This window comes from Gossypium raimondii, chromosome 3, assembly GCF_025698545.1.
Source record: "Gossypium raimondii isolate GPD5lz chromosome 3, ASM2569854v1, whole genome shotgun sequence".
Classification (NCBI taxonomy): Eukaryota; Viridiplantae; Streptophyta; class Magnoliopsida; order Malvales; family Malvaceae; genus Gossypium; species Gossypium raimondii.
The window spans coordinates 22,334,542-22,406,630 of NC_068567.1; the positions used below are offsets into that span (position 1 = coordinate 22,334,542).

General features: G+C 33.3%; 2 protein-coding genes and 1 non-coding gene across 3 annotated transcripts; 1 reads left to right on the top strand and 2 right to left on the bottom strand.

The window, feature by feature from the left end:
* Nucleotides 1–14,614: 14,614 nt before the first annotated feature.
* LOC128040241 (small nucleolar RNA R71) lies at nucleotides 14,615–14,720 on the bottom strand. Its single transcript, XR_008194899.1, has one exon. It is a non-coding gene; the product is annotated as a small nucleolar RNA R71 (small nucleolar RNA).
* Nucleotides 14,721–31,480: 16,760 nt separating this feature from the next.
* LOC105793871 (protein NRT1/ PTR FAMILY 5.10) lies at nucleotides 31,481–35,726 on the bottom strand. Its single transcript, XM_012622743.2, has 3 exons — nucleotides 35,302–35,726; nucleotides 32,901–33,448; nucleotides 31,481–32,487 (listed from the first exon to the last, which is right to left on the bottom strand). Exons 1-3 carry the CDS (start codon nucleotides 35,650–35,652, stop codon nucleotides 31,665–31,667), a joined length of 1,722 nt encoding a protein of 573 aa, XP_012478197.2. The 5' UTR covers nucleotides 35,653–35,726; the 3' UTR covers nucleotides 31,481–31,664.
* A 9,280-nt stretch (nucleotides 35,727–45,006) lies between these two features.
* LOC128039924 (uncharacterized) lies at nucleotides 45,007–48,321 on the top strand. The gene is made up of 8 exons (XM_052628859.1): nucleotides 45,007–45,156; nucleotides 46,283–46,356; nucleotides 46,459–46,563; nucleotides 46,841–46,956; nucleotides 47,209–47,390; nucleotides 47,661–47,735; nucleotides 47,906–47,959; nucleotides 48,127–48,321. The coding sequence occupies exons 1-8, from the start codon at nucleotides 45,007–45,009 to the stop codon at nucleotides 48,319–48,321; spliced, it is 951 nt and encodes a 316-aa protein (XP_052484819.1).
* Nucleotides 48,322–72,089: the final 23,768 nt, after the last annotated feature.

The window sequence follows — 72,089 nt, forward strand, 5'->3', positions numbered from 1 at the left end:
AGACCCTAATGGGACATAGTGGTTTCGGGACCACAAATTTGAGTCAGAAAAATATTTTAATATTATTTTTAGTGTCTATTATATGTTAAGTTATATGTGTGAAAATTTCATGTGGAAATTTAATCGTTTGAAGGTTCAATTCGATGAAAAGGGTTTAATCGCGTAAAATAAAATTTAGAGGTTAAATCTTAAAAGCACCTATTTGTTGTTGTCTTTTTAAGTGGGAGGTCTAAAGATGTAATTAGACCAAGATTTAGTTAGTGGGTGGTATATGACAACATTGTCCTTAATATATATGTTATAAATATTTATTATAATAAGGTTAATTTAGTAAATTAGTAAATTATATCTTATAATTAAAATAAGTAAAGAAAACATAAAACATTTCATCTCTTTGGCCGAATAATGAACTTAGAGAATTCATCCATGGCTTTCTAGTGTTCGACATTTCTATTGTTGATTAAGATTGTGAACCAAAGAAATCAAAGTTAGATCAAGGAAAAGTCAAAGTAGTTAAATAATTGTCCGACTTCGATTTTTTTCTTCGTCCGAGGTAAGTCTACTAGCTACTAAATGGTACAAAATCAGTATATATATATGTATGAATCTATATTGAATTATTGTTGTTTTATAATCAAGTATAATTTGGTTGAATAGGTTTGAAATATGGATAGTATTTATGTGTAAGCTATGTTCGGCTATAAGGATATATGTCTATATAAGTTTTGAAATAACTATAATTAAGAATAGTACATAGATATATGTATATATATTGTTTAAATATTTCAATATATATATTTATATGTTTATGTCTTATTTGAACATAGTTGATGATGTGGGGATTATAAATGCAAAATAAGTTTGAAAATAGGTATATGTACAATTATGTATAATTTTAAGTTTGATTAAAGGTATGTATATTGTATATGCATAACAAATTTCAAGTGGGTGTTTCTATGTGAATTGATATATATATATATATATATATATATATATGTAAACATTCAAATAGGTATTTATTATAATTCAATGTTAAGTGTTAAGTATATATTAATATATATACATATATGGATAGCATCGAACTTATACTTATATATATGTATAGTTAAGTTCGAATAAGTGTATTTATATGTGTAAAGTTTTGTATTAAATTTAGTTAAGTAGTAATATATATATGTGTGTGTGTGCGCATACAATTTATAAATGCTTGAATTGAATTGAAGATAAGATTTTATAAACTCTCTTATGTTTGAATATGATCTTTTACAATTATGTGATTGCTTAAAAGAATTACTTGAGGAATATTTCGTATATGTGAAATTGAAATTTTCAGGTTTAAAACCTAGCAGGCTTAGGGCCTGTGAAGTAATTCAGACTTTATGTCTAGCAGGCTAGTTGCCGGTGAATTGAATAGGGTTTTTGAAACCTAGCAGGCTAATTGCCGGTGAATTTGTCCAAATATGTGAATTGGACAGATTTCAGTAATTGAGGAAGTTTATATTTCTATTCAGTATAGATTACTGATAAATTTTGTGTTTATATCTATGGAATTGCTAAATGAAATTGAAAGGTATATACAAATTGATATATGTGTGATTTGCTTAAGAAATTGAAGAAATATATCTATGTGCATATTGAAACTTAAACATGTATAAATATCATCTGCAAGGAATTTGATCATGGAAGTATTTGATTATTTATGATTAATATACTGAGACAAGTGTGATAGATTATGAAAGGTGGATAATGCATTTATATTTATAATGAATAAATGTACCAGTAAGTATACATAAATCTTTATTAAATGTTATTGAGAAAAGTATGAGCTTAATAAACCTTTATATTTTCGTGAAGTTTATATATGTATGTAAATATGTATGCATTTAGCATATATATGTATATAAGTGTATTTATTAAATCTCTTTGAGTTCGATGATTTATAATTTGACAAATAAAGATGTGTTACGCTAAATATATATATATTTGTATATTCGGTTTTTAGCAGTTGAAGAATATATATGTATAAGTAATTATTGGGTTATACTTTGATGTATACGTATATTTGATTTTGTGTATCATTTAATAGCATATGTGAAGATTTCAATGTCTATTTATAGAGTCGAAAATTATTTGATATTTATATAATATATCCTTGAAATTTTGATATGCTATAGACTTACTAAGCTATAATAGCTTACTTTACTTGTTTATGTTTTTTTATAGTTATTAAATATCAAGCTTCAAGCTCGGAATCATCGACAAGTTCATCACCCTATCTGTAGTCTTGGTATTTAAAATATTTGTTTTAAATTTTAATTATGGCATGTAAAAACTAGATAAATAAATTGTGAGTTGTATTTTGTAATAGTGGGAGTTCATATATATTAAATATGATAATGGTTTAAGTTTTATGAAGTTTTAATATATGTCTGTTCTGAGTGGTAATATGCATGGTAATGCCTCCTAACCCTAATTTGGTGATAAATATGGGTTAAAGGTGTTACAATGATAGCTCATCAATCTCTTGGCAAATGCATGGGAAATCCATTAAGAGCATTTGAAGAATTTGATTCAACAATAAGCTTAACTTTGTGCAGCCAATCGGTTTGAACAAAGACATCCAATTGCCAACAACTCAACCAAAATAGGATCTAGTGCATAGATTGGTCCAGAGAATAAGGCTAAAATTATTCCTTTATCATTATGTAGGGCACCTCCATATCCACTCCTACCAGACAAATTTTAGAGTACCTTTAGGCGGAGGGCACCATCTAATTGCTGCCACACTGTCAGTATTAAATTACTCCTTTATCATTTTAGCATACATCTTGCTTTCTTACAGGAATATAACTTCGTATAATCAGTTTGACACAACTAAACTAGACCTAAACTAATAAAATTAAAACTCAGAATAAATTTAATAAAAAATTCAAACATAATATTTACGCTTAAGAATTAAAACTCCTACAACCTCAGTCTTATCATTTCAATTTAGGCACTTTCATTTCTTTTTGATATAAACGTAAACTCTTTGTGAATTTCCATGTAGCCTAAACATGTATAAAAAATATTCCATATATAATTTTATCAATTCTCCATTAATTAATTTAGTTTTTCAATCTCTTTATTACTTTCTTATTAACAAACATGGAAGAATTTATTGGCATCGATTAAAATAAATTAGTACCGATCAACATATGCAGGAATGCAATGACATTTGAGTTTGGGAAAATATATGATCCCTATTTTCCAACTCGTAGGATGCTAGGAAGTACACAATTTAGACCATTTCAAGCTTGAGTTTATCCTTTCAAAAAACAAAAAAACCTTAAGCTTATTAATTTTAAATCGTCTCTTCATTTAATTCCAAGAATAAAAAAGAAATTAAATAATTGTATCCCCCAAATTTAGACAAAACACAAATGATATTCACTTGGTAAACAAGCATTTTCACTTGGTAAACATAATCGAGGGGATTTTAAACTTTTGAGATGTTCAAAACTTGTGGTGCTACAAATGTTGCCGGGACTGGGTTTGAAGAGAGGAGGGACACTGTCTTTTCAGTGTTGGAAAGTGAGGTGTTTAGCAACCATGGTTTTTACACCACAAATTACCAATCTATTTATCTTTTGGGGCAATGTGAAGGAGAGTGGGGGATTCAGATTGTGGTGAGTGCTTAAAGAGTGCTGTTCAAAGAGCTCAAGTTGAGTGTTTCAAGTGTTACGATTGAATCAGATGAGAAAAGCAGAAACCTTAAAAGTAAATCAGAAAAAGGTAGACGAACTAAATAGTAAATAAAACAAAACAAAACCCTAAAATATATCTGCCAGAAATACAATAAAGACCTATTGAAGAAATTGGAAAAAAAATGAAAGGGAGAAGAAAGAAAACCTGGGTCTGGCCGTCTGGGTATTGGTGTGTTGGAACTGGTGGGTTTTCCTGATTTGACTGAGATTAAGATTGAGAATCCGATTTGTGTTACTGTTAAGTGAATGAAACTAAGAAAGATTGAAAGTCAGTTGTTGCTGTAATGCTGTTACTTACCTGTTGAGAATTAAGAAAACTAGAAAAGGTTCGGTTCTTGGACAGTCCAAGTCCAAGTTGTACTTGGAGGAGAGAAAATAAATTGGGCTGGGTTTAATTTAAGGCCCATGGTATTTACCCTGTAAAATTTGGTTAAACCAAAAAATTCGGTTAACCGACCGATTTCAAATCGATTTAACCGTTAACCAAAAAAGCAAAAAATCCTTAACCGACCCCCGACTGAAAAAATCGATTAACCGATCGATTAATCGAATTCGGTCTGTTAACTGAATTTTTTCAGTGTTACCCAAATTTTGCACACCCCTACTTCCAGCACTACGGTACCAAGTGGTGTTGTAGTGCGCTTCCTTCTGCCAAGAATCAAGATGCTTCTCCTTTTGTATTCGTGCGTTAGTATTATATCGCATAGTTTTTTGACTTTTCCCTCGCTTTTCTACCTTCAAATCGATGAAGCATACTACTTTATTCTTGAGCAAAAATGCTTAAACACTAAAACTAACTTAAAATAGCACTGAAAACATATAAAGCATGAACTAAACACATAATGAAATGTTGGAGAAAATAATCCTAAAATGCATAAAATACTTGAGAACAAGTATGAAAATTATTAAGAATAAACTTATGGTAACTCTTTTTCGAGAAGTTATTACACCCACACTTACATTTCTACTTATTCTCAAGGAACACAAAACATAAAACTAAAACCTTCTTAATATGCAAATATGAAAGAGTCAAAGGATTGATTATAGCATGCCGGAGTCCCAAAATTTCTTTGCATCAACTTGATAATCCATTTAAATAAGAAAGACTTACCTACCTTTGGCCATTATTGATTAATAAATAACTTAACACTAGGAAAACAGATATAACTCACAATTTAGTATCTATCTTCTAGTCTATTTTTTTGAAAATTTGCAATCATCTTTGATGGTTTACAAGCAATTTATAGACTAGACTAGGGGCTTATACTAGAAGTCTCATTAGGGTTAAACTCCAACCATCAAGGAGATTTTATTCTAATTAGTAACTTTGAGAATAATTATACTTGAAATAGAATTTTTGATACATTGTTACAACAAGGAAAAAATAAGGAAGAGAGTATGGTGGTTGTCACAGAGGCAGGTTCATTCAATCGGGGCGGAGGGCTGGAGGTTACAAAGAGTAGTGATAAATGCTAAAAGTAACATGTTTTAGCCTCATTCTTAATGCATTATTGGGTGATTATTTGATGTTAATGGTGAATTTTATGCTCCTTGTCCTTTAAATTCATGTTTTTATGCTTAACAGAGCTTTTGGGAGCAAAAGAAGTGAAAATCGAGCGAAAATCAAAAAATCGAAGCAAGCTATAGGAGCCACAAGGGCTGACCCATTCCACACGGCCAACCAAACGATCATGAGGTAGGCCATGTTGATTTCCTGGATTTGCACTCTAAACTGCAGAAAATTGAAATTTTTAGGTTTTTTGGGCATTCTAATGCATATATATGACGAAAATAAGAAGATAAGAGTGAGTCGTCATAGAATATTCAAGAAAACAACTCACAAAGGACCATTGAAGCTAATTCTGAAGCAGATTTCTGTCAAGATTGAAGATTCCCAATTGATTTCTTAGGAGATTATCATGAGTTTATTTATTTTGGTTATACTGTATCTTAAATGTTTTTATTTTCAAGTATGAACTAATTTTCTAAATACCTAGGGAGATGAACCCTATGATGAATTCTGTCATTTGATTTTTATTTTACGCAAGAAATACTTAGTTTCTTATTCTCAATTATGTGTGCTTAATTCTTGGTTTGATATTTCTAGATTGTTAATCCATGTATGATGTGCTTAAATGAGAGGTGGAATAGACCCTATTTAAGAGTAGATCTTGCGTAATTGAGTGGAGTTGCATGCAATCCTACACATATGACGACATAAATCTATCAGATTAGATCTAATAGGGGAATCCATAGTACGAGCTAATGTGATAATAGATGTTTTAATTAGAAAGAAATTTCAATTAATCAACCTAGAGTCAGTTGCCCTTATTCTCGAAAAAGATGTGGGCATAATTTATGGATTTCTACGGATCAAGTTACTAAGTAAAGAAATTAGATAATTTAGATTGATAATGACAGATGAAATTTAGGTGAATTCTTTCCTTGGTATTGTTTCTCTTCTTGGTTATTAATCTATTATTTTTTTTTAATTTGTTATCTGTCATGTTTGTTAGTAATTAATTTAGTTAATTTTAGTTTTCAATCAATCACTCGAATTTATCGGTTAAATAATAGAAAGACGGTAATTACTAGTACTTTTAGTCTTGGTGGAATGATATCTTTGCTCACCGTAAATATACTATTAATTGATAGGTACACTTGTCTTAGTCAAATTTTTAGTTGGTTCATGACGCATCAAGTAGAGAAGAGAAGAGTATAGTGATTAGGTGTTGAAGGCAAGTTGGTAGGATATAGGCTTGATATCTCTGGAGAGTCGGTCCTTTGTTCATTGTTCCTAGAGGTATTTATAGGCGAGAGGTCCCGTGTAATGTGATGTTAATGTGTTGAACTTTTCATTTAATCATCATTACAGATCACATGGAATGGATGTCTTTGATGGCATGAGGATGTATATGATGGGACAGATCTTGTCATTCATTTTAACTTGATGGTATAGGGATATTGAACTCACTTGAAGTTCGATGACCAATAGTATCACGTTTCTAATGGAAGCTTAGGCTCAGAGCAATAGATGGTTTTTACTTTTCCAGATGGTTTGAACGGAGGGTGAAGCTCAGAGGGTCACCTTTCAATTGGCCTCTAGTGGGTTTACTGCTCAGGAGACCTTTCGATTTGTCACATGTCTTTATTCGGATGGGGTATAACAAGAATTTATCACAACAATATTACCTAAATTAAATAATTATATTGATTAATTTAATTTATCATATAGGTCACATCGATTTCTAACATCCTCTCACTTAGGCTATATGATAAATTCAGTAACCTAAATATGTAATATTAAAATCCACACTTTAATATGGCCACAGGATATTGTAATTCAGCTCCCACTCAATTAAAGATTTATATAACATTAATCATGGCAATAGTATTCTAGTTTTAATATTTCCTTCCATGTATGATCATCTTTTAAGAGCAATTAATAAGATAAAATTTTATGAGTGAATTCATTAAAATCATTCAAGGTCCTTTAAAAACATGTAAACTTTATGAACATAAACTAAAACATGTTTTAAACTTTAAAAGTGTAAAATAAAAAATTAAAGAAGCCAAAATACATTCAAACAAAATAAAACTAGCCCTATATGTTTCACATGAAGATTAAAATATTTTGTTCACAATGTTTTAGTCGTGGGATCCAATATCATTATATATGTATTGATGTGTTAAATATCCACTTCTTGCTTCTTTATATGATCTTTGGCGATAAGATTCATTTATAACTATGTATTTCTTGTGACTTCCACTCTTATCATTCTTAGAAAAGAATACTACTAATGAATTATCACAAATGAACTTTAATGGCCTTGTAATAAAACCAACTACTCTTATGCTAGAAATGAAATTTCTTAACCATAAAATATATGTTATGTTGTTTTGTAGCATCTTATAAACTTAACTTCCATGATAGTTGAAGCAACAACTATGTTCTTATCAGTTCTCTAAGATACACAATCACTAGCTAGGATGAAATTGTATCCTAAAATGGATTTATTTATATCTACATATCCACCAAAGCTTGAACCTAAATGTCCAAGTACTTCTAGATGTTTAGATCACGTATATGCAAGTTTGTAACTAACTTGTCGCCAATTGTGGTGGTAGTTTTAGTACATATTGGTGCTTAAAGAGGATGTTTTCTAATCTCTTTATATTTAATTATCGAATTTTTAACTTTCGTAGTTTAGATTTAATTAGTTGCAAAATAAGTGTTTTTACACAATAATTGATGTTAGTTGACATATTAGGCCAATACGAGCCTTAAGTAGTTCTAATGTGTTTAATTAAGTGTGCAAGATGTATATTTATAAGCCTAAAAGCCTTATGGATGACACCCAATTGTAACACAAGTTTTCCGAGACGCAACACATGAAAATGGACCTCAAAGCCTAAGATTGTAGTGTCGAGTCGCAATACACCCTTGGCTATGTTGCGACACAAGCTGGACGTGGGACGCAAGAATCGACAAGGCTAAAATCGTTAGCATAACCAATATATTTTGAGTTTATAGCTTGTAATAGACCTAATTAGGGTTTCTAAACATCTCTATAAATAGTAAGGTTATTTCTAATTAGTGAGGAAGCTTTTAGGAGTCATAGTTAGTAGATTTAGGATTTTATTAGTTTTATTTTCAGTTTCTATACATTTTGTTATTTTTTACTAGGTTTGATTTTAACCTAAGTCCCTTTTATTAAATTATTCAGCCATTTTATTTTATTATTCTTTTGCAAACATCAAGATCAATTCGCTTTCAAGAGATTTCACAACTCCGAGTGCATTTGATTCATCCGACGAATCAATTTCTTAACCTTTCTCTTAATTTATTTATGTAACACCCTTAACCCGTATAAGCCGTCAGATCAGGGTTACAGAGTATTATGACATTTAAAAAATCAATGACAAAATAAACCATTCAAATATTACTTCAAATATCAAATATTTAAAATCAATCATCATTCATAGCATATATACAAATACAGGCTTTATATCGAGCTTACAGAACCAAAAAATTAATTTGGAAATAATTAGGGACTAATTTGAAATAAAATAGAAAAATGTAGGAAAGTTGAAAAATAGGGGTCACATGGTCGTATGGCCCAGGAACATGGTCGTGTGGCCAAATCGTGTATAGTTCAAAAATAGGGTCACACGGCTATGTTGCAGACTGTGTGCCAAATCATGTGTGATTCGAAATAGGGTCACACAATCGTGTCGCAGACCGAGTGGGACACGCGGCGTGTCACAGACCGTGTGGTGGACTGTGTCCTAGGTCGTGTGCACATAAAATAACTTCAAAATCAAGTCATTTTGTAACACCCTATACCAGCCTGGTCGCCATGCCCGGATAAGGAATGTCACATCACCGTCTCGTCTTATTTATGATAAAAAAGAAGCTAGAATAAAGTAAATTTAACGTCTTTTGTTAAGTCAATCAAGTATTAATACATCCCAATGGTTAATTATCATTATTACATGCAATTCATTCATTATACGATCATCCGTTCAGTTAGAATTATGCTTAGGGTCTAATTAGCAAGATTCCACAAAAAAGTTCGTAGGTATCGATATTGATATCCAAGTATCGATAATTTCCTGAAGTGGTATCGATACCACTTGGAAAAACGATACCAATTGAGCATTCTGTTTCGCAATTTAAAAACCCATCTATCGAAAAATATCGGTACCACGGGATAAAGTATCAATATTTTTCCCCCGAGTACTGATACTCGAGCAAAGGTGTCAATACCAAATCTCTATTCTGTTTCCTGTACGTTTTAATTCACAGAGGTATCGATTTTTAAAGCCTAATATCGATTCCTCTACTACTGGAGCTAAAAATTACAGCATAGGAATGCAATTAACTCATCACAAATAGTCCTAATCAACATGCATCAAGTACTAATTTAAATAACTATTCATATGACTTAATCAACAATACAAAATATAAAAGTGAATTTGAACTAATATCATCATGCCATTGTCAATTTTTAAGTATTTTAGCATAAAAAAACACAAAATTCCTATAAGTAAATCAAAATGGTGAAGCTCAATGTCTCAAAATAGTTCTACCACAATGCCTAATTCCCCAAAACGAATAATAAAATAATGAAGCACCTAAGAAGAATAACCAGACTTCCTTGGATCATTCCCTTGGAGACCACACCACCCACACTGTGACGTCACTAATCTACAAATGTTGTAATGAGGGAATGGGCTTTTGCAAGCTCAGTGAATGCAAGAATGACCACAATATAAACACATCATCACGTAACACAACCAGACATTTATTCACAAGTAGTACATTCTTAAGTCTAGCATCACATAGTACTAAATCATACATAGCCTAAAAGTCATTCTCGCAGCACATATACATAATCATTCAAGCATATAACATATTCCACACAATTATATAACATAAGATAAGATGAGATATGATGGCCCTTGGATTATGAAACACGTAGTGAGCTCTAGCATCACACATTGGATACACGGATCTCCTTACACCACATAGACTCGTAGAGTCAAGCATATCCCCAAAGTGAAGCATATAACTATCACTCTCCTTATTTTCCCTCACATGTCCTGTTGAATGGAGCTTGGCTCACATTCCCTTATCCCTCCAAGCATGTCCCAGGGCCTCAACGCCCAAAACCTCTATACATATAAGTGAGTACTCACAATTTTATGGCATGTCAACTATATCTAATGGTTCCAAGTTCACAAGGCCAAAATATCCGAAAAGAACACATAATTCTTACCGATTATCCGTGCACCATCATTGCATATTAACATCTTTTACAAAACACTAGCACATTCATATAACATATATAATGTACATTTATTACATGTTTATAAATACACTTTACACAATAAGCACCAAATCCACATATCACATATCAAGCATATTATATAACCACAAGACAAGTATAGTTCAAGAAAATTACACTCGGAATTTAGAGTAGGGGTTTAAGCTACATCTAAATTCCCAATAACACATGACTCATGTTTACGAGTAGCAATTCCCTACACTCAACACTTTATGCTTTTGTAGAAACCTGAAAGCTCAACTAACGTTTCTTTAGCTCGTAGTAAGCTCTAACGAACTCGAAGCTTTACACACATAAATCATACAATAACCCTAGTCAAATATCAATCAAATATTCACTCAAACCAACTAAAACGCAAGCTTTAAGCTAAATTCTCGTGTAACTTAAACTATTAACATAACAACTTAAAATATTAATATCTCAATATTTTGTATAAAATCAGTTCCGTTCATTACTTAATCATTTATGCCTAATTCGCAACTTTCAAACTAGATAAATCTACTCAATTCATGGTATCGACATTTTCGACATTTTTAGGCAATTTTCACAAAATTCATAAAAATATGGAAATGATTAATGAAACCTTGATATGAGTTTAAAAACCGTCTAATCATGCTAAAATGAGTTGAAAAACACTTTGAAACCAAGTTTTGACTCAAAATCTTGAAATCCACCATTAATGGTTCGATTTTCAGCTTTTATTTAAAATATACGATCCAAGAGCTAATAATTCAGTTCTAAAGTCTGAATAACATTAAAAATCAATAGTGACATGAATGATTACCTTTGTTGAAGGAACGAATGAGTTTTGACGAAAATCAGGAGACCCTACGTTTGAAGAAGATGATGAAATTTATGGAGTTTTTGGGTGTTTTTCTTGAAGGTTTAAGATGGAAAATGACTTAGGAATGATAGAAATTCAAGGTATTAAGATTTGGTAATAAAAAATCAATGGAAATAGCTAGGGAAAAGCAAGGGGTGGCACAAGCTTGAAGGGAATGAAGAGAACTTGAAAACTGTAGTTGGGGTGGCTTCAAGGTTCAATTTTAAAAACTTGTTTAATTGCCACGTAAATGCTCAATATTTTGACTTTGTTACAAACCAGTCTTTTTTTTTCAAAATGAAGGGTTTCTTTTTCAAAAATTGGTTTGACAGTTAAGATGCCATAGATGAAAACACTATCGAGCACCAACCTTACGAAATTCCGAGCTCATATAGGCCAAAATTCCTAAAATACCCCTAAAATTGCTAGGCCTTATTTCAGGGTGTTACACATTTCACCTACCATTGCTTGGTTACCAAGCCATACCATTTGCACCTATAGTTACCCATTTCAAAACATGCCATATACTATTCGACCTAAGTGCCTAACCAATATGCTCACAAAGGCACCTAAATTTAAAATTCAAAACAATCTAATTGAATATGCTCAAACATACCAATTCATTAACATTATAAGACACTTTCTCAATCACTTACCTATACACAACCAACCTTTAAATCATATTCATGTTATAACTTCAAATATATCAAAACACCTCAAATATCCTTCCACATCTAAGCATTAACAAAGAACATATAGCATAACAAGACATTTCTCTCATCCATAAGAATATTAAACGTACAATTCAAGCAATCTAACATGTCATCAACCAAATACCATTACTTTCTCACATATACATACCTATATATATACCTTATAAACATAATAAGCAAAACCATCAAGATGCAAAATGAACTTATAACCAAAAGACTTCCTAGGTACATGCCAAAACCAAACTAGAAGTGTCTGCAACACTTGAGTTCGGGATTGTCGCTGGATGCTCAATCGACGTACGAACTGAATAATACCTAACTTGTGCACTAACAAAAGGAAACGTACACTGAGTATAACTCAGTGGTGTTTCTATATCCAACATTAAATTATAATATAAATTATATAATGCATGACTTAACAACAAGATCTAATGCAAATTAATATTGGAGAGCTACGGTAAGTGCTATAATGCTACATTTAAAATTACAATTGATTTACTTATAATAATTCAATCTAACATAGTTGTAACACATGTACTTTTCTCCTTATAACAATCAAAGAAATTTTATCACTTCAATATTATATACACATTTCGGACTTAACTCGGTATTCTCTATTCAATTTCATTTGTAATAAATGTCCCAAATCCATACTATTATTTCATCCATCATACTTCAATACATATACGCAATAATATATATCACATCTCAAAATAGATTCAATTTCATATTTATATCATTATACGAAATTTCCAAAACTATTCACTTTAATCCTCATCGCAACTAATAAATTCGAATCTAATCAATTCAACTCTTTTCTTATCATTTTTACCTAACCTCATGATCTTCCCATTCAATACAGTTCATAAATGTAACAATTGAAGTTGTTCGGGTTATAGAAACACAAATCGTGAACTTCGAGCTATTCGTCGATGACTTTGTCTTTTCCTTTCTTTTTCGAGGAATCTGAGTCAACGTTAGCTATGAATTAAAACAAACATACTAAAGTTTCAATACAAAGCCAATTTTACATTCAATTTCTAATTTATGTAACTTTTTCATTTTATTCAATTTAGTCCCTAAAACCTAGACTAACATAAATTTCAAACTTAATCCTCGATTTTTATATCATTTTTATTCTAAGCCTAATTTAACTCTTTATTTCAAATTTAGTTGGTTTTAAATTATGTTTGCTTAAACCCCAGCAGTGATGACCCTTGGAAGTAATCTATGTTAAACGAGGTCGGAAGATAAGTTTGCTGAGTAAACCATAATTTATCTTGGTGGAAAAAGTGAGGTCGGGAGATAAACGAGTATCTGTCGATTAGTTAACTAATAAAATTTGGGAGGTAATACTAGTTAATTAATAGTTAATTCCACCTAAACCCATATTCTGAAGTTAATTACAACCACTTAAACAATTTAATCTTCTGCTTGTTATTTTGATTTACTTGTGTGTTTATTTTATGCTATTTACTTTAGTTTAATTTAGTTTATTATTTTTATCTTTTTTATCATTTTGTTGTAATATAGTTTTTAACTATTATTGTTTAGACTTGTTTTTTCGTAGAAGTAGATTTTTGATTTAATTCGTTCTTTTTTGGGTATGATCCTTGGAATACTTCCATGTGTTCTGTTGTATACATATATATTACAATTTGACTCGTATACTTGTGGATACCGCTATTTTAATTTAATATATTTGGGTGTACTATTTTCTAGTCAAACGCTCGCACGTTTGACAGCGGTCAAGTTGCTGGCACCATTGTCGGGGAGGTTTCGACATGAAATCAAATTTTATTTTCTACAATTAATAAGATAAATAGGAAAGTTAGGAATTATATATACGATTTATTTTATTTTATTTTATTCTCTATTTTTAATTTTTGTTGACTAATTTTTGTTTATTTTTCTGTCTTAGATTTTAGTGTATGACTCAAAGCAGAGGCATCCCAATCGAGCCATACCCTGATCCAGAGCAACTTCTAAGGTGCAATCGTAAATTGAGAGAAGACAATCCAACCGTGGTAGTCAATTTACCTCAGGAAAACCCTTTGTTTGACGAACCACTAGAACAACAAGAATAAATCCATGGAGAGCTATTGATGGCTCAACGAACGTTGCGCGAGTTCGCATTACCTACATTAGATGTTGTGCGAGGCAGTATTGAAAGACTGACAATTAATGCTAATAATTTTGAGATAAAGACTACTGCAATCTAGATGATTTAGAACAAATTGCAGTTCAATGGAAATATGGTAGAAGACCCGAATAAACACTTGAAGGAGTTCATTTAACTTTGTGACACCTTTAAGTATAATGGAGTAATCGATGACATTGTTCGTCTTTAATTATTTCCATTCTCGTTATGTGATAATGTAGTCGATTGGTTAGATTCATTGGAACCAAGATCTAAAACCACATGGGATGAACCAGCGAAAAAATTTCTTCGTAAATTTGTCCCTATCAGTGGAACCAGGTAACTTAGACGCGATATCGCCAATTTTAAGCAGTTTGAAGGTGAAACACTATACGAGGTGTGAGAGCATTTCAAATAGATGATATAGAAGTACCCCCACCATGGGTTGCAAGAGTGGCTCCAAATCCAAAATTTTTACAACGTTGTAGACAGTAACATCAAGTCCAACATAGATGGAGTAACCGGAGGGTGTAACACCCCGAACTGGATCCAAATCTTGGGTGTTACCATCCTATTAAAAACATAACTTAATCCTAATATTACAAATTTCATTCATTTGCATCTTCTTAATTACAAGTTTCATAATAAAATACATAAGTATGAACAATAAATGCATTTCAATTATGTAGATGGAGAATTTAATTACAAATTATGGCAAAAGTGAGCTCTTAGTCTAAGATAGTTATCCCACCTTAAGGGTTCTTATATCCCAACTAGACTCGATCATGCCAACAAAACTTACTCTGTATGTATAATAGCCAAATGTGCCACTCTTTTGGCGAAGTCCTAGTGTCGTCTCTCCCGATGTAGACCCACATTGACTTACCTGTAAGATAACATACATATAGGAAACTTCATAAGAACTTAGTGAGATAAACACCCATTTACCTAAATCGTTTGTATTTCAACTCTAGTAATTCAATTCAACTTTTCCTTGTTTTTTGATTTTCAACTTGTCTCTAGTGAATACCTTTCCAAAATTCCATTCTTTGTACCATAGATATCACCCCTACTCTAAAATCGTGCCTTACTCTACGCATCTTAGATATAGTACTCACATTATTTACTTTGCCATTTTTTATTTCTTAACCATTCTCATCCCAGAGGTCCATTCAGGAAAAATACTATTATTCTTACATACATACTTTAAGTCATCATTTCTTTGAAATTCATGAATGATTTCGTTCATCGATAGAAGATACATTCTTCAATTATACAGTTTGGTCCTTTCTAGAGAATACCCTCTTTCTTCTAATAATTACAAACAGAACCTTCTTCAATTTACCAAACATAATCCTTACACATAATTTTTTTTCTTTCGGTTCATTTAGCCCACACTTCAAGTTCGCCACAAAAGAAGCTCATTAAAATATCTTATCGAAGATGTAACATGATACGCCACAAGGGCCTTTCCTTCAGAGATCACCGTGAATACCTTTTCTTTCTTTTAGGATCCACCACAGAGGTGTTTCCTTCATACGGTTGCCATAAGGGCCATTCCTTAGTGTGCAACACAAAGGCTTTCTTTACATTTTGCCATAAAGGCTTTCTTTTCATAGATTTCCACAAAGGTTCTCTTTACATTTCGCAACAATGACTTTCTTTTCTTTATTTGTTTAGGATATGGATTCGCCTAAACTCACATTTAGTGAGGTTTGCCCCTCATCGTCCTGGGACACACAGAGAACCCCATTTGGTAATCACCTTCCTTTAGTTCTTACATAATACAATGCTATGGCCATGGATTTTTCCTTTAAGAGATTGTGTTTAAAGTCTCGACGGACCCCTTTAAACGACTCCGCAGAGACAAACACAGACTTTTTATGCATTACCACCAAGCTTAACATACATCTCATCTTACACATTTCAGACATGTTCATACAATCATATTTTCGACTTCAGATTTCCTATCACATACTCTATACTTGTCAGTTTCATACAAACTATACATGCAAATCTCATCCAACATTCATATAATAGCATACTTATCGTACCATTATTTCTAGGTTCAGTTCATAGTTCATACGATTCTTCACAGAAGTATCTAGAAATAATTGGTTTACTCACACAGGAGTCAGTTTAAGGACTAACTTGACAACCCCAAACTGTAGCTTGATCCCCAGATCCAAACATCTATCGAGAAATATCAGAAACCACTGCTTATAAGACATAGGAATACTGTTAAAACTCATTCCTATGATCTTTATCATCGTCACAACCCACAGAATACCCATGCAAAGCCTTACTTTACTATTTTACTGTTCACACTCATAACAAACTTACCTTTCCACAATTTAATCATGCAAAACCATAATACTTACCCAAGATGTGAAACAATATTCTTCTTGAACTTAAATCCTTAGTCTCTCTAACAACTAGTTTTCAATGGTGTCGAAAGTAGTGATTTTGGGACCATAATTTTGACATGTGAGTTAGTATTTTATTATTTATTTAATGTTTATAGAGTTATTATAGTGTCATATTAAAATTTGGTTAGGAAATTTTAATGTTTAGATAGTTAATTAAGTAAAAAAAGACTAAATCGTAAAAGCTGCAAAAAGTTAGTTCAATTTGACAAAATGGTTAAATAGATATAAAAATATGAACTAGCGAACTTAAGTGGTAATTATACCACATAGGTAGTTAGTGGAAGGTTTTAGGAGTGTTTTGGCATAAAATTAAACTAATTTTTAAAGGGTAAAACTGTAAATTCATAATTAAGTAAAGATTACAACAAAACAAAAGTCAAATTACTCATCTTCTTCTTCATTTGTTCTTGATCAAACTGAAACTACCATTTTAGCTAAAGAAACATTCGGCCAAGCTTTGTTTTTCATGCACCGTATGTAAATTAAGCCCGTTTTTATTGATTTTTATGTTCTTGAGTTCGTATTAGCTTAATCTAGCTAACTCAGGGGTTAATTTGTAAAGTTTTTAAATGATATAAATTATTTCATTCATGATTTTGAGGTGATTTTGAGGCTTGGTGATAGATTATTAAACTTTGTTGTTAAATAGGGCTATTTTGAAAAGTAATTTTTAGTGATTTTAATGTTAAAGGACTAAATTATTCAAATGGTAAAAATTCATTAACTTTTTTGAGAAAACATGATAAATATGGTGTGTAGAGGGGCTCTAGGAAATTCGACTAACATGGATTGTAGTTAAATATGGTTAATTTTTAAGTTTTGACTTAGGGACTAAATTGCACAGATGGTAAAATGTTGGGGTAATTTTGTAAATTGATAATTAAAGGGCTTATAGGCATAAATTTAATTATTTAAGTTTTTTGAATTGATTAACTAAATGAAAGTTATTATTTAGATCAAGAAACAAATCAATCGGACTCAAACCGTGGAAAAGCTAAGTTAGCATATTAGTTGTCGGCATTGTATTCGTAATCGTTTTTGTCTAGGTAAGTTCATATATTGATTAAGCTTATGGATTTTTGTTTTGGGTGAAATTTTAATTAATTTTTGTGTTATGTATAGCTTAAGTTGATTGTTAAATGATAATTAGTGATTTGGATTAAATTATAATGTTAGCTAAATCAAAGGTTATGGTTTAAAATGGGAAATTACGTGGTTAAGTAATTGTGATGAATTAATGTGTAAATAATCACATGATTTGGACATGAAATGGCCCATTTGAACCTTGTCAGTGGTTAGGATACAAATGACATGTCATTAGAGGTTATTACAGTTTTGGGTGATGGTCTTGGATGTCCTACCGATGGCTGAGGTCCTACATTTGTTGAAGATTCTCCACATCTCATGTGAGCAGTATCGTGTTGCTTAACATCCCGACCCATAGCTCGTGTGAGCAATTATAGTTATAGCTCGCGTGAACATTTGCCATCACAGCTCGTGTAAGCATTTTCTCACGTATCCAATGTTATTTCACCGTGGTTCATCAGGTATAAAATGATATATAGACAAGTTATATGAAATGGTTAAATGGACATTGACTTATGAAATAGACATATATGAATTTCTATATGAAATTATGCTTTGGATGGAGAAACTTGACATGATATTTTTGAAATAGAGTGTGATATACAACATGAATATGAGTTGTATAAATTGAGTTATATGTGTTAATTATTGATGTTACATGACAAGGTGTGGTTATAAGTTATATATTTGTGATTTACTAACCTTGTGAGGTTATGTTGTGCATAGGAGACAAATGAGCTTACAAGCTATTAAATGAATTTTATGCAGGAATTGTTTAAATAGAATTATATTCAGTAAGTTTCAATTTATGTTATAGATGAACTTACTAAGCAATGATTACTTACGTCTATTGTATTTCATTCTTTGTAGATCATCAGAAGTGAAGGTTGATTGGAAATTCAAGTTGGAGCACACACACTGTTCGTTGTTTAATTCGATAGATGTTTTGATCTTTTTGAAGTTGGTTATAAATTACATGCACTAGGAGCCTTTAAGTTTCTTTACTTATGATGATGTTGTTTATAAATTTGTTAATAAAGGTTTGTGGTTGTGTATATATTTGGTATTTTGGCTATTGTATATCTGTATAAGTGCTTTTGGTCATTTGGTTCATTCTTTTTGAAACTGGCTTGAGGCATGGTAATATATATATATATATGAATAGAATGGATGAAATGGTATGTTTAACATGTTTTTCTAGTAATAATTTGTGATCTTGGAATGTGAAGTTAGAATAGTGTTTGAATTGAGGTGCCAATGAGGGCATATTGGTTAGGCACTTAGGTTGAATGTTTTGGTAAGTTTTAGGCATGTTTGAATGTGTTTTGAATGTGTGAAAATGGTTGGAAATGGTTTGGCTTGATACCTAAGAAATGGTTGATGATTTGGCTTATTTTAGAAGTAATTTTAGGTGCACACGGCCTGAGACACGGGCTGTCACACGGATTGATTTTTGGTGTAAATTTTTACACACAAGTATAGTTTGTTACACGGCTTGGCGAAACTACCGTGTGATCCCATTTTTGAATTGTACACAGTCTGAGAACACGGGCGCGTGGAGTAGCCACTCGACCACACTAGGGGCCACATGGGCTAGTGTCCTTTACACAACCTGGCCATATTGCCTTGTGGCCTCTATTTATAATTTTTACCTTAATTTTCTATTTTAATTTAGATTAGTCCCTAATTGTTTCCCAGCTGATTTTAAGGTTCCATAGGCTAGATTTAAGCCTTGTATTCGTAGATATACTATGAATAATTATTTGCTATGAATTTTTTATATTTAAATTATAATATGAATTTTTTTAATATGATATTGGAATTGTAAACTATTGTAATATCCCGTATCCCAAATCCAGTGATTAAGACGGGTTAGGGGTGTTACATTTAGTGGTGTAAAAGCTACGTTTTAGTAAGTTCTAGGACTGAACGTAGCAGGTATATGGAGTCTAGATAAGATATTGTTATAGTGTTATGCCTTCTGATTCGAATTGATTCTGTTTTTCATATAGATAATATGTTTGAATCCAACCGAACTAATTTTGATGAAGCTGAGAGTAATGCTCAAGCTTCGGTCCATGAAGCTATTCATAGTGAGCCCGTTTCTGAGGGCCGAGGAAGTGTGGTATGGGAAGCCTTCTTCCATATGATGTCTGAATGGTTCACCAATCTTATGAGAACTAATCTGGTGGCTTAACAACTCTACCCCCTCTCGTACCCCAATCGATACCCCCTATTCCTCAAGGTTTGGAACATGTACAAGTAAAAAGGCCTCTAGTTAATCAAATTCGCAAATATGGGGCTGAAGAATTCCATGGTAAAGTAGAGGATAATTTAGAAAAGGCTAAATTCTAGTTGGAAAATACCAAAAAAGTATTCTATGAGTTGACATGCTCTTCCACTGATTGTTTGAAGTGTGCAGTCTCGTTGTTAAAAGATGAAGCATACCTATGGTGGAATACTTTGTTAGCAGTGGTATCAAAAGATCGGTTGAGTTGGGAATTTTTCCAAACTGAATTTAGAAAGAAATACGTTAGACAACGATACCTTGAAAAAAAGCAAAAATATTTTCTTGAGTTGAAGCAGGGACACAGAACAGTAGTTGAATGTGAGAGATAATTTGTTCGACTCAGTAAGTATGCTAGAGAATTAATTCCAATAGAAGTTGTTATGTGTACTCGCTTTGAAGAGGGTTGGAATGAAAAGATTCAATTACTCATCGGGGCCCTTAAATTGAAAGAGTTTTTCATTTTAGTTGATAGAGCTCAGAAGATGGAAGAAATTAGCAAAGCAAAGACAAAGATAGATTCTGAAGTTTAAGACACAAGTAAAAGGCAATTGTGAAAATCTTTTTCTTCTCCTTCAAAGAAAATTAAAGAACCCTACAGTCGTATGTCAGCTCTGTCTGAATTTTCTAGGAGAGATCATGGAAAGCAATCTCACTTGCGACCACAAGCTACCTCAGTAGCTAGTGCTGGCAACGATCGCAACTCCAAAAAGCCAAACTGTCAATATTGTAACAGGAAACATTTTGGTGAGTGTCGGATGAAAGAGGGATCGTGTTTTAAATGTCGCTCGTTAGACCATTTCCTCTGAGACTGACCAGATAGATCTGACAAGGATAAAGTTTAGAATGTACGATTAGGGGCTATACATCTAAAGGTAGATCACCTAAAACAGTGGAAATGTTGGAGTCAGTAGAAGTGGAACGAAAGGCACTACAGTTCAATCTGAGGCTTGAGCTCCTACTAGGGCTTATGCAATTCAAGCTCGCGAGGAAGCTTCAACACCTGATGTTATCACTGGTACATTTTCTTTATTTGATGTTATTGTTTACACTTTGATTAACCCAGGGTCAACTCAGTCGTATATATGTACTACAATAGTAACAAGTAAGAAAATATCCTTACCTGGTACATTAATACTGACTATGCTCCCGATGTACTCGCCAAGAGTATCCATTGGGCGAATAGGACTGTGTCAATTAGAGTTTTTTTTATTTACCCACCGAACTCAAGACCCACCAAGTTAGGATTTACAGAGGGTCTCTTATGCACCATACATACGAGCAAGTATGTCAAATTATAAGTGACATGGCTATGAACTCATACATGTGGCCAAATGAGAGATTTATGTACAAATCAAAACCTCTAACGGTGAAAGCAATTAACGAAGAAAATAAATATCACCAAATTTTCGAGAAGCTGAATCGGTTGGAGACAACTATCAAGCTAATGATAGTAGAGCCATACGTAGAGAACCAACTAGAGGACGTGAGCTATATCGATAATAGGGGTGAAAATCCCTATTCAAACACATATAATCCCAATTGGAAGGATCATATAAATTTCAAGTGGAGAGGTTATCAAGGAGGAAACCAAGTGCAGAATAGACCAAATCCTCCATACTGAACTCCACATTTAGAAAGAACTCAAAAGAGACCCATAGGAAAAAAGTTAAGTTTGAGGGAATTTATTCTGCCACAATTCGTTGTGGCAAATTAGATTCTTTTCTGCACTTAATGAACTTTTTTTAGGCCATTTTATGTTATTTTAATACATTTTTTTGTTTTAGTAACTTAGATTTAATTTTTATTAAAATAAGCATTTTTTAAGCCTAGGAGCATCGGGAACAACAATTGGGTTGCAACATAAGCTTCCGGGGTCGCAACACAGCAGAACCAACTAAAGAGCATCAGGTTCGAAGTTGTGTGTTGTGACATGCCTTCCCTGTGTCGCAACACAACTGTGACGAGAGCCAAGAATTAATGAAGGGTGTTTTCGTCTGCACAATCTATATTTATCAGATTTTAGGCTTGTATTTGACCTAATTATGGTAGCTATTTTTTCTATAAATAACAAGGCTTAGGCTGACCTATGGGAGGCCGAAAGAAGCCAATTTTTAGGGTTTTTATTTAGTAGATTTAGTTTTAATTAGGATTTTATTTTAGTTCCAAAATAGTTTTCTTTCTTGTTTCAGACTTGGATTGAATTTGAGTCCAAGCCTTCATTATTTTATTATTTAGTATTTTTCATTTACTTTTATCTTGCAATTGTCGATATCTCGCTAGTTGTTAAAGGAATTTCTGCAACCAAGCACATCCAGAGTCTCAAAAGGGTCGATTTTTATTCTCCTCCCATTTTAATTTAATTCATGTGTTTTGCATGATAAAATTATTTCTAGGGAAAATGGTACTTAGATTCATTAGTAGCTAATCCCTTTAGGAAGATTAATAAACATATATGGGAGTAATTAACATATGAACGTTGGTTTGTCGTAAAATTAGTTGGTTTAAATTATGCATGCTTAAACCTTAGGATTGATAACCCTAGGAAATAATTTAGGTAGATAGGCCGAGAGGATAAGTCTACTGAGCACCTCATAATTTATCTCGGTTTAAACAACAAGATCGAGAGATAAATGGTTCTTATTGATTAATTAATCAGTTAGAGGCCGAGAGATAATAATTGGTTAGTTATTATCTAATTCATTAAAACCCAAGTTTTGACGTTAATTACAAACACTGAAGTGAGTTAATCTTCTTCTTGTTATTCAAGATTTCATTAATTGTTAATTTCTTTTTAGTAAATTTAGTTTATTTGATGATATTAAATTTTATTATTATTTTTCGTAATAAAATTTTCAATTATTACTATTTAGACCTATTACTATAGAAAATGATATTAAGTTTAATTCATCCTCCCTTGGGTACGATTCTCGGAGTACTTTCTGTACCTCGTTGTACAATACTATATTACAATTTGACCCGTATACTTGCAAGCACCATTGCTTTAATTTCATATCTTTCTATTGCAGTATTTCCAATCCAAACGTTCGCATGTTTAGTGGCGGTCATACTCATCGAAACGTAACTGAAGAAATACGCACCTAACGCTTATCGATATAAACCAAAATAGCTCCATATAACAAATCTTATGACATGTCAACTATACCTATAACTCTATCTAAGACTGTTAATGGGACATTCATAAAAATCATAAACATATAATCACATATCATTCATTTGTTATATAATTACATTCATATTCATATCTATGCCTTAAGCACATCGTATACATATTCATTCATTTATATTTTCATGCTTTCATAATTTTTTTACCATGTCAAAACATAATATCTCTCACACACACACATATTCAATAGATCAACCCTTTCATGAGATAAAGCACTAATATTACCTTATCAAGTTAGACACTTAATAACTATGAATTGAAAGTAAATAATGAGAGCACAAACTGGATCCATTTTTTGTTGTTCATTCTCGCTTTTTCGTTGTCTCTTGAGATTTCATCTTTATATTTAACCTCATTCATTAACACGAATATTGAAATACTATTAATTTCTCATCATTAAACATATTATTTAAACCTTTCATTTTAGTACCTTTAAACTCTAATATCCGAATTTCCCATATTTTACAATCTACATGATCGAATCTAAATCCAACTTCATATCTATACTTTAAATACCTCAAATTATCATTATTTAACATTAATTTCCTGCATGTTCATTTCTTACATGAAAGTCCCAAAACTCAACAATGGTTAAAAGCTTAAACTTAACTAAACTTTACTTGTACACTATCCACTTAATTTCTAACATTTTCCTTAGAACCAAGCTTAATTCTTATCTTTTCATGGTTGTAATTTTTCTTCAAAAATCTCTAAGCATGCATGGATAGTAAATTATACTATATTCATTTCCTTCATAATTCAAGCTTGACAATAGCTCAATTTCTCTATGCATGGATAGTAAATCAAGGCTATATTTCTCTATGTTTTTTAAGTTTTCATTAATGGTGATTTAAGCTAAACTTAATTTCAAAGTCTACTAATTGGGTCATATTCATCTACCTTTTATAATATATGAATTTAGTGTAAAATTAAACGAAAACTCAATTGCATGTTAAGGATAGCTAACGGCCTTGTGGAGAAAACCCAAATTTTCATTATTTCGTTGATTGTGTTCGTTGGGAGAAAAAGATAAGAAGAATGCCGTTGTTTTTTTCTTCCCCCATTTAATCAGTGTACATACAATTAAGCTTATTTAATTTAATTTAAAATCAACTGTCAAGATTTATTAATGAATCACTTAAATGGTATCTATGGCAAGGATCATACTAATCCACTATATATGGATTTGCTTTGGGTTAATTGCACTTTGGTCCTTGGTATAATTACATATTAAGGATCTACTTAAATTCTTATCTAAATCTTACGAATTTAATTACTTTGTAATTGAGTCCCTATAATATTTTATTATTCTATTTAATTAATTTTACTAAATAATTATATTTTCTAATGTTGCGTTTGACTCATAGGTGTTCAACTAAAAATTTTCAGATTAATTTGATTTAATAAATTTGTCTCAAAATTGAATTTTTTGATACCGACGAAAATCAAGACGTTACAAAATCAAAGTTAAGAAAAATAAAAGAGGCATGAATGATTGTATCAAGGCCAGTTGTTGTACCAAAGATTTGGGAAACTGTTGAGGTTAATATGGTGTCATCGAGCTTTATGGAATTGGCATTAGCGGTAACGATGGTTGCTATAGTGGTTGTTTGGGTAGTATCGAGGGCAATTTTAATAGTAGGGTTGTAAAAATAATAGAATGTTGGTAATGACAATATATTACAAAGAAAAGAGAAATAAAAATAAAGAACACATAGATTTTTACGTGGAAACCCTTTTCGGAAAAAACCACGGGCAGAGGAGAAGAAAATTCACTATGTCGAATTCGAATTAATTACAAGAGGAGTAGGCTATGTCTATTTATAGGCTTGTAAAACCATATTCTAATAGGAGTGTAGTAAGATTGAAACACCATATTCTAATCAATATCAAATAGATGGAGTTTAATAAGGTTTAAAAAACCTTATTCTAAAATAAAATAAAAGAAGTATAATTCTATAAGGATTTTACTTTTATTTTATTTTACCACCGTATTTTATTTAAATAAGGATTCAGGTCACTTAATTCTAACAATCTCCACCTTGACACGAATTCTTAATGAACAAGTTCTTCATCGTGAACTCTTAACGAACAAGTTCTCCACCTCTTCCATAAAACCCCTTAAGGGTTTAACTTCAACAATGAACATCAACCAAGTCTAAGCAATGCTCAAACTTGGTTATAGGAAGTGACTTAGTCATCATATCTGCAGGATTTTCATGAGTACTAATTTTGCTCACAACAATATCACTACGAGTAATAATATCACGAACAAAAATGATATCGAACATCAATGTGATTTGTTCTCTCATGAAACATTTGATCTTTTCTAAGGAATATGGCACTTTGACTGTCACAAAATACTGTATTGATTTGAAGGTCTTCATTGAGTTCACTAAAGAGTCCTTTCAACCAAATAGCTTCTTTACAAGCCTAAGTGATCGTTATGTACTAAGCTTCAGTGGTAGACAAAGCAACTGTGGTTTGCAAAGTGGCTTTCCAACTGATTGCACAAACTCCGATTGTAAAGACATAACCTGTGAGAGATCTTTTTCTATTAAGGTCTCCAGCAAAATTAGCATCAACATTCCCAATGACTCCATCTCTAGTTCTTCCAAACTGTAAGCAAACATCAGTAGTACCTCTTAAGTATCTTAAAATCCAGTGAACTTTTTTCCATTGTTCTTTACCAGGATTCGCCATGTATATGCTAACTGCACTAACTGCACATGATAAATTTGGACGTGAACAAACTATAGCATACATGAGAGATCTCACTGCACTAGAGTATGAAACATGTGACATGTACTCAATCTCATCATCTGATTGTGGAGATAAAGCCGATGAAAGTTTGAAATGGACTACTAAAGAAGTACTAACAGGCTTAGCATTCTGCATATTGAATCTGCAAAGAACTTTCTCAATTTACCTCTTCTGACTTAGGTACAATTTACTTGCTTTTTTATCTCTGAGAATCTCCATACCAAGTATCTTATTTGCTGGTCCCTAATCTTTCATCTCAAATTCTTCACTTAGTTGGGCTTTGACCTTTCTTATCTCTCATTTATCTTTCGCTGCTATTAACATGTCATCAACATAAAGGAGTAGATACACAAAAGAACCATCACTATTTTTCTTAAAGTAAACACAACTGTCAAAGCTACTTCTTTTGAAATCATGAGAAGTCATAAAGGAATCAAACCTCTTGTACCACTGTCTTAGTGACTGTTTCAAACCGTAAAGAGACTTTTTCAACAAGCAAACATAGTCTTTTTAAACACCCATTTACAACGAACAACCTTTTTACTTTTAGAAAGTTTCACAAGATCCCATGTTTTGTTTTTGTGGAGTAATTTCATCTCCTCTTGCATAGCAAACATCCACTTTTCTAAGTCTTCACAACTAACAGCTTCAGAATAATTAGATGGTGCTTGATTTGCATCTATATCTTCAGCCACATTTAAAGCATAAGTAACTAGATCAGCCTCGGCATTCTTCTTTGGAGGTTTAATTTCTCTTCTAGTTCTATTTTTGGTGGTAGAGTATTGTGGTGAAGAAACAACTCTATTCTGAATTTTTGTACAGGCTTGAGGAGTCAAATCTATTATAGATTCTAGATTAATCTGATGCTTCACCTGTTTTTGATTTTCTTTATTGAAAGAGTCTTTAAGAGAAAAGTTAGGTAGCATAGCAGTTTCATCAAAAACAACATCTCTGCTAATCACAACTTTTCTATTTTCAGGACACCATAACTTATTCCCTTTTACACCAGCTTTATAACCAAGAAAAACATATTTAATGGATCTCGGTCTCAATTTTCCATTATCAACATGAGCATACGCAGGACACCTAAAGATCTTTAAATCAGAATAGTCAGTAGGATTACCAGACTATACCTCTTGTGGAGTATTTTTCTCAATGGCAACGGATGGAGATCGATTGATCAAAAAACATGCAATAGAGGCTGTTTCGACCCAAAATGACTTTGGTAAGTTGGCAGTTGACAATATACATCGAACCTTCTCCATGATCGTTCTGTTCATTCATTCTGCAACTCCGTTTTGCTGTGGAGTATGACGAACTGTCAAGTGTCTCACGATCCCTTCTAACTTGCACAGTTTATTAAACTCACCAGAACAGAACTGTAAGCCATTGTCTGTACAGAGGTATTTTATTTGTTTTTCTATCTGTTTTTCAATCATAGTTTTCCAAGACTTAAATGTGGAAAACACATTGCTTTTCTGCTTCAGGAAGAACTCCCACACTTTTCTGGAAAAATCATCTATAAAAGTTAGCATATAATTAGCTCTACCTCTCGAAGGTACTCTAGATGACCCCCATAGATCAGAATGAATATACTCCAATGTTTCCTTCGTGTTATGGATTCCTCTGGTGAATCGAACTCTCTTTTGCTTCCCAAAAACGCAGTGCTCACTGAACTTCAGTTTGCAAATTCCTTGCCCATCAAGAAGTCCTCTTTTGCTCAATTCTGCCATGCCATTCTCACTCATATGCCCTAGGCGCATATGCCAAAGTTTAGTAATATCATCATCTGGCAAGGAAGAGGATGAGACAGCTGCATCACTAGTAATAGTAGAACCGTACAAAACATATAACTTGGCAGTCTTTCTCTGCCCTTTCATCACAACGAGAGAACCTTTGGAAATCTTCAAAACCCCACTTTCAGCTGTGTATTTGTACCCTTTTGAATCAAGAGTACTCAACGAAATTAAAATTCTCTTCAATTCTGGAACATGTCGTACGTTACTAAGTGTTCTAACAACTTCATCAAACATCTTAACTTTAATTGTTCCAAAACTTGCAATTCTACATGAAGCATTATTCCCACCAAAACAACACCTTCAGACACTGTTTCGTAAGTTGTAAATCAATCCCGATTGGGACTCATGTGGAAGGTGCAACCTGAATCAAGGATCCACTCCTCACTCATTTTAGAATTGTTGACAGAAGCAACTAGAAGTTCACCATCGCTGTAGTCTTCTACAATATCAGCTTTACCAAAATTTTCTGATTGTTTTCCATCTGATTCACAGTCTCCCTTTTGATCTTGTTCTGTAGCTTATAGCACTCAGATTTAATGTGCCATTTCTTCTTGCAGAAGTTACAAGTCTCACCTCTGTTTGAAGACTTCGATCTACCCTTAGATTTACAGCGAGAATTCCATTCATGTGTCCGTCCACGATCATCATCAGCATTCCGATCTTGTCTCCCATAAAGAATGAGACCCTCTCTCTGGGAGCCCGTTTTAACCACAAGATGCTTCATCTTATCATACGAGGTTAAAGAATCATAAACCTCATCAACTGTGAGAGGCTCGCAGCTATATAAAATCGTATCTCTAAAGGTTGAATAAGACGGAGGCAACGAATAAAGTAGAATCAACCCTAGATTTTCCTTATCATATTAAACCTCCATGGCCTCCAAGTTTAAGAGAATTTCTTTAAATACTATTAAGTGTTCGTGCACAGATGCACCTTCCTCCAAACAATGAGTATAAAAATGCTGTTTCATATGCAACTTACTAGTTAGAGTTTTCGACATACATATTTGTTCCAACCTCTTACATAATCCAGCGGCGGTCTTCTCCTTCATCACATCTTGTAAAATTTCGTTAGACAAATGCAGATGTAACTATGTTAACGCCTTTCGATCCTTGCGCTTCTTCTCTTCCTCTGTCAATGTTGAAGGCATCTTATCTACCCCTAGCAGGGCTTCCTTTAAGTCCATCTGTGAAAGAACTGCCTACATCTTTATCTGCCACAACGCAAATCTGGTGTTGCGATCCAACAGCGGAATTTCATACTTCAAAGACGCCATTACCGTGATTGAGAGGAACAACCCGGAAGCTCTAATACCAATGTGTAAAAATAATAGAATGTTGGTAATGACAATATATCACAAAGAAAAGAGAAATAAAAATAAAGAACACACAGATTTTTACGTGGAAACTCTTTTGAGAAAAAATCACGGACAGAGGAGAAGAAAATTCACTATGTCGAATTCGAATTAATTACAAGAGGAGTAGGCTATGTCTATTTATAGGCTTGTAAAATCATATTCTAATAGGAGTGTAGTAAGATTGAAACACCATATTCTAATCAATATCAAATAGATGGAGTTTAATAAGGTTTAAAAAACCTTATTCTAAAATAAAATAAAAGAAGTATAATTCTATAGGGATTTTACTTTTATTTTATTTTACCACTGTATTTTATTTAAAGAAAGATTCGGGTCACTTAATTCCGACAAGGGTTGTCTTCTACAATGGGAATCATGGCTTTCTATTTAGTTTTCCACAACGATTGGGCTTTGATGTAGATGCATTATAACCTAATCAAGAATGACTTGGAAGCACATAAAAAACTATGAGTTCACCAGAAATTATATTTCAAGACACTCTTTGATGCTTAAGTTAGTGAATTTTGTGAATAAAGAATTTTAGAATAATAAAGAATAAAGTGATAGTAAAAGATGATCCTCGTTAACAATTATTCTTTTCTCTTTATAGCTCAAACTAATCTTTCTTTTTTTCTTCTTTTATTTTTTGCTACTCGTGAGTCGCTTCCCTACATGAAAGTATGTAATCTCCTTTTGATTTATTAGGGTCACATTTCAAGACCTTGCATTTATTGGCTAGATCGCCTGTACCCGACAAAGTTGGGCTCAAGGACCATGCAATTGTTTTTTTATCCACTATTTTATTCAAACATTTTGGTTTGTAATGCTTATCTTAAACCCCCAAGTGTAGTGCTGCAATAGGTAGCTTTAGAGTGGTTCAAACACTGTGTTTGATTAATACTTAAATTCAACTACCATTAATTGAATTAATTAAAATTTTAGAATCATTAATTGAGTTAAAAATATTTTGAAACTTATTAGCTGGCGAATTATTTTGATTAATTCAAGCTGTTAATTGAATTAACGAAATTTATAATTTTTTATTCAAACAAGCTTAAAACATAAAAAAAATCCATGACAATTTTTCTTTATTTTTAATTCAAAAAGTTTAAAATAAATTTAAAACAACAAATAACACAATAGAAATACTAAATTAAAACATAATAACAAACATTACATTAAAATTATTAATTTTTACTTTTCTTTGTTTAATTTTTGTATTTTTTACCTTTTATTTTATTTTTATTTTTTTCCAAATATTATTAGTTTTCATAATTTTTAGCCCATTATAGAAATATTTATGAGTCCATTAATTTTTATATGTTGGGCTTATATAATGTATTGGATTTATCTCTAATATATTGGACTTATTAATCATTTGGATTAATTATTCAGTTTCAATTAAATTGATCGATAATCAAAATTTTCAAAAACCTTTGACTAATCCTGACCGAATTAGATTCAATGGCCAATTGATTAATTAAACTAATTCGGTTTGACTAGTTAATTCAATTAAAACCAAAAATACACATCCTAAGTAATTATTCATTTTGGATCCTTTGGGTTGCTTATTTCTAGTTTTTGACCTATTTCTTGAGTTAGGGTAACAATTGTATTAAAAATATTTATACAATTATTATATAATAACAATATTTATAATATATTTATTTTCTATAATAATTAAATTTATATTTATACTATATAATATATTTAACTTTGTAAAACCCAAAGGTAGGGATAAAATAAGAAACTTTTTCTTCGTATGAGGCACTTTTTTTCTAATGAACCATTATTTTCTAACTAAAAATGAGATCTGAGACACGAGGAAAAAGAAATTAGTGATTAGTTGAGTGTAAAAGTAAAAGTAAAAGGAGAGTGAAAACTTGGAATGAAAAATAATTTTTGAGTGTGCATTGTAAGGAAAAAAATTACCAATTTTACAATAATGTATAAAAACAACTCCTTCCAAATTTGAAATGAAAAATATATAAGTATGTATTTTACAAAATTATACAATTTTTTAATAAAATAAAAAAAATTGTTCTCTCCTTATCAATTCTACAAGCAATAATGGAAATAAAATTATTTTTCTTAGGAATATATTTTTTTCTCCACACACCCACACCAATGAAAAGAAGATATGTTTTTTTTCTCCACGATTTCAACTATATCCTCAAATGTCCCTCACCATATGCTTTCTCCAAAAGAAATGATGTTGGTAAGATCTCCTATATTCCATCTCAGTATGAGTGCAATCAAATCTAAATACAATGATGAGATATTGTAATAGTAATAACAATTGTCTGTTGAAGGCCATCATTTTCTTCTTGAAGCAAAAGAGTTTTCTAACTTACAGAATAATTTAAAATCCTTACATTCATGGTTTACATTCTTACAAGTTTAACCAACCATTTAGTGAGAAGTCGCTTAATATATTACAGTTACAACAATCAATGGACTGGTGATACCTAGAAAATCGCGACTTAGAACGTCCTTCCCCATCTAGCATAAATGTAATATTTTGTACAACATACATAGAGAGTCAATCCCACAGCACTAAGCACAGCAAGCAGCAAAAAAAAGTAATCAAGATGTGCTCTATTCAGATTATTTGCAAACCAGCTATCTCGGCCATCCCCACTGGTCAAGTTCTCGATGGCGGAGATGAGAAAACTACTTAAGAAGCTTCCAACACCGAAGATGCTAAGGTAGAGCGCAAGACCGACACTCCTTAATTCATTTGGCATCTGGTCATAAAAGAATTCTTGAAGACCAACCATGGTGAAGACATCAGCTAATCCATACAATGCGTATTGAGGGACCAGCCACCATACACTCATTGGAACCATCACATTTGGCTTGTCTAACAATCCATATTCTTCAGCAATTTTAAGCCTCCGCATCTCTACTACAGCAGCAATTACCAATGATATAGTAGATATTACCATTCCACTTCCAATTCTCTGAAGCAATGTAATTCCAGCTTGTTTCCCTGTCAAGGCTCTTGCTAAAGGAACAAAAATGCGGTCATATATAGGAATGAAAAGAACAACCGAAAGGCTAATGAATGACTGAAGTGAAGCAGCAGGTATTTCAAAGCCCATCATTGCAGTTGATCTGTCCATGGTAGCCCCTTGCTTAGTAAAGAAGGTCGATGATTGTGCAAAGGCAATTGCATAAATCAAGCTTGTAGCCCATATTGGTGCAAGCCTTATAACAGCTTTTGCTTCTTCAACCTCTCTGATGCTACACACCTCTCCTTGCTCCTTTGAACCATCCGGAGCAAGCAAGGCTTTATTGAGGAATCTACCACATTAAAAAGATCCATATTGCCATGTTAGAGACATTTGCTACAGAAAATGTATATAAAAGCATTATTTTCATAAACCAAAAAGAGCAAGAAAAACTCAATTGGTTCAATAAAGTTGAAGCATTAAACACTTTAATAACAGGAAGAAGAAAAGCAACAAGCAAGAGCTCCATGTCAACTATACATCATGCTATGATTGCCTCAATGAAGGCAGTTACAAAATGATAAACAAAACTATATCTCATTACCATGCAATCATTACGAGTTTATACATGATAAGTTAAATGGAGAAAATATGGTGGCACTTAAGGAAAATGCATGAGGCTTTAGATATTGACCTTTACTAAAGCTCTATTTGTCCCTTTTTTTTATGGTCCTAATTCCTTTAGTGCAAAAATATCTCACTTACTTGAATTGCTTGGAACTTTCAGTTGCAAGAATTCCTCGGGCTTCTTCCTCTGCTGCAATTGCAGAATACGATGTTTTCCGGTTCCTAACTGCCAAAATGAATACTCGACCAATAGTCACAATTGGGCTTTCCTCATCCCCTTTCACACTATACCGGTAAGTCATTGTTCCAAGCAGAAAAACAACCAGTCCCACAGCCATCACAATTCCAGGTATTGCAAATCCAAGAACCCAACTAAGATTATCTTGGATGTAATTTAAAATTGAAAGGGTTGTTAAGGTACCCGCACACATACCAAAGTACCACCAATTAAAGAATGAAGTCTTGGCTTTACACTCCTCAGGGTCTTGTGTATCAAATTGATCTGCTCCAAAAGCTTGAACGCATGGCTTGTGTCCACCTTGCGCAAATGCTACTAGATACAGCGAGGAGAAGAATAGTATCACTTGAAACTGAAGTGAAGAGCTTAATGCAATGTCATCTGCATTTTGACCACCAGAACTGCTGATGGAACCAAGTGTGGCAGAGAGAGCCAACAAGCCTAGCCCCTATAACTCATTCCAAATGAAGTAATTATGGAAAACAGCTAGTAAGCACTCTAATCAATTAATTAAACAATCAAAACAATCCTGTGGCTACCCTACAGCTACCGATGAGAAAAGCTAAGTCATGAAACAGATTCATCAAGTACAATTGATATTACAGCAGGTTTTCTCACATCTTGAATTGAGCTTCAAAGTTTTTGTTTGAACATGACAAGCAACCTCACTAATTTGAGAATTATTGTGCGCGTTCGTAATGATCAATGTTGTTAAAGAGAGCTTGAGTCAAGGTTTCTGAAGTCGAGCCTAAATTCAAACTCTTTGTTTCATTGGATGATTTAACAAATTTTAATACATAAGAAGCAAGTAAGCATACACAGTATGGAAAGGAGTTTCTTAAAGAGTTTGTTTAGTAATGAAGTTGTAGTTTACGAGTGTAATAGTAATCTTTACTTCAATTTATTAGGTTATTTATATTAAGTAGCTTACCTTATTTCCAAGTACTATTTTAGGGCCTACGTTACTTGGGATTTTCATGTTTTCCAGAGCAACTATGTCCAACACATATCAAGACATGAATATGAGGCATAATGCACCAAATACATGGGAAAACTTCAAAAAGTAGAGCATATTTATGCCAAACACATACATATATCCAGCACACCCCTTAGGCCTCAAGTCCAAATAGCATAGTTTAGAGCTAGGTATTACACCTTTTATTATGACTTCATTTAGCTACAAAAACCATTTTTGTTTGAATATCTATTAGGCCTGGAGTATCAAATGTTGATATTTTTGGATAACAAATTATTGAGTTGGACACTTCTCACCCTCACTGATTTTCCATGGTTTCTCTCCTCAATTACTTCCTCGTTTCTCCCTAATTTCTTCTATTAAACTCAAGTTTTGCTTCTAACTACTGTTAGCTCTTTCTATCTCCCCCTTCAACTTCCTTTTGCAAACAGCTAATAACCAACGACATGCAGACAGAATTTTATGAAACTGGTTCAAAATAAAAATATAAATATTCAAACTAGAAACTTGATTTCTACCAACTATATCAATAAACACAATCACAACTCAAAAGAAATAACATGAACTGGTGCCACTTTTATGAAATAACGAAAGTTCCATCAGAGCTAAGGCAGCAAAAATGGTCTGTTGTTTTACCAATTCTAAAGTTCCTATGCTTTTTCATCTAGAATTGTAGCTCAGGTACCCCAGCTCACTCTCTCTCTAGGTCAGATAACAACCCAACAAAGATGAATCTTATTCTCACAAGGAGCAGAAAGCCAATTTCAAATGCGTTCCCAGGCTTGACATTCTTTTCATTGTAGTAAGTCCATCCTTGATTGCCAAGAAGCCATGGAAAAAATATCTCACATGGAGGAAGGATAACCTTGGGCTATAGGTGTTTTTTTTTTGGCTCATTGAACCTTGGGCTATACTACTCCAGAAGGCATCCAAAATGACAGGAAAACATTTAAACCTATGAAACAATTCGAATACTAGCAGAAAGCCTCTCTCTCTCTCTCTCTCTCTCTCTCTCTCTCTCTCTCTCTCACAGTTTCATCAAAGTTCAGTCACAATAATTAATTCAATACCCTAACCTGACAGCAGAGGCTAAAAATCATGTCAATTATTATTCCAAAAGGAACTATACCCTCCATTTTCTATGTCAATATTCGAGGGAAAAAAACAGGGTAGAAAATTTTAAAATTAAAAATGCTAAGAACCAAAATTTCAGGCATTGCGGACTGTCTTTTTAAACGCCAAAATTAAATATTTAAGGAAGAAATTATGATGAAACATTAGCTGTTCTTATCTATTGGGAAAGAAAAGAAAGGAAAATGTTTTACCAAAATATAAACAAGGGAAGCAAGAATGATAGTGCGGTATCGGCCAAGAAAAGAATCAGCAATGAATGCACCCAAGAGAGGCAGAAGCGAGGCCGCCCCGTTCCAAGCGTTAACTTGCGCGGCGGCGGTAGCAGTAGACTCGCCCAGAGGCCCCGTCAAGTAAGTTATGAGGTTAGAAGAGATTCCGTAATAAGCAAACCTCTCAGCAATTTCGACGACTATGATGAAAGAAGCGGATATCCAACATCCGGAGCTTGAGCGGCGGACAGGTCGGCCTTTGTAGTCAAGGCAGCCGTCAATAGTGTCATCCAAAAGTGGAGTTTGAGCAGCGGAGGGATCGGAGATTGACATTGAGATAGCTCTGATAAAAGTTTTGGAGTAATTCAGACTCAACCAATGATCCGACTGGAGGAGGAGATCATAATTCATAAATAACCACCACACGCGTCCTTTTATGAAATTTTTAATAATTTATTTATAATTAATTATAGGGATAATATAATTATTTATCACTTTGATACTTAAAAAAAATAGATAATTAAATTTATTTTGGTCTTTAAACTTCAAAATATGAAAAGCTAATGTCATGTTACTCAGAGATTATGCCATACCATCACTTGAAAATTTAAAAAATTATACAAAATTTCAAGTGAAGATGTGCTACAATCTTAAAGTGTCAAATGCAATGTTCTAATACCCGAATTAGTGATTGAACCGGTCAGACCATTGATTCTTGATCCAATCGATTTGATGGGTTCAACAACTAGACCAATAATAAATAAATAAATAAATAAAAATTAAAAAAATTTATTAAACTGGTTCAACTTGTTCAACTACTTGTTTTTGTTTAAGTTTTCAATTTTTATCAATTTCGATTTATTTTCAATTCAACTTGTTCAACCTCTTTGTTTATACAAGTATGCTTGTCGATTCTATTGATCTTTTCGAGCAATCCAATTATGTTCCAAGAACACTAATCACATCATTAAATCTTCACGAAATCTAAGTTCAAGGGCTAAAATGGATTTAGTTGTCAATTTCATGCACCAAAACGAGCAAAAATAAAATACAAATACCAAAATGAACCTAATTGCTAAGTTTAGGGGTAAAAAGTTATATTTTTCCTTAATTTTATTTGTCAATGTCAAAAAATTTAAACCCCGCAATTAAATTTATATAAAGGTGAATGATTGAAAATTCTAGTTTACAACTTCAAAGTTTTTAACCAGATGTTAATATTTCTAATGCAAAACCAAAATTTGTAATCAATACAAAAATTTCTAATGCAATATCAAAATATCAATGCTATATAAAAATCTCTAATGCAATACCAAAATTTTTAAGAATATCTTGTTAGATATCTTAGTAAAAAACTAAAGGGTTATACCCAAATTTCTAATGAGATGTTCTTAGAACTTCCTGTATTTGGTTAGAAATTTTGTTATAGCAAAATCCACAATCCAGCAACCATTGCTAAGAAGCAACCATAACAATCGATCAACACCAAAAAAATCCACCTTTCAACCTCCCGTTTTCCAAATCTAACATCAATTTTGCCACAATAAGCCCAGAGTTTTCTAGATCTACAGCCAAACTTTCAAACTCTCCCTTTTTTATTTCCATTTTTGATTATCAGATCCACCTAAGATTTAGGTATGCTACTCACCTTCTCCTAAACTATTATTTAATTAATCAAATTTGTTAAAAATTGGCCCAAATTTTGCATGAAAATTCAAGGACTCCCCCTCTCCCATTCTTTAAGAAAAGAGAATTGTTTCTTTTTCTTTTGTTATTGAACATCGACTTTTCAATTTAAAAAAAAGGTTCTTTGATTTTTTTCTACATTATAATAATAAAAACATTTTCGTTTTTGCCTCAAGAATCAAAATGGTTGAGAGAAATTTGTTTGCATGAAAAGATTTTCGTCTCCATTTTTGTTTGTATGAAGAGATTTGTGTAACACCACATACTCGATCCGATCGCGGGATCTGGATTACAGGGTGCTACGCTTTATATTCAAAACTCAACTAACATATTCTAATATGTATATATTCCTCCATTCCTACTTACTAAATTAGTTAATATTAAAACACAATGATCTAATTGACCTCGCCACATATATAAATTTATTTCAATATGTAACTTTTATATAAGGTACAAAATATTTTACAAAGTAGCTTTAACATATTAAATATCTGCTTAGTTTGAAAATAATGTTTTAATCATATCTAATTACAAATTTGACTATAACCTTGAGGTTCTGCGTCTAGGTCACCCCACTGTATGCATATTACGACTAAAAAGCATGTCCATCTGAGCGCGGTAGATTCTGGCCTGGTACCTCCTCGAAACCTTGAATTTCCCATTTGTACATGGAATACAAAAATAATACATACATAAGTTCAATGAACTTAGCGAGTTTTCATACCTTATCAGCACTAAGCTAGCATGCTTGTATTTCATGATTCAGAATTCATGTTTGACTTGTCTGTATTGGGATGATTCGCCAATCTTATTGGAAAGAATCTACATCACATGAACTGGCTCACATGTGCTTGGCACATTCTCTTTAATGACACCATTGCTTATTTACTTGCACATTCTAGAAAACAAGTCAACGTACTTGACTGCTATAGATCTACTATTGAAAATAAAAAATTTTGTATTTGTCTATATACAGTGTTGCACCCAATAAGCTTCCACTGATGAGATTTCACAGATGTAATATCAGAATATAGATAAACATTTGATCTCTTGGCAGATTATTCCTACCAATTCTACCTTCGCTAGTTGCCTTTGCGAACTCCTACGCTTCTGAATCTTTAAGAGAAAATCCTTGTAGATTCTTACCAACGGACTTATATGAAAGAAAACCCATAAATAATTCTCATAGCACATCTTACACCAATAAATACAGATAACCAAGTAAGGCAAATCTTGGCGAATAGTCCATGTTGTGAACTACTATTAGTAGCTTGTCCTAACTGGCTCGGATTCGTAGCACGATCCTTGTAGATTCATTTTTCATAGACAAGTAAGCATATTCATAAAAAAAGACCCCCATTACAAATAAATAAACAAAATCTACTCATTTCAATCAAGTAGTCAAATCTAGCTAATCGTCATATCCTACCTCTATCCCGCAATAACAGATAACCCATACTTAGTGATCTATTCTTAGAATTAGATAACATGTAAGTGGATTCATATAGGTGACTCCCCTTTTTGCGGAATCTTACATGTGTAGGGGTGAGCAAAACTTGATTCGATTTTAAAAAATCGATTTCTTTTTCGAATTTTGAGTTAATCAAATCTAGATATTCAGGTTATTTGAATTATTCGAGTCAACTACAATAAGTAATTCGAGTTTGGAGTTTGAATCATGTTGAATTTTACAATTTGAATAATTCGAATAATAGATTGGTGTAAATACCTTTTAGTCCTTGTCAAGTTTGAATATGAGCAAATTAGTCTCTCTCAACAAAATTACAAAGAAATTGAAAATCATTTTAAAAATTCAAAATATTTATAAAAAATCTAAAATTTATATTTTTAAAAATTCTAAAATATATAAAGAAAGCTAAAATTAAAAAAATTAGAACAACAATTTTCGGGACCTAAATAAGTTAATTAATGATTCAATTTTATCATACTAAAATATTATTATTATTTTGCTTTGAAAATTTTTTCAAATATATATAGTTTCAAATTTATGTGCTCCAACATGGAATTAGTTATACCGTAATAAGATTTTAATTCGACATTTTTAATTTTTTAATTTAACTCGAACAATTTCACTCAACCCAAAATTAATTTCACTTGACCTAATTTGAAAAAAATTCAAATCGAGTTAGGATGATAAAATAGGACTTGTCAACTCGATTAACTCAAAATATTTTCCCTCAATTCGACTCGATTTGATCTAACGCTCACCCCTATACATGTGAGACAGCCCTAACGGGATGTCATATCTTTCATAAACGAACTCGCATAAACAGATAACTCATATTTTTGGAGTTACACAATGCCATAGATTACCAATAATCAAACTCATTCTTAGCGAACTTATCAAGAGGATTCCATATTTGCCAAAATAGTGAGGCAGACATAAACATGAATTCACATACGCGAATAATCTCACGGACCCTCGCTGAATCTTGCCATGGCCATAGACTTGCATTCATTCATACGGCTTAAAGCCTTTGACTCCGTAAAGTCCTTTACCACCCATAAAGGGCTTTCATGCGTCCCAAACAGGGCTCTCATAAACTGGTTGTAGCCTTCCCAACCCAACTTAGATGTTAGACCCGAATTTGGAAGATTACATTAGTCACCAAAGTGATCTAGCAAATTAACAGAGTTTTGAAAACCTATTATTTTAAAACATTTTTTAATTCTTGTATAAATTTTAGTTAAATACTAATTTATTATGCCTTAAAAATTTTATTTAAAGTATAGCCATGGAAAATGATAGTTAGTGATGTTTTAAATAAAAATCAGGATTCATGCATAACTTTTTAAAAAACCCTAAACTTAATTAAATGTCATGCAATATAAAAATATAAATAATAGGTTTCATGCCACAACATTTTTTTAAAAATAAGGCATAATTGCAAAAAAAAATCTCAACGTTTGGGGGCTTTTGGTTTTGAGCCTGTAACACCCCTAACCCATCTTCGTCGTCGGGTTAGGATTACGGAGCGTTACAATACAAATCATGACATTTATCATCAAACAAAAACAAAAATATAAAATAAATGATAACATTCAATAGCTTATAAAAATCAAGGTAAAAATGCACTTACGTGCCTTAAATTGAGCTTACGAGGCCCTAAAAATAGTTTGGGAATAATCCGAGACTAATTTGAATCAAAACAGAAAAGTATGCAAAATTTTGGAAATAGGGGTCACATAGCCGTGTGGCTTCACACGGAGCCTTGTGGCCAGATCGTGTAACTAACTGTGACTGTGTGGAACATCCTACACCTAAAACTTAATGAGACACATGGCCGTGTGAAATAGCCCAGGCCGTGTTCACTTTAAAAAGCTTCTAACACAAGGCAAACTTTCATCCAACACTTAGGTTCCAAGCCAAATCAAAATCAACCATTCCTATACTTTAAAAACACATTTAAACAAGCCTAAAACATGTCAAAACAATCAATATATAGGTTCTAACCAATATGCCATTCAAAGGCACCTCAACTTAAAACAATTTACTATCACTCCATAGCCCAAGCTTACTTCACTGCAACCATAAACATTTCAACCACACATATAAACATGTCTAAAACATACATTTATATGTCACTCAAAGTGACCAAAAGACACTTATTTACAAAGCTTTACAAGTCCACCACAAAACATAATCTCCAAAAGATATGACCAAACCAAGTGGACCAAGTAACATATTCATGGCACCTTTTACATATAAGCATTATACATGCCAAACACACATCACACACTCACCATTTAGTTACTTTATTCTCAAATTATACCATTTATTCACATTCCTTCACAAGACACACATAAGAGGCCAAATTCACCTATTAACACAAGCATATACCATTTATTTCAAAACATATATATATGCAAGTATGTTAGACATCGACTTGAAATGTAACAACCTATTTTTAGTAAAACCGGACCAGTGGTTTTGGGACCACAAATCCAAGTCCAAAAGAAAAAAATTATTTTAATATTATTTTATAACCTATGGTATGATAGGAATATCATATGAAAATTTTGTTAAGAAATTTTACCTATTACATGTGTAATTTGATAAAAAAAACTAAATTGAAAAAGGTGCAAAACTTGCTAATTATGATAGTTAAGTGATTAAATAGCTTAACTAATAAATAATGGAGGACTTAAGGCATAAATATGCCTAAAGTAAATGGATGAGGCAGCAAAACATGGAAAAATAATAAAATAAAAACTAATTAATGGCAAAATTGTAAATTTTACCAAATTAAAATGTAACAAAATTGGAATTAAAAGATTTTCTAGACATTTCCTCATAAAATTCGGCCAAGAACAGCCATGGGAGAAAGGGTTTAAGTTGGTCCTTCGTATTTTGATTTCATGTGAGTTCAATTCTTACTCATTTCTTGAAATTTTTATGTTTTTGAGATTGTTACAATTAGGTCCAACTAACCCTTACCTTAGTTTTTTATTTTATTGAAAATTTTGGATGTTTCCATTGATGATTTTATATTATTTTAGTTATTAAATGATGAAATTGAGATGTTGATGGGTATTCAAAAGTATTTTGTTAAAGAAATTTTGATGAAATCATAATTTAGGGATTAAATTGAAAAGAATATGAATTCATGGAAAATTCTTAATTTTATGAAATACATGAGCTATTATTGATATATATAAAAATCTACTAGGCTTGGAATAAGGATTAACTTGCATGAATTTCATTTTCCGAGCCTAGGGACGAAATCGTAATTAATTAAAAGTATAGGGGCAAAATGGTAAATTTTTCCTAGGATGTGAGTTGTATTGAATTGAATATGAAATGTATTAAATTGATGTTAAATTCATTCGTATAGATCTGGATAGATCAAATACGAAGTTAGATCATGGAAAAGAAAAAAGTATGGGATTAGTAATCAACAAATCAATGTACAATTGTCGAGGTAAGTTCGTGTAACTAAATTGTATATTTAAATGTTTTAAATTGAATATTTTTGTTTGTAATTTGTATAAATGCCTTGTATAAATATGATAACATATGCGATAATGTTTGACAAGTATTAAGTCCCGTTTGAATAAATAAAATTCGATGGATACAGGGTTCCTAAATTGGTTGTGGTCCTGCATGTGTTGTGGACACACCATAGCTCGAAAGAGCATCCCATTATTAGCTCTCCTGAGCATCCTGATATTTGGCACTCATGAACTTCCCGTTATATGGTTCTTGCGAGCTTCCCGTTAATAGCTCTTTTGAGCAGCCCGATTGGTTGTAATTCTGCATGTATTGTGGACACACTGCAACTCTTATGAGCGTCCCAATATACGGCTATTTGGAGCTTCCTGATTAATGGCTCTCCGGAGCTTCCCGATATTGGCTCACTTGAACTTCCCGATCACAGCTCTATGAGCTTCCCGTTATATAGCTCGAATGAGCTTCCTGTTTATGTGCTCTTATGAGCATTCTCGAATATGAATTGATGGAATACAGATTGGTACACTTCGTGTGTACTACCTGTGTATCTATCGATATTTTAAATGATTCAGCGGGCATTGTTACGATATAAGAAAATGTGGATTCAATATGAATTGTTACCTGAATGTACTTGAAATTTACGTGGAAAAAATAGTACATGATATATAGAAATTATGAGATGAATAATACATACTGGAACTTGTTTGGTGAACTTATTTATCCATGATTATGGATTATTATATGTGTTTACATTACTAACATGATGATGATATGTGTTTAGGCTATTGGCTATCGGCCAAATTTCTTTTGATGTATTTTATATGCTTACCTTAAATGTAAATGAATGGTAAGTTAATTTCCCATTATACGAACTTACCAAGCATTAAATGCTTACTCTATTTAATTTCCCTGTTTTATACTAATTTGGAAGCTTGTTGGGTTGGAAGCTTGGCGGAGATCACTCACACTATCCTTCAGCTCATTTCGGTATAAATAGTAAATTAACTTTGATTATAATGGCAAGTATAGGTTATCTTAGCCAATGTTGGCAAGTAAATGTTATGATATAATTAGCATTTGGAATGGCTTGTGTTGGACATATTTTGATGTAATTATATATGACCTTATGATGCTTGAGGTGAGATTGGTATAATGGAAAGATAAATAACTCATAAGTATATTGATGGTTGCTTTGTTTTGGTATATTTGATACAAAAATTCTTATATATGTATTTGGTTAAATTGATAAGTATAAACAGTTGGTCTTGTGTATTGATATGTCATGTATAAGATGGTTGTGGCTTGATTTGATTGTCTTGTATTGGTTTGTAAATATGTTTAAGTGTTAATGTAGGTGGAAGACAAGTTTGGGTGAGAAATATGGCTTGGAAATGGCCTTATTTCGTCTATACGGGTAGAGACACGGGCGTGTGTCTTAGCCGTGTGTGACACACGACCTAGCACATGGGCCTGTGTTTTGGCCATATGTCCCCTACATCTTTAAAATTTCAAAACAGAATGCTCAAAATTTTTCACACGGTCTGGCACACGGGCGTGTGGCTTGGTCGTATGACCCGTGCATCTTATTTATGCAAGTCAATATGTTCACATGGCCTAGCACACGAGCATGTGGCTTGGCCGTGTGACCCGTCAGAAAGCACCCTAATTTGGACACAGGTTGGGACACAGCCATGTGCCCCTATTTTGAATGTCAACACAGCCTGAGACACGGGCGTTTCTCTTGACCGTGTGAGACACACGGCCTACCCACACGGGCGTGTGTCCCCTGTACCCTGAAAATTTTTTGAAATTTTGTGAAAAATCTCTGAGTACCCGATTTAGTCCCAACTTGTTTCTAATGCATAATTTGGGCCTCGAGGGTTCATATTAGGGACGATATAATTTTATATGATTGATTTATGATATGAATGTAAAATAATATGAAATGTTTGTATTTAATCTTTGTATTCCAGTAATACTCTGTAACCTTATTCCGGTAATGGATATGGGTTAGAGGTGTTACATTTATTGGTATCAAAGCTACGGTTTAGCCGATTCTAATACTAACGTAGCAAGTACAAGTCTAGCTATACATGTCATTATATAACATGTGATAGTGTCATATCTCCTGACCATTTTGAAACATGTTTTTCATATAGTAATGTCATCCAACCAAGCTGATTTCGAAGAAGTTGAGAGCAATGCTCAAGCTTCAGTTTAAAGAGCAGCCTCAAGTAGTAGAAGGCCCATATCTAAAAGTCGAGGAGGAGAGGAAAAAAAACCTTCTTCCAAATGATGAATGAATGGTTTACTGAATTTGTAAAAACAAATTCAGTTGTACAACAACCTCCACCCCTCCTATTTCTTAACCGGATCCTGATATACCTCAAGGTACAGAACTTGTTAGAATTGGTAAGCCTCTTGTAGATAAAATTCGTAAATATGGGGCAGAAGAATTCATAGCTACCGCTGAAGATGATCCTAAAAGGGCTAAATTCTGGTTGGAAAATACTATTAGAGTTCTGGATGAACTATCTTGTATACCGACAGAATGTCTTAAATGTGTTGTATCTCTGTTAAAAGACTCAGCTTACCAGTGGTGGAACACCTTAATTTCTGTTGTACTAAAAGAAAAGGTCACTTGGGAATTTTTCCAAACTGAGTTAAAAAAGAAGCATATTAGCCAAAGATTCCTTGATCAGAAATGGAAGGAATTTTTAGAGCTTAACAGGGGCATATGACGGTATCTAAATATGAAAGAGAATTTGTTCGATAGAGTAAGTATGCCAGATAATGTATCCCGACTAAAATCACCATGTGTAAGCGGTTTGAAGAGGGTTTAAATGAAGATATAAAATTGTTAGTTGGGATTATTGAATTAAAAGAATTTGTCGTCCTGGTTGATCGAGCTCATAAATCTGAAAAGCTGAGTAAAGAAAAGAGACAAGCTAAGATGGAAGCCAGATTTTCAAATAAAGGATTTACTGGAAAGTCATATCATTCGGCATCAAAGAAATCAAATAAGCATCATGACCATTCCACCACCTCTGCGGGGTAATTTGGAAGAGATAGAAGTATTCAACGCTCCAATTGAAGATCTTAGGCTACATTTGTGGCAAGTGCGGGTAGTGTTGGAAACCACAAACCTAGATGCAAGCATTATAATAAACTGCATTTTGGTGAGTGCCGTATGAAATGCGGAGGCTATTTTAGATGTGGTTCTTTTGACCACTATTTAAGAGACTGGCCGAAAAAGCCTAAAAAAGATATTGTTTAAACTTCAAGGCCGAGCAACCCCGCCACGAGAGGTAGACCCCCTCGTAGCCCCGACAATGTGAGTGGTAACCGAGGTACGACAAAATATTCAACTGTCAGATCTGAAGCATGAGTATCGGCTAGAACATATGCTATTCATGCACGTGAGGATGCTTTTGCACCCGACATTATTACTGGTACTTTTTCTCTTCTCGATACCGATATAACTACTTTAATTGATCTCGGTTCAACCCATTCATACATTTGCACGAATTTAGTGTCTAATAAAAATTTACCAGTCAATTCCACTAAATTCGTGGTTAAAGCATCGAACCCCCTAGGCCAGTATGTGACGGTTGATAAAATTTGCAATAACTATCCGTTAATGATATGGGGTTTCTGTTTCGCGATTGATTTGATGTTATTACGATTTGATGAATTCGATGTGATTTTGGGTATGGATTGGTTGACTCAGTATGATACCGTGGTAAATTGTAAACAAAAACATATTGTGTTGAATTGTCAAAATGGTAAAATGCTCTGTATTGAATCTGATAAATTGGGCGGGTTGTCTAATATGATATCAGCCATGTCAGCATAGAGATATGTCAGAAAATGGTATGATGCTTATCTTGCTTATGTGTTGGACACTAAAGTGTCTGAATCCAAAATTAAATCACTGCCAGTGGTATGTGAATATCCTGATGTGTTTCTAGAGGAATTACCTGGATTACCACCTATTAGAGAGGTCGAATTTACATAGATCTTGTACTGGGAACAACACCAGTATCTATAGCACCATATACAATAGCCTCTACAGAACTAAAAGAGTTGAAATCACAATTACAAGAACTGACTGACAGAGGTTTTGCTCGACCTAGTTCTTCACCCTGGGGTGCACTAGTTATGTTTGTTAAGAAAAAGGATGGATCCTTGAGATTGTGTATTGATTACAGACAGCTCAACAAAGTTACAATCAAGAATAAGTATCCACTGCCCCGTATTGATGACTTATTTGGTTAGTTGAAAGGTGTTACAGTATTCTCGCAGATTAATCTTCGTTCTGGTTATTATCAGTTACAGGTGAAAGAGTTAGATGTGCCAAAAACAGCTTTCAGAACCAGGTATGGGCATTATGAATTCCTTGTGATGTTGTTTGGCTTGACAAATGCACCTGTGATATTTATGGATTTAATGAATAGAATTTTCAAGCCGTATTTGGATAGATTTGTTGTGGTGTTTATTAATGATATTCTGGTATTCTCCCGAGATGAAAATGAACATGCTGATAATTTGAGAATTGTTCTGCAAACTCTGCGTGAGAAACAATTGTATGCTAAATTTAGCAAATGTGAATTCTAGCTTCGAAAAGTTGGTTTTCTTATCATATAGTATTTGCTGAGGGCATTAGAGTGGATTCGAATAAAATTTCAGCTTAACTGGAAACCGCCAAAAAATGTATCTGAAGTCAGAAGTTTTCTGGGATTAGCTGGTTATTATCGGAGATTTGTAAAAGGATTGTCGATGATACCTTCGCTGATGACATACTTGCTGCAAAAAAGATGTGAAATTTGAATGAACTGATAAATATCAGTAGAGTTTTGACAGATTGAAAGCCTTGTTGACTGAAGCACTAGTCCTAGTTCAGCCTGAATCGGGTAAGGAATTTTTTATTTACAGTGATGTGTCAATGAACAATTTAGGCTGTGTTCTGATGCAAGAAGGTAAGGTAATAGCCTATGCTTCCAGACAACTAAAGCCACATGAAAAGAATTACCCGATGCATGATTTTGAATTACCAACTATTGTATTTGCTCTAAAAATTTGGTGGAACTACTTTTTTGGTGAAAAGTGCCATATATTCACCGATCATAAAAGCTTAAAATATCTGATTTCGCAAAAAGACTTGAATCTAAGACAGCGCAAATGGCTTGAACTATTGAAAGATTATGATTTGGTTATCGATTATCACCCAGGAAAAGCAACTGTGGTGGTGGATACTTTGAGTAGAAAGTCTCTGTTTGTTTTACGAGCAATGAATACCCGATTGTCATTGTCTGATGATGGCTCCGTCTTATTTGAGTTAAAGGCTAAATCGACGTTTCTGCAAAAAATCTGCGAAGCTCAGAAATGTGATAATGAGTTGCAAGCTAAGCGGGTATAGTGTGAATCGTCTTTTGATTTAGAATTTCAAATAGGACCCGATGATTGTTTGTTATTCAGAGGAAGAGTTTGTGTACCGAAGAATTCATAGCTTGTACAGAAGATTTTGCACAAAGCTTATAATGGTACTATGTCTGTTCATCTGGGGAGTAATAAAATGTATAATAATTTAAAAAATATGTACTGGTGCCTGGGAATGAAACGTGATATTTCTGAATTCATATCTAGATGTTTGATATGTCAGCAAGTTAAAGCTGAACATCAGGTACCTTCAGGACTTACAGCGAGTGATGATACCGGAATGGAAATGGGAAAGAGTTACTATGGACTTTGTATCAAGGTTACCCCTATCTTCGAAAAAGAAATATGCCATCTAGGTAATTTTTGATCATTTGACAAAGGCTACACATTTCATTCTGGTACGTATGGATTTCTCCTTGGATAGATTAGCATAATTATATGTTTCAGAAATTGTCAAACTACATGGAGTGCTAGTCTCTATTATTTCAGACAGAGATCCACGGTTCACATCCTGATTCTGGAACAAGTTACAAGAAGCTTTGGGTACGTAATTACATTTCAGTACCGCATTTCATCCTCAGACCGATGGTCAGTTAGAGCGTATAATTCAAATTCTTGAAGATATGCTTTAGTGCTGTATTTTAGAATTTGAAGTCAATTGGGAAAAATATTTGCCGTTAGTCGAATTTACATATAATAATAGTTATCAGTCAAGCATAAATATGGCACCGTATGAAGCTCTGTATGGTCGTAAATGTGGAACTCTATTGTATTGGACTGAGCTCAGTGAGAAAAAGATACATGGAGTTGATCTAGTTCGTGAAACCGAAGAAAAAGTGAAAGTAATCCCAAATAGTTTAAAAGCAGCTTCTGATCATCAGAAATCCTATGCGGATCTAAAATGAAAAGAAATAGAATTTCAACTTGGAAACAAAGTATTCTTGAAAGTTTCACCTTGGAAAAAATTTCTTCGGTTTGGTTGTAAAGGAAAACTGAGTCCATGATTTATTGGGCCATATGAGATCACTGAAAGAACCGAACCTGTTGCGTACCAATTGGCATTACTGCCAGAGTTTGACAGAATTCATAATGATTTTCATGTGTCTATGTTGTGACGGTATCAGTCAGATCCTTCACATGTTATTTCCCCGACAGAGGTTGAGATTCAGCCTGACATAACTTACAGTGAGGAACGAGTCAGAATTTTCGCACGTGAGACAAAAAGAACTAAAAAATGCAAAAGGTAGCTTTAATAAAAGTTCTCTGGCAATGACACAGGATAGAAGAAGCTACTTGGAACTCGGAAGAAGTTATGAGAAAGCAATATCCAAACCTCTTTACTAGTAAGATTTTCAAGGACAAAAATTTTTTAAGGGGAGAGTTGTAACAACCCGTTTTCAGTGAAATCGGAACAGTGGTTTCGGGACCACAAATTTTAGTCTGAAAGAAAAAAACTATTTTAATATTATTTTAAAGTCTATGGTATGATAGGAATATCATATGAAAATTTCGTTAAGAAATCTTACCTATTACATCTGCAACTTGATAAAAAGGACTAAATTGAAAAAGGTTAAAAACTTGTTGATTATGATAGTTAAGTGATTAAATAGCTTAACTAATAAATAAGGGAGGACTTAAGGCATAAATATGCCTAAATTAAATGGATGAGGCGACATAAGATGGGAAAATAATAAAATAAAAACCAATTAATGGCAAAATTTACAATTTTGCCAAATTAAAATGAAACAAAATTGGAACTAAAATATTTTCTAGACATTTCCTCATAAAATTCGGACAAGAACAGCCATGGGAGAAAGGGTTTAAGTTGGTCATTCATATTTTGATTTCATGTGAGTTCAATTCTTACCCGTTTCTTGAAATTTTTATATTTTTGAGATTGTTACAATTAGGTCCAACTAACCCTTACCTTAATTTTTGGTTTTATTGAAAATTTTGGAAGTTGCCATTGATGATTTTATATAATTTTAGTTATTAAATGACGAAATTGAGATGTTGATGGGTATATAAAAGTATTTTCTTAAAGAAGTTTTGATGAAATCATTATTTAGGGATTAAATTGAAAAAGAATATGAATTCATGGAAAACTCTAAATTTTATAAAATACATGAGCTATTATTGTAATATATAAAAATCGACAAGGCTTGGAATAAGGATTAAATTGCATGAATTTCATTATCCGAGCCTAGGGATAAAATTGTAATTAATTAAAAGTATAGCGGCAAAATGGTAAATTTTTCCTAGGATGTGAGTTGGATTGAATTGAATATGAAAAGTATTAAATTGATTTTAAATTCATTCGTATAGATCCGGATAGATCAAATACGATGTTAGATCGTGGCAAAGAAAAAGTATGGGATTAGTAATCAACAAATCAATGTACAATTGTCGAGGTAAGTTCGTGTAACTAAATTGTATTTAAATTTTTTAAGTTGAACATTGTTATTTGTGATTTGTATAAATGCCATGTATAAATATGATAACATATGCGATAATGTTTGGCAAGTATTAAGTCTCATTTGAATAAACGAAATTCGATGAATATAGGGTTCCTAAATTGGTTGTGGCCCTGCACACCACAGCTCGAAAGAGCGTCTCGTTATTAGCTCTCCTGAGCATCCTGATATTTGGCTCTCACGAGCTTCCCGTTATATGGTTCTTGCGAGCTTCCCGTTAATAGCTTTTTTGAGCATCCCGATTGGTTGTGATTTTGCTTGTGTTGTGGACACACCGCAGCTCTTATGAGCGTGCCAATATATAGCTCTTCGAAGCTTCCCGATAACTGGCTCTTATGGGCTTCCCGATTAATGGCTCTCCGGAGCTTCCAGATATTGACTCCCTTGAACTTTTCGATCACAACTCTTATGAGCTTCCCGTTATACAGCTTGAATGAGCTTTCCATTTATGTGTTCTTATGAGCATTCTTGAATTTGAATTGACGGAATACAGATTTGTACACTTCGTGTGTACTACCCGTGTATCCATTAATATTTTAAATGATTCAACGGGCAATGTTCTGATATAAGAAAATGTGAATTCAATATGAATTGTTACCTGGATGTACTTGAAATTTACATGGAAAAGATAGTACATGATATATAGAAATTATGAGATGAATGATACATACATGGAACTTGTTTAGTGAACTTATTTATCCATGATTATGGATTATTATATGTGTTTACATGACTAACATGATGAGGATATGTGTTTAGGCTATTGACCAAATTGCTTTGGATGTATTTTATATGCTTACCTTAAATGTAAATGAATGGTAAGTCAATTTCCCGTTATACGAACTTACTAAGCATTAAATGCTTACTCTGTTTAATTTCCCTATTTTATAGTAATTCGGAAGCTCGTTGTGTTGGAAGCTTGGCAGAGATCACTCACACTATCCTTCAGCTCATTTCGGTATAAATAGTAAATTAACTTTGGTTGTAATGGCATGTATAGGTTATCTTGGCCAATGTTGGCGAGTAAATGTTATGATATAATTAGGCATTGGAATAGCTTGTGTTGGACATATTTTGATGTAATTATATATGACCTTATGATGCTTGAGGTGAGATTGTTATAATGGAAAGATAAATAACTCAGAAGTATATTGATGGTTGCTTTGTTTTCGTATATTTGATACAAATATGCTAATATATGTATTTGGTTAAATTGATAAGTATAAACAATTGGTCTTATGTATTGATATGTCATGTATAAGATTTGGTTGTGGCTTGATTTGATTGTCTTGTATTGGTTTGTGAATATATTTAAGTGTTAATCTAGGTGGAAGTCAAGTCTGGGTGAGAAATATGGCTTAGAAATGGGCTTATTTCATCCACATAGGCAGAGACACGGGCGTGTGTCTTAGCCGTGTGTCACACACGGCTAAGCACATAGGTATGTGTTTTGCCGTGTGTCCCTTACATCTTTAAAATTTCATAACAGAATGCTCAAAATTATTCACACGGCCTGACACACGGGCATGTGGCTTGGCCGTGTGACACCTGTACCTTATTTATGCAAGTCAGTATGTTCACACAACCTAGCACACGGACGTGTGGCTTGGCCGTGTGACCCAAGTCAGAGAGCACCCTAATTTGGACATGAGCTAGGACACGGCCATGTGCCCCTATTTCGAAGGTCCACATGGCCTAAAACACGAGCGTGTCTCTTGACCGTGTGAGATGCACGGCCTGGCCACAGAGGCGTGTGTCCCCTGCACCTTGGAAAAATTTTGAAATTTTGTGAAAAAATCTCTGAGTACCCGGTTTAGTCCCGACTTGTTTCTAATGCATAATTTGGGCCTCGAGGGTTCATATTAGGGAAAATATAATTTTATATGATTGATTTATGATATGAACGTAAAATAGTATGAAATGTTTGTCTTTCATCTGTATATTCTGGTAATACTCTGTAACCCCATTTTGGCGACGGATATGGGTTAGGGGTGTTACACGAAACATAACAAACTAACATACAACCATATAGATGCCATTTATTACCGTTAGCCCAACTTATTCAAAATCTACCAAAACAGTCAATGGATAGTGTGATTGTGCTCCGACGAAGATTCCAACCGATCGAGCCTTCCGATGATCTACGAAATAAGGAAAACAACTACATAAGGTACTAGTGCTTAGTAAGCTCGTATAAAGGAAAATTAAACTTACCGAACATTTTAAATTAAACAACCAAACCTACTTTCATCATGTCATATGCCAAACTTCCTTTCCTATACACACCACCTCATAAGGTTAGTAAGTATAACATTACATGTAAGTTCCAAGTAAATCATAGCATAAACATAATAAGCATTAGGCTTTCTATATCATCCATCACATATATATATATATATATATATATATATATATATATCCATTACACATTCTTCTCATTTGAATTCACATAGTTAGTAAATGAGAAGTAAACATAACATCTATGGAACATAACATATATTAAGAAATAAATTCCATGCATATTTCATCCATCACATGATAAATTCTTATCATTTTCATTTCATATATACATATCCATCTTTCCATTTCATGTGAAAATTAGTAACATTAAGTTTTTATACATGTCTTTCCATTAACCTTTACTTACTCGTTGAATCGTATAGAATAACATCAGATACTCAGAAACACCTTTCCATATAACCATAACATTTTCAATATTGCTCACATGAGCTGTGAAATGGGTCTCCTCACATGAGTTGTGGGTCGGGATGTTAGGTACACGATGCTGCTCACACGAGCTATGGAAAATCCACAACAAATGTAGGACCTCAGCCATCGGTAGGACATTCAGGACCAGTACTCGAAACATATAATCCCTAATGACATGTTATTTCTATCCTAAGTGTTCACAAGGTTCAAACGGGTCTATTTCCATATCCTTATCCATGAATTTCATTTTCACATTAGCATTTCAATATTTTTTCCATGAAATTCACATTTTCCATACTTAAGTTTAATTCCCTTTTCGATATAATATCTCATATAACCATTCATGAAATTTACCTGTTTTTAAATTCATCACTAACCCACTTTAATTATTAAATTCAATTAACCATGTAATACATAAGAATCAATTCACTTACCTTAATTATTCAATAGAAATTAACAATTTTGCCATCAATGAATGATTCAATATATGAACTTACTTGAACTCATAACAACTTCTAACACAATCAGACCACTGTTCTACTACTTTGACTTTTTCGCGATTTCTGTCCGTTTGAGTTGTTTCTTGATCTAGATAAATATTTTTATTCAATTAACCCTATTCCAGCATTTAAAATAACCAATTTAGCTTATAACTCTTAATAATGGAATTTTATGAAATTTCCATCAAAGTTTACCTTTTATGCAATTTAGTTCTTAAACCCAAAACTTGCAATTTCACCATTTTTAACCATAAATCATGCTAGCCGATTTTACCTAATATTATAACAGCCCATATTTATCATTAATTCATAATATTTTCCTTGAATTTTATCATTTTAATAAATAAGTCCCTAAACCTTAAAATCATCAAAAATTACTTAACAAAATATGTCTATTTAATAACTAAGCTTAAAAATATACCAAAAAACTTCAAAAACATATCAAATTCATTCATGGCATAATTTATAACATTTAAAAGTTTTACGATTTAACCCCCGGGCTAGTTAGATTAAGCTATTGCGAACTCAAAAACATAAAAATCATTAAAAACGGGATCAAAATCACATACCATCAAGAATCAACTTGGTCTAATGCTTTCTACTCAAAAATGAAGTTTTCACATACCATGCATCAAGAATCAACTTGGTCTAATGCTTTCTACTCAAAAATGAAGTTTTCTTCCTAGTTTTGGTGGTGATAGTCTTTTTGAAGTTGATAACCTATTTTAATTTCTTTTAATTTTTGTTTTATTTATTTAATTACTAATGTAACCTTTAAAATTCATGAAACTTACCATGCAATCTATCCAAGAATATCCACTAACTCTAAATATGGTATAATTACCATTAAAATCCATTAGTTTATCTTTTAAAGCTTTTTGATCCATTTGACTAATGGAATTCAACTTTTGCACCTTTTACGATTTAGTCATTTTCATTTAATCAACTATTTAAACGTTAAAATATCTTAACTAAATTTTAATATGACCATAATAACACTCGTAAATATTTAATAAAATATTTACGAGCTTGATTTATAAACGATGTCTCGATACCTCATTTTTAAACCCATTTGACTTTAGGGACACACCACTTAAACTTAGTTATTCATTCAAATAACATAATTTACCATATCAAAATCAAATATAATATAATATTTGACTTGTAAATATTGAATAATAATATTTACGGACTCACTCCTCAAATTTGTGGCCCTGAAACCATTATTTTTGACACTATTGAGAAACGGGTTATTATGGATCCCTTAACCTTTTTTTTATTGACACCCTCAATGTTACGATTTTTTTAAATATCGGTCCAATTTTAACGATCAACGTGAGTTGATCGTTAATCAAACTGTAGATCAAAATAATAGCCTATGTGTCATGCCCATAAGCACACGACATCATAGATGACATCATCTGTTTAACAAATTTCTTTTGTTTTTCATTTTCTTTCCATTTCTTTCTTCTTCCCTCTTTCTCTCTTCCCCTTTATTATATGTTGGAAGAATCAATGTCGACTATACATTTTTCTTCCCATTAGGCTTCCATTTTTAGTTGGTTTACGCTATTACTTTCTTTGTCTTCCTTAATATTACCATTGGTACTATCATTTCCCTTTCAACAACTCTAGCGTCGCTACTTTTGGCGGTGTCGGTGACAGCCCATCACTCCACGAAGGAGATGAAACAAATGACCCTAGACTCCTTCCATCACCATCTGTTTTACAAAGGCTTAAATCCATCAACTTGTACTCTTACAGATCCCAACAACCCTTTACTTCCACCACCACCATTATTGAAATCCCAGATTTCGGTGTCTATTTCTATATCTCTTTTCAACAACAAACTAGTGAAATTAAAACGACACCTCAACTAGTCCCAAACCACCTTGATAGATGTCCTTCTATTTTGCAAAGGCTTAAGTCTATAAACCTCCTTAGATCACAGATAACCATGAGTATTTCAAGCAGAACTGATATTTTGTGGGGGTATTTAGATCTGGGTATCTTAGGATATTCATCTTTTTCTATATTTTGTTAATCATCTTGAAAGTAAAATTACCATTTTTTTGCATTATTGTTATTGGTGATAGAAACAGATCCATCGAAGGAACTCAGAAGAGGGTTAGACGTGAATCGTCTACTGTTGGTAGCGGTGGCAAATAAAGCTAAGGAAAAGGCAGCTATGTTGTCTCCTAACAGCGTTGTGTTGATGGATTTTGATATTAGAAATGGAAGAAGAGGAAAAATTGAAAGAAAATGAAAAAAAATTTCTTAAATAGATGACATCATCTATGACGTCGTGCGCTTATGTGGCATGCTACATAAGCTACTATGCTGACCTGTAGTTTGATTAACAGTCAACACACATTGACTATTAAAATTGGATCGATTTTTAAAAAAAATCATAATGTTGAGGGTGTACAGAAAAAAAGGTTAAGGGCTTAAACCTAAAAGCCCCTAAAGGTTGAGAGTTTCTTTTGCAATTATGCAAAAAAATAATAATACAATCTCTAAATGGGAAAAATAACTAAATGGTAATGATAGGTAAATTATTATTATTTTTAAAAAGAAGGCATGTCGAGATCTTCCGAATGCCATGCCATTGTCCTAATTTGGTAGGTTACCTGAGAGGTGGAAAATAAAAAAGGGAGTAAGCTATAAAGCTCAGTGTGACTTCCATTACAAGGAAATCAATGCAACCAATTAGCATATAAGACACAACAAATCGCATAATTTACATTAGCAAATTCGATATATCGAAAATAATAGATACGTTTAACCATGTATAAATAGATACACATATATATCATTTCATATCGGAGGTTTCAAAATTTCAAGCACATGCTTTATGAATGAAAACATAATCGGTTTGACAGATAAGATCCCACCCCACCACTACACACTATAAGAGTTCCCCAAAAGTCATCCATTATTACACATCAGGTTATGGGTATACCATGAAAGTTGCAGGTTAATACGTTGTCGGATGTTTGTGAATACACAACATAATTGCGGATAATAGCTGTCAGGTATGGGTGGATGAAGCACTAGTATTTCAAGTTAATAAGCTGGCAGATGGCTGTGAATACACAACATGAATGCAAATAATAGCTGCCAAATAATATGTGAGTGAACCACTAGAATTGTAGATTAATGATTTGTCAAAACTTCCTCCTTTCAACGCGTCCTGTCCCATGTAATAAAATAAGGCATGCTTAAAGCTGTTCATAACAGAAACGGATAACATGCTTATAAATAGTCAAATATGGTAGCAATAATTACACTTTCAACTAATCGATACAGTAGCCAAAACATATGCTTTTCAAGGGTTGAATTTAGCGGTGTCATAAGGCATGTTATATGAACATTCACAAACATGGATTCAATCAACATAACTTTTCACAATTCATGCAAGTATATGTAAGTACACTAATAATTCAATCAATTAGGTAATAGATTCTAGAATTATTCATGTTATCAGATGCTTCATTGAATAAATTAAAAAATAAAAATTCTTTGGGAACTAATCTGAATAATTCCTAAAATTTTGGGTCAAAATTATAAAATCTGGGTTACAAGGGACATATCTTCGTGTGATCGGACTATGTGGGAAACCCTAAACCGTGTGGTGGGGGTACACAGCCATGTGGCTAGACCGTGTAATAAACTGAGGCTGTGTGGTATTCATAAAATCAACTTACAAAGGAGACAATACTGTGTGGCAGGTCGCATGGAGAGGTTGAGGTAGTGTGAAAAGTGAAATTCCTAAGTTTTCAAAGGAACATGACTATGTGATAGGGCCGTGTGGTCCACACGAGTGGCCCACACACCCATATACCTAATCGTGTGGTCTAATTCTGAGGTTTGGTTTGCCCTGATTCGCTTGTAAAGAAACACGTACTTGTTACCAGAAGACCGAGTGATGTCCCTCTCATTCAAATCTAGTCTAGGATACCTAAATCGAGTCCTTCAAACAATATTTACACAAGGATCAATAATAGATTTCAAGATTAGCTAAGATTATCAAGATTTTTGGCAAAGATTTCAAAAGATTCGTGATCGAGTTTAGAAGATTCATGAGAACAATGTAATTTCAGAATTTTACAAATTCTACTAATTGAAACGAGAGTACTTACCAATATTTTGATGAGAATTTGGAGATGAACGACGATAAATGCAACGATCGGTGGAAGAAAAAATTAAATCAAAAATTGATTTTAATGTAGAGTATTCAAGAACGATTTTCATTAATGCAAGGAAAATATTTGCAAATAAAAAAGATGGGGGAAAAGAAAGAAAATAAATAGGGAAACGAAGAGAAACTTTTCAATTTCAATTAGAAAAGGAGTCCTTAGTTCTATTATAATTTGGGAAGGAAACTAAATACTTAGGATTTTCTAATTTGGAGGGGTTAATTGGGTAATTAAAATACTTAGGATTTTCTAATTTGGAGGGGTTAATTAGGTAATTAATCCTTCTAGCCGAAACAAAAAGTAATGCTGAAGAGCTTGGCATAATTTGAACCCTGGATCAAAGGGAAAAAGAGTGAATGTTTAACCAATTGGATTATTCCCTACACTTGACATGTTTTTGCACTATTTAATATTTGTTTAAGGGTGACTCTCATTCTAGTTTGTTAAAAAAAATTAAAATATTGGAATTGGAGTGGTAGAACCTAGTATCTCTAGGGTGTATATTAAGCTCTTAACCATCAAGATTAAGGCTAATTTCTTGATTAATTATTACTTTTAACCCTACATATTTTTGGGGTGTAGCAATTCTCCCATTCTTAAAGAAATTTCGTCCTTGAAATTTACCTCGTTTGAAAAGGTGAGGATACTGTTGATGAAATGCATCTTTTATTTCCCATGTGGCCTCCTCGACTCCATTGCTCCGACATAGGACTTTAACATGAGAGATTCTTTTCCTTCTCATAACTTTTACATCATGATCTAAGATCACACAGGTTTCTCTTTAAATGATAAATCTAATCATATTGAAATAATGTGAGAAGGGTCAGAACGGTATTGTCTCAACATGGAGACATGGAAAACATCTTGGATTTGATCCAGGTCAAAGGTAGTTCAAGTTGATAAGCGTCTGGACAGACTCTCTAAGGATTTGGTAGAGTCCTATGAATCTCGAACTTAACTTACTCTTTCGATTGAACCCTAACACCTTTTGCCATGGGGGCACTTTTAGGAAGACTTGATCGCTGACATTATATTCAATATCCTTCCTTTTCAAATTCACATACAAATTTTGTCTATTGGAAGTCGCTTTTATTCTATACTGAATTAACCATATTTTCTCTATGATTCTTGCACTAACTCAGGACCCAAAACTATTCTTTCACCTAGTTTAGTCTAACACAAAGGTGTTAAACACTTACGGCCATATAAGGCCTTATAAGGTGCCTTTTTTATGCCCAATTGGAAGCTATTATTGTAGGAAAATTTGGCTAAGGGTAAATGTTTTTCCCAATTGCCTCAAAATTCGATAATACAACCTCTTAACATGTCTTTCAATATTTGGATAACCCGTTCAGACTGCAGATGGAAGGTAGTGCTAAAATCCAAATGGGTTCCTAAAAACTCTTACAACTTCTTCCAGAATCAAGATGCAAAATGAGGATCTAGATATGAGATAATCAATATGGGCACCCTATTTAACCTCATAATCTCTAAAATGTATAACTTAGCTAGCTTTTGTAATGAATAATCCTTGCGAATAAGTAAGAAGTGTGCTAACTTAGTTAATCAATCCACTATCACCAAAATTGAATCTTTCTTAGCGGGCGTTAAGCGTAACCCACTAACAAAGTCCATCGTTATTCGCTCTCACTTCCACCACGGTATTTTGATGGGTTATAGCAATCTAGAAGGGAATTTGTGTTCAGCTTTCACTTGCTGACAAGTTAAGCACTTAGCCACGAATTCAGCTACATCTTCTTTCAATCCTGGCCACCAGTACAATTCCTTCACATCCTGATACATCTTGTTTCCTCTTAGGTGTAGAGGATAAGGGCTAGCATGTGCTTCTCGAAGTATTTTTTCTTAATTCATTATCATTTGGTACATAAAATCTTCCTTGAAAGCATAAGATGCCATCATCACTAAACCCAAAATCTTCAATTTTCCCTCTTCCAGCTGCTTAATTCAAGGTAACAAGGTTATATCTAAGGGTAGTATAGTTTTGATTTCATCGGCTAAGGTGTGTTTCACTTGTAGCTTAGCTAACAAGCATCCATCATCTGCTAAACTTAACCTAGCACAGATCGCCTTCAAACCGGTCATTTGCTTCCTATTTATGGCATCTACTACAACACTGGCTTTCTTGGGATGGTATTCAATTACACAATCATAATATTTTAAAAGCTCTAACCACCTTCATTGCCTAAGGTTCAATATTTTTTGGTGAGAAGGTATTTAAGGCTCTTATGATCAATATAAATATAACACTTATCCCTATAGAAGTAGAGCCTCCAAATTTTTAATTCAAAAACTACAGCAACCAACTCTAAGTCATGAGTCGGGTAGTTGCACTTGAGTTACTTCAACTACCTTGATGCATAATTAACAACTCATTTTCAGTAGTGTGAGAAACAGTGGTTTCGAGACCATAGTTCCAACAAGTGAATTATCATTTCATTATTTATTTAATGTCTACAAGATTATAATAAGGTTCTATTCAAATTTCATTAAGAAAATTTGATGTTTAACTGGTTAATTAGGTGAAAAGGACTAAATCGTAAAAGGTGTAAAAGTTGAATTCTATTAGTTAAAAGGGCTAAATGGCTATGGAAATGAAATTTAATGGACTTGAATGGTAATTATACCATTTATTGAATTAGTGAATAGTTGTGGACAAGGTTTTATTAAAATTTTGATTAGTAATAAGGGTAAAATGGTAAAATGGTAAATGAACTTAAAATCAAATAGGCTAAAATCATCATCTTCCTCATATTTTTTTCTTCAAAACTAATTCATCCATGGAAGAATAGCTATGGCTCTACTAAGAATTATTCTCACTTGCATGATATGTATTCAAGCTCTATTTTTAATGATTTTTTTTTGAGTTCAATTTAGCTTAATCAAGCTAGCCCGGGTGTTAATTTACAAAATTGTTAAAGAATGAGGGACTTGCCATGGATTTTTTTAATGTATTTTGATGTTAGTTTATAGATGATTAGTTTTGGTTGTTAAATAAACATGTTTTGTTAAGTGATTTTGATAAATTTTGGAAATAGGAATTAAATTGTTAAAAGTGTAAATCTATGGGTTTTATTGTGAAATGTTGGTAATAATGGGTTGTTTCAAGGTCCTTTTTAGCATTGTTTAAGTTGGATTTAGGCTAAAATGAGTTATATTCCATTTATGAGCTTAAGGACTAAATTGTGAAATGTTAAAATGTTAGGGGCAATTTCATAAGTGTGCATAAATATGAATTATGGATCAAATTGAATTCTTGAAGTACTTAATTGAATGAAATCATTTATTTAGATCATGATAAACCACAATCAAACTTAAATCGAGGAAAAAATAAAGCTTTAGATTAGTTCGACTCTAGTACTACGCCCCTAATTATCAATGTAAGTTCGTTTGAATTATAATCGTTTTAATGTTAACTAAATTGATTATTTGATATATTTTTTAATATAAATGAATTTAAATATAAATGTATCAATGTTATGATGAATCGACGAATAACGAGTCCCGTTTGAACCTTAAGAATTCTTAGGATACAAATGACATGTCATTAGGGATTTCATGTTTAAGGTGCTGATCTTGAATGTCCTACTGATGGCTGAGGTCCTGCATTTGTTACAGATTCCCCACAGCTCGTGTGAGCAGCATTGTGTAGCTTACATTCTGACCCACAACTCGTGTGAGCAGACCCATTTCACAGTTCATGTGAGCATTGAAGTAAAGGAAAGGTTACGATTATAAGGAAAGGCACACTATGTGTGAGCATTCCCGGGTACCTGATGTAATTCTATATGGCTCAACGAGTAAGAAAAGGAAATGGAATGGTAAGTATGCAAATAGAATGAATCATGATCTTATGGTAACATTGATGAGTTAAATTATGTGTTTAAATATAATAACTACATATCTTATAGTTAATTTCATTTCTATCATGGACAAGTGTACTAACTTGTGAGTTTGATGATGTTGTATAGGCTTTTACTAAGCTTATGACATTGGTAATGATTTATTCTTAATCTATGAATTGTATGAATGAAATGGTAAGTTATGTTTAAGTTTATATGAGCTTGCTAAGCACTCGTTGCTTACGTAGTTATTTTCCATTATTTTATAGTTAATCGAAAACTCAACCGGTTGAAAGCTCGTCAGAGACTTATCACTCTATCCAACAATCAACTCGCTAGTTTTTGAGTATTTTGGCCAAGGTTAATAATGACATGTATAGGTTATTTTGTAATGGTATTTTGTGAATATGTTAATGTTGATTTGTTATGTATATGCTTTGAAGTTTATGTTTGGCTTTGTGAGCCTTAACACCTCACCAAGTTATATCATTTTGGTCAATTTCAAATGCTTGTATATAAGGTCTTTGTTGGTATGTTTGTGGTGATATGCAAATGAACATATGTGGTGTTACTTGGTAGTTAATGAAGCAAACCCGTGCTCAGAGTTGATGACGAGTTGCGAATATTCCTAATCTTAAATTAAGTAGTATCATTAATGAAGGCTGAACAAGAAGATTTCTAGGTTGGTTGGTTTTGTAAAGGAATAAGAGGTGAATGGCTTAAGCTAAATTTGGTTATAGAACAAGTTTGAAGAATGAACTGATAATATATGCGAATATCGACCCTACTCTTATGTCAACACTTGGTAATGAATTGGTTAAACGTAACAAACCAAGACCCTCTATCTATGGAGATAGGAACCTCCGGTATAAGGGTGAACACCACACTTGCTGGGAGTGATAAGTTCAGAAAAATTAGGGTTGACGCCACTAGACTTTAGCTAGATAAGTCAATCGAGTCTCAAACGAACAAAAGGAGTTGAATAACTCACAATTTGCTTAAATTTCATAAAGAGTTCAAAGTTTAGTAACCCTCAAAAAAGATTACAATAAGCTATTTATAGCTGTTACAAAGTCCAGCTGAATAGACAAGTTCATGTTCAGCTGAATTGAGCTAGCCACCAAATCAAATTGAACTTTAATTTTCTGGAATGTTTCTACTCATTGAATACGCCACCAGCCATGACTTTACAGTTCCCGAATGGTCAACTGAATGAATTTGAAAAATTAGATGAATCTTGAAGTTCCTTAACAGCTAAGATGTTTGAGCATGAATTGAATCTCCCTTGGGCAGCCGAATAAACAACATTGAATTAACGTTGGTTGTGGCTCATAAACAGCCACCAGGTGCAAACAGCCATCAATGGATGGACATTTAGGTGTGAAAGGAATCAAGTAGCTGATTAGTCAATTGTAGGAACATTGAATACATTGAACCCCATGAAAAGGTGCTTGGAAGAAAGCAATCAGCAGCTCCTAGTGCATGAACGTCCAGGTTCATGTCCTCTCTTAATGCCATTCAATGAATCTGTTTGAGTAGCCAACACATTCATCCTGCAAGACAAAGTTAATGCACGGTTTAAATGCTATCAAAAGACTTAATTTTAGGCACACTTTAATTTGTCCAAACAATAGACACAATTAAAGTGTCTGAACTAAGACCAATTTATTTTGTCTAAACCAAGACCAATTTAAATCACAAAATAAAGCTGTACGGAAATGGGACAGAATTAATGAACTTAAGACATATTAAAAATGTTCAGATTTTGACACATTTAAAACTCAAATTATTGATGTTCAAGCCAAGACATAATTATGAACCTAAATTTAATAGCTATAACTGAATTAACTTCTTTATTCTAGCAATTAAACTCTTAAGCTAAAAACTAGAATTGAGCTGGAAGTAGGTTGCATGGCATGCTTGAATCGTAATTCCATGATTGCTCAATAATTTCAGCAACCAACTTAACAATATGAGAAATTAAAACTTCATTTTGCACTTGGGCCCCTCGTGCTTGGGCCAATTCTGATGTCGTCGAATAGTGTCGTGACATGATGCGGCCGAGATCGCATCAATTAAGGAACTAGGTTGGTATGTTTGGAAAATGGAAATATTGGCATGTTTTGGCAAATGATGTTTTGATTCAATTGTGGTGCCTTTGAATGGCATATTGGTTAGGTGAATTAGGATGTTTAAATCCCTTGAATGTGTGCCCAAATGGTTTGAATGGTTAGGTATGAATTAGACTTGAAATGGCTTTATTTTAGATCAAATTTTGGATTCACAGGGCCTAGGACACAAGCTGTCACACAGCCGTGCGTCATCTGAAATTTCTTAATGTTTCAAGTCCGTGAGTTACACAGCCTAGCACACGGCCTGGCACAAAGGCATGTGTGGCAACTCAGATAGTTACGCTGCCTACAACACAGCCATATGATCCTACTCAGTGAGTTACACGGGTGAAGACACGAGCTGGGACACGGCTATATGTCCCTTGTTCGAATGTTACACAGCCTGGGCTATGTCAGACGGTCGTGTGAACCCTATTTTCCAATTTTTGCATCTTTTTCTTGAAACTTCTATTTTGTTTCAAATTAGGCCCGAATTGCTTCTAAGTTATTTTTAGCGCCTTGAAGGCTCGATTTAGGGACCAAATGTCTATATGTGTTTATGAATTTGATTGAGATTAATTTATTAAATGTTATGATGATAAATGTTTCTGATTGTAAGGTAATGCTCTGTAACCCTAATCCAGCGACGGAGACGGGTTTGGGGTGTTACATATAAGCTACTACTTTACTGTCTTACATCAACACACAACCAAGGCCAATATAAGATGTATCACTATACACCAAATATTATTTCCCCAATTCGAGCTAAATCAACACATGAGCTTGGGTGAACACTGCCTTAAGCTTTTCAAAGCTAGATTGTTACTCGTCTGTCCACTTAAATGAAACCTCGTTTCTCAACAATTTAGTTAGGGGGAGACTATTAAGGAAAACCCTTCAAAAATCTACAGTAATACCTAGCCAAACCCAAAAAACTATGGATTTTGGAAACATTTTTGGGTTGTTTCCATTCAAGAATCACTTCTATCTTCTTTGGATGTACTTGAATACCCTCTACAGATACCACATGACCCAGAAACATAACCTTAAGTTAGAATTCACATTTACTCAAATTGGCAAACAACTTCTTCTCTCGGAGGATTTGTAAAACCTTCTTAAAGTGCTTATCATGTTCGTGTTCAGTTTTGGAGTATACTAAGATGTCATCGATAAATACAAAAATTAATTGATCAATGAAGGGTTGGAATGCTCGATTCATTAGATCCATGAAAGCGGCAGGAGAGTTGGTTAAGCTTAATGGCATTCCAAGGAACTCATAATGGCCGTAATGGGTTCTAAAAGCAGTTTTAGGCATATCTACCTACTTCACCTTAAGTTGATAATACCCTGACCTTAGATCTATTTTGGAAAACATAGTGGAACCTCAAAATTTGTCGAACAGACCATCGATTATTTTTAATAGTCAACTTGTTCAACTATCGATAATCAATGCAAAGCCTTAGGGAACCATCTTTCTTTTTGAAAAATAGGACTGGAGCTGCCCACGAAAAAAATGTTGGGTCTAATAAACCTGTGATCTAAAATATCCTAAAGTTTGATTTTTAGCTATTGTAACTCTTTTAGTGCCAGACGGTAGGGAGAAATGGACACCGGAGTTGTTCTTGGCGATAATTCAATTCTGAATTCTACCTCATGATTTGGAGGTAATACCGGCAACTCATTGGAAAATACATTTGGGAATTCCCTAATGGTTCAAATGCTATCTAAGGTGGTACCATCGACATTCCTATCCATCACATAAGCTAGGTAAGCTTCACACCCCTTACACACTAACTTCTCGGGGACCATGGAAAAAATAACATTAGACAGATAATCCCGTCGCTCCCTAACCATAACAATTTCTCAGCCTTCGATTGTTTTCAAAGTTACCCTTTTAGTGATACAATCTAAGTTAACTTGATGTTCTACTAACCAATCCATACCCAAAATTATATCAATCTCCCCAATAGGTAACTCCATAAGATTTACGGGAAACACTTCCCCTTGAACCTTAACAAACATCTACTATAGATTTTGTTTATAATAACGGATTGTCCTAAAGGGCTTACTACAATTACATCAGCAGTGGTTTCCTCTACCCCCACACCTAATTTTTCAGACATATTACAAGAAACATGAGAGTGGGTAGATCATATACCGATTAAAGCACAATATGGGAAAAAATTAATGGTAAATATACCTGTAATGTAATTAGACGCATTTATTTCTTCACGACCCTTAATGGCATAAACAAGGCAGGTTGTTTAGCCTCAATTCAATTTGCTCCTGATGCAACAACATTTGCGACCCTATTTTGGTTTCAGCTTCTCAGAGGTAACTGACCCACTCTTTGGTTTTGGGCCTAATTTTAGGCCAGAGCTCGCGTCTGTTCGGTCCATTGAGGACAATCTTTAGTCTGATGTTTAGTCGACCTACAACTGAAACAGGCACCCAATTTTCTCCAGCACTCGTCAAGATGGCACTTTCCACAATGTGCACAATTAGAAGTCTTATCTCCTGATTTAGTTTCAACAACCCCTTATTGCGGTCTACACTCTCTGGCTCGTTAGACAGGGCTAGTATTTGAACTAGCGAAACCAGAATTTCTCTTAGATGAGACCTTATGCTTCTCTCATTTTTTGCGATTCACCTACATAATTTCCTCTACGATCTAGGCTTTCTCCACTAAGGTTTCAAACACCTATTCCTAGTATGGAGCAACCTTAATTTTAAGATCATAGCATAGCCTATTTTTGAACCTTACACACTTATCCTGTTTTGTGGCAACCATTCCCTGAGCATATCGGCTGAGCCTCAAGAATTCAACCTCGTATTCTGCTATAGTCTTATCTCCTTGTTTCCGCTTGATGAGCTCAAGCCTGCAGGCCTCCAGATACCTCATGCCCACATACTTCTTTTGGAAAGCCTCCTAAAAATATTCAGTTAATCCGATCATCTTGCGTACCCCTTACAATAGACAGCCACCAACGATAGGCCTCATTTCTAAGTAGGGATACAATGCTCTTCAACTTATGCTTCAGAGTACAATATATGTTCTCCAGAATCCTTTCTGTCAACTCCATCCAATACTCAGCTACAATGGGAGTTGTTTCAACAATGCCTTTAAACATTTCTGGCCCATTTGACCAAAGTCTCTCCGCAGTAGATCCGCAGTTCCCCGATCTAGTTTTGCTCTAACAACCCTTTACAGCACCCTTAGCATTGCTTATGTCATGGCGTCATCGTTGTTCTCGTAGCCTCTACCACTATTGGCGGTGGAGTTCCTAATGTACTTTTTCTCAAAAATTAGGACTTCGCCTTGAACAATAGGCGGCTTTACAGGTAACTGACCCACTAACTACCTTGAGTGTTCATAGTTAACCTTGCGAAAATTTAGAGTCTAGAGTATATCTACAATTTCCATGCAAAAGTTTAAGCATTAGTCGTCTTCCAAAATGTTCATAGTCTATCTAAAGTTTCAACAATAACATTAACTAAAGTAGGACCGACACCGAAGTCTCAGATTTTATTTCCTACAGAAAATCAATTTTTCAAAAGTGTTTTGTGGCCTAGTTTTTCCCAAAATACCCTTTTAATACATGCATGCAAGTTCATCTAAATTTTTATGGTCCAAGTTTAGAAAACCTAGGCTTTGATACCATCAAATGTAACCTCCTCAAATCGGCATAGACGCTAGACCCGAATTCAGAATACTACATTAGTCACCGAAGTGACCCAGAGAGCTAACAGAGTTTTGAAAACCTATTATTTTAAAATATTTATTAATTTTTGTAGAAAATTAGTTAAATACTGATTTATTATGCCTTAAGAATTTTATTTAAAGTATATCAGTGGAAAATGATAGTTACTGATGTTTTAAATAAAAATCGAGGATTCATGCATACCTTCTTAAACATCCTAAACTTAATTAAATGTCACGTAATATAAAAATATAAATCCTAGGTCACATGCCACAGTTCTTTTAAAAATAATAATACATTCTCTGAATGGGGAAAATAACTAAATGGTAATGATAGGTAAAATTTTTTAAAAAACCGAAGCCATGACGATACCTTTCAGATGGCGTGTGGGTTATCTGAAAGGTGGAAAATAAAAAGGGAGTGAGTTATAAAGCTCCGTGTGACTGCCACCACAAGGAAATCAATGTAACCGATTAGCATATAAATCATAGCACATCACGTAATTTACATTAGCAAATTCAATAAATTAGAAATAACAAATTCATTTAACCATATTTAAAGAAATACACATATATATCATTTCATATCGGAGGTTTTAGAATTTCAAGCACATGCTTTACGAATACAAACATAATCGGTTTGAAAAATAAGATCCTACCCTACCACTACACACCAAAAGAGTTACCCATAACTCATCCATTCCTACACACATGGTTGTGGGTATACCACAAAAGTTACAAGTTAATAAGCTGTTGGGTGGTTGTGAATACACAATATAATTGTGGATAATAGTTGTCAGATATAGGTAGAAAAGCCACTATAATTGTAGGTTGATACGCTACCAGATGGTTGTGAATACACAACATAAATGCATATAATAGCTGCCAGATAATATGTGGGTGGACCACCAGAATTGCAGATTAATGATCTGCCAGAACTTCCTCCTTTCAAAGTGTTTCATCCCATGTAATAAAATAAGGCATGCTTAACGCAGATCATAATAGAAACGAATAATATGTTTATAAATAATCAAATATGGCATTAATTATGCTTTCAACTAGTCAACACAGTAGCCAAAACATATGCTTTTCAAGGGTCAATTGAGCGGTGTCATAAGGCATGTTATATGAACATTCACAAACATGGATTCAATCAACATAATTATTCACAATTCATGCAAGTGTATATAAGTACACTAATAACTCATTCAATTAGGTCATATTTTCTAGCATTATTCATGTTACCATATGCTTAATTGAATAATTTAACACTAAAAATAGTTTGGGAACTAATCTAAACAATTCCTAAAATTTTGGATCAAAACTATAAAATCTGGGTAATATGGGACTCATGACCGTGTAACCAGACTGTGTGGGAAGCCTTGGACCATGTAGAGGGGGTACGTAGCCATGCGGCTAGGTTATGTAACAAATTGAGGCCGTGTGGTAATCGTAAATTCAACCCACAGGGGAGACACAACCATGTGGTAAGTCATGTGGTGAGGTTCAGGTTGTGTTAGAAGCGAAATTCATATGTTTTCATGGGAACATGGCCTTTTTATGAAGCCAGGTGGTCCACACAAGTGGCCTGCACACCCATGTGCCTAACCATGTAGTCCTATTCCGATGCTTATTTTTCCTTGATTCACTTGAAATAAAACAGATACACTTGTTATCAGAAGACTGAGCGATGTCCCTATCGTTCAAATTGGATATAGGATTCTTAAATTGTGACCTTTAAACGACATTTACACAAGGATCAATAATAGATTTCAAGATTAATCGATATATCAAGATTTTCAAAAAAAAATTCAAAAGATTCATTATCGAGTTTAGATGATTAACGAGAACAATGTAATTTTAAAATTTTACGGATTCTACTAATTGAATTGAGAGTACTTAACAATATTTTGATGAGAATTCAGAGATTGGTGGAAGAACGAATTAAATCAAAAATCATTTTCAATGTTGGGTATTTAAGAACAATTTTCAGTAATGCAAGGAAAATATTTGCAAGTGAAAAATATTGGGAAAATGAGAGAAAATAAATAAGGGAAGGAAGAGCAAAATTTTAGTTTCAATTAGAAAAGGACTCATTAGTTAATTATTGGTTAATTATTACTTCTAACCCTATATATTTTTTGGGTGTTACACTGGTGCGTGCCATTCTTCGTACAATCTGCTCGAACCTCTACAAAGCCACATATCATTAATATTTATTGTCAATATAATCTACCGAAACCTCCGCAAATCCTCCTTGTTAATTTGAACACATGAGCGTTCCCTCACAAGGCTCGGGTCGTTGGCCAACCTCAGTTTGAATTCACACACCATACTATGGGCAAAACTTTTAACACATCATATTCTCCTTCTCCACCTCCTATCACACTCACACCTTGACAGACCTTTCACAACTCCGCATATCATTCATACACAAGCAGTCAACCACTACAATTGATCATGCACCAGACACATTACGCCAAACATTTCATGTATTTTCATATCTACACAACAGGCCTCACGATAGATCAATATCCAGTTATAGAGTAACACCTCATTAGTACAATATTCAACTAAACATACCCAACACACGATACTGGAAATAATTGAACAATCATATAAGACCTAAGTTCTGGAACTCACCTAGTGGTTGATGCCAAGTCCATCTACTTAGATTTTCCCTCCATCTACTTAGAATTTCCCTTACTACACGAGCTTCCTTAGTTAACAAAACATAACAACCATTTCAGAATTCTAGTGAAGACAATTCATCATCATAAGAACCATAATTCTTTTGCATATAGTGGAAATTAAGTAATTATCTACAACCTTACCCGATAAATAATAGAATCAATGGATTAACTGAAATCCATAACTTTCTTCCCTTTTCTTAAATATGTGAACACAGAAAGACTCAGGAGCTTACCATCTTGATAAATCATCAATTACTTATGCAAAAATTTTGTTTCTTTCCTCCATGCAGACTCCTTCATCTTTTTCTCTTACAATCAAACTAGTGAAGAAGATGAAGAAAGAACAAAAATAAAATAAAAGAACCACAATGAATAATAACGTCTCTCCCTTATATATTACTTCCTCACATCCTTCATCGATCTTAAATTCAACATCCAAGTGAACATATCCATAATAATCATCTCTCCCACTATGATATATTTCTAGTTCAAATGTAACGAAACCAAGGTTGAAATCCAACCTGTCCTTAACCAGTCTACCAATTTCTCTTATTTTCGCTAGAACCCGCTCAATTTATAAGCTTTTCAAATTAATACCTAAAATCACGATTTCAACTTAAACTTTAACATTTCGGGTTGTGACAACTCTCCCACCCTTAAAGAATATTTATTCTTGAAATTTTTTACTTGAAATCAAGAAAGAGGTGGAATCATTGTGGAATTCTCATTTCCTAGTGATCCCTTTTTTAAAATTGTTAAATATACCTTCTATCATCTTTACTTGAATTGATTGTTTGGTCCCATTACACTTGCACCACTTTACTTGCGACTTGATTTTCATGGATAATGATAAATGAAAACTAGATAGACCACACTAGGGTGGTGAATACTACGAACAATCTCACACGAGATACTTAGTAGATTAATCTATGCATGATATGATGTGGCCTGCACTTCGTATAGTCTTCGCGCAAAGCATTTCTTTAGACAGTCACGTGAATAGTTGCACTTTGAATAGAGTTCGTGATAGACACTTTGCGGATAATCTTCTTGAGGGGAAACAATATATAATCCTGCGGAGTGGTGAAGTTTATGGCCTTAACGAATGGTTACCTAGCAATATTCATTTTGGTAGATACTTGCTTATGTGATCTACACTAGCAGATATTCCCGCATTTTTGAATACCAAGGGTTTAAGAAAAATCCTTACAAGTTACCAAGAGCTGTCGAGCACGGATTGGAGGATTTGAACAATTTATTACAATTTTAAACTGGAATCTTCCAAGGGACAATTGACTTATATAATCTATCATAAAGAAGATGAAATCATTGCATTCTCTATTTGTCCCACCCTCAATTTTTTTGTCCAAAGAGTTTCTTTTGAGCCCTAATCTCTTTCCTCTGATCCAAATTTTTTTGTTCATATGCATCTCATCACTAGAGCATTATTATTGTTCTTTTTAGAACACAACCAGTTCTAAAGGTAGTCCTTTATTCTCCATATTCCTTTGCTTCATTTTTCTTCAAATAGCTAGAGTTAGAATAGGCACAAGGGGTAAGGTTAGTGGTTGCAATAGTCGAAATCAGAAAGGCTATGGGGGTGGATCTAATGTAGAAGATGGCGTCGAGCCACAAAATTGTGAAACCGGTACACCAATAGAAACTCTATTTTATAAATGTAAAACCACTAAATAGGAGATGGTCAGACATTTCGTAGCCAATGGATCAGTTTGCCCAACTTTTCCTACAATTACAAAATTATTAAAGGGGAGTATCGATTGAGTGACTCCAACGATAGGTTCATTCTACCTTCAATGTCGCAACACAGACATTAGGGTGTTGCGAAACCGGTCCTATACGAGAATAATTATGAATCAGAGGCATTTTGGTCTGCAAAATAAAAACTAAACACGAGAATGTTAGCTAAGCTAGGGTTGAAGACAACGGCTACCCTAAATCTATAAATAGGCTCATTTAGCACTTGTTGAATGACAAATTTTCATACTTTTATATTTTCTTTGTAATTTACTTTTTAGTTATCCTTTCTTTTAGGCTTTAGTTTTATTTTTACTTCTTTTCCATTAGTGTTCTTTGGAAAACTTGGATTGTACACGCGATCAAATACTGATGGATTTTTTACGCTTCATCTATCAAATACAAACAATATTCTCTAAACTCTACTATTGATTTGTTTTTTTATGTTTATCCTTATATTCAAGTTTATTATGTTCATAAAATCCAAGAAGAACTAATCCTCTTAGGGGGATTAGCGAGTGGAGGTGTGATTAATTAATTACTATGTAGGTTTGTTAGTAGATCAACTATTTGGGAGAGGAAAAATTTAAACCCTAGGCTTGACGATCCTAGGAAGTCATTTAAGTGGGAATTATCCAAAATTGGTATGGCCTATCCGTGAACACCTTATCC

Coding starts and splice junctions, on each gene's coding strand:
- LOC105793871 (XM_012622743.2), bottom strand. CDS start 35,652: ATGTCAATCTCCGATCCCTCCGCTGCTCAAACTCCACTTTTGGATGAC. Junction 33,449..35,301: donor CTTCCCTTGTTTATATTTTG/GTAAAACATTTT, acceptor AATGAGTTATAG/GGGCTAGGCTTGTTGGCTCT. Junction 32,488..32,900: donor GAAAGTTCCAAGCAATTCAA/GTAAGTGAGATA, acceptor TTAATGTGGTAG/ATTCCTCAATAAAGCCTTGC.
- LOC128039924 (XM_052628859.1), top strand. CDS start 45,007: ATGACCATTCCACCACCTCTGCGGGGTAATTTGGAAGAGATAGAAGTA. Junction 46,564..46,840: donor ACTCTGCGTGAGAAACAATT/GTATGCTAAATT, acceptor GAGTTTTGACAG/ATTGAAAGCCTTGTTGACTG. Junction 47,391..47,660: donor ATGAGTTGCAAGCTAAGCGG/GTATAGTGTGAA, acceptor GCTGAACATCAG/GTACCTTCAGGACTTACAGC.